Below are 71,854 nucleotides of genomic sequence, written 5' to 3' on the forward strand. Positions count from 1 at the left end.
CCTCACCCCCTCCGTGACCCCTCCCTCAATCCAAGGTTACTGAGCAACGACTTTCCCAAATCTAGATCAGATTTAAATAATAACACAAAAAGACTTTTAACGGCAGTAAACACAGAATTAAAGCCATTTTCCCTGGAAATAATACGCAAAGCAAATTTCCAGACCCAGATGATGTGTAAGCCAACATCCAGTCTCCTCCAACCATGAAAATGGTTACGAGATATTTTAGAGACTAGATATTATTTGGGGGGTTTCTAAAACTCAAGGTTATCTAAAGAAGAAAAGTAAATTATCTCAATAAAACATTAGCTGATAAAACTTTTTGAGTGAGTTTTATAAAAAAGTGAAAATAATAGAAGAGTCAAATTTGCTGATATATAACTCCCTTCAGTCTACATAATTGTTAACAATCATATCACATAATGTGATAACAATCCTACTAAAGAATCTGAGTAGTAGTTTAATTTAGTATCATTTATATTTATAAGTAAGTTGAGTAAAAGTATGTGTGGTAACATTGCAAAAGAAATAATGTCAACTCTTGCTTGCCTAAAAGCAGGTGCAAGCCCCTGTCTGTGTCAGCAAGCACCTGCCTGACTGGAGAGTTCATCGAGATTCTGAATCCCTGACTGAACAGCTCTGAGACTGCAGCCTTGCAGCTGAGCCTGACCTCTGACCTGCTGCTGGGGGCTACTTAAGAATATTTCCCTGCAGGGAAGAAGTAAACTGCTGCATTATTCGTATTGTTGTAGGTGGAGTGTGGAGTAAATGAGGAAAAGCACCTGTTTTACTGGGTACCACAGTTGCACTCTGGGGATGTTAGTGATGCTCTTTACTGTAACCCAGCTCTCTAGTGCCACCCACTGACTGTTCTGGACAACACAACAGAGCAACAGGGAGACAGAAGAACCCCATCAGCATCAGATGAGCTATTACCCCAGTTTACTGTAAGTTTGCATCATTTACATTTAAGCAATAGAGGATACCTTCCCAGTTAAGCGTTATATGTGAATAGTGGGAAAACTATATTTTCTACTCTGTTTTGGATTTCCAACTTTAGTCCTTGAAATCAGGGTGTAATAATGTCCCCTCCTGGCAATTTTAGAGTTTGAGCCAAACCTGTCTTATATGGCACTATAAAATAAAGAATATCATTGCCTTTACAAATATTTTACTGCATTGTAGAAAAGTATTTTTTATTTCACTAAGTTTAGTTTAATTTCACTATGAAATGGCAACCTCTCGTTTCATAATTTAACAATGTGTCTGTGTTGTGTCCTGAATGAGACTCATCTGTCCTATTTGTTTTAATTTTGGGTATATCTTGTTTGTTTTTGCTGTTTTTTTTTCTTTTCCATTGTGATTTGTTGAATATGAAAAATAGCAATACTGGACCTTTAAATCTTGTATGCGATTTTATACATAAAATATTTTAAAAATGAATAAAAAATAGCAGAAAAATAAGCTGTAATATCAAAATAAACCAAATTATTTCCTAAGAATTAGTGAGGTGATGGTGATAGCAGCACAAAACCCCAGGCAACTCCTGGGGAACCCGCACAGTTAAACAGCACCACCAAGTGGTCATGAGGTAGCAGTCACAGGCCTGAAGAGAACTTTTTTCAACTTTTTTTTAATTTACATTCGACACTGATATAAAGATTTGGAGATGCATTTTGATTTTGTTTTTTGTTTTTTTGTTTTTTCAATGTGTCTAGCAATGTATTAACACAATATTGCATGTAGATTGATGATTGAAAGCACTGTAAAGTTTTGTAGTTATATGAATGAAGTAAATCTGAAATCCAAACCACACACTGGTGGACTGTGAGCTGTAGTACGTTATGTCCAACGTCTCTTCAGACACCTTGGCTTCGTTTTGGATCATATTGCTCTGGATCATGTTTCCTTTTCAAGTCAGATCTGCAAGCACGCCGCACACTTCTGACGCCACATATCAAGTCAACTATATTTACATTTCCGGTACGACATTTCACAATAAAATTTATCAAAACCATGTTGATGCTTTTTGGGGTCTTGGCTGCGACTTATTTTGAAAGAAAAAACTCTCTTTTCCGTTCTTACTGGGTTTACTAGAACTGCGGTTTCCAACAGGTGCCAAAACTGAATGTGCAGCAAAACTGTCAGTGAGCTGAGAGGGAAAAGGCCAAAAATAAAACGAAATAAAACTAAAGCAAGTTGTGGGAGATGATTTATCTGAATTCATTGTTTTCTTATTTCCTCTTCATTGGAAAAAAAAGTCCCCCATCCATTCGACATCTGACCCAGACAAGGATGCATTTTTGGTTTTAGTTTCAGTGATATCTCCCCTGGTCTAATGAAGAAGCTTTAATTTTCCATTGTCAGTAAATCAAACCCATGTTCATGTATGAAAAATGATGAGATGAAGGTGTGTGAATCTCTGTACTTGTCAGGGCCACACTACACCTGTGCTGTCAAATGTTAAAATGGTCTAGTCTCTGTAGTATAAAGTGTCCCACAGTTATTCCCATTTAAGATACACTAGAACAGAACTCCCTTCTTCATTTTAAAGCTTCTAGAAAGTCAAGTGACCTCCGAGTTTATGTTTAGACTGGGGATGAAAAGGCTGTTAACAGCAGGATTTAAGGTGAAAGACGTTACTATGATCAGGATTAGATTGGATTACATATAAATCTGTGTTTTGATAATAAGCAAATTACACATATTGTGTCCTTTAAATGTCCCCGGCTTGGCAAACCCTTGACTTCAGAAAACATGGCGCACGTCTTGAACTTCAACCTCGGATATTTATTTAGCCTCGTTTAACTGTTCGACAAAATGCAAATCCATCACTCGAAATTCTCGCGATAAATGGAGCAGATATATTAGGACAGATGGGGGGGTCTCCGGCCACTTGGAGGGGCGTTGGGTTTCCTTGAGGACGTTGGTGAGGTTTGAAACAGTCAGGGGGTCTCAAATCTGCAGAACCAACCATGTCGGACGCGGTGGTTAGTTTCTTGAAGGACTTTTTGGCGGGTGGTGTCGCCGCTGCCATCTCCAAAACAGCTGTCGCTCCCATTGAGAGAGTCAAGTTGTTGCTGCAGGTAAAATAATTGAGGCAGATGTTGCGCAAAAGATGGCCGCATGTTCGCTTGCTTTGTGCGTAAAGTGTGCGTAAATGTTGGATTACTGATAAACCAAACACTAAAATGTAAAACTACATTAGTTAAGATAAGAAAGTTCTTTTTAAGAGAAGAAAAGTTCAACGTGTGCTATATGTAATGTCATATATGTAGTGCGTAATGTCAAAGGGCACGTGAGAGGTCCTGTGTCAAAGTGTAGATGGTTTTACGCACTGAACTTTGCAGCGTTGCTGCTATGATGGCGATGATGACAACCCCAATTAATATGTGCGATCAATTAAAAGGCCATAATCCTAAATTATGAGCTGTTGTTAGGTTTATTTAGTTAATTATTACTTCAATATGGCAGATGAGCTCAGTAATATTCAGTGAAATTGAATGGCTAAATTTAACCTGGAGTATGTAATCTAATACACAGCTGATTCTCAAGTGACAGGAGTGTGCGCTGCTGGGCCTACAACTACACACAGTACTGTCTGACTGGAAATTATTCAACAAAATAAATACTAAATACAATAAGTTATTAAAATACAAAACAATATCTCTGCTGTTAATAGAAAAAGAAGCATTCCTTTACACAAAGTATTACTGGATAATGAAAATCATATTCTGGATAACTGTATGCATCTTTTGTTATTCAAATATGTTTTATTGAGCCAAGAAAGTTAGGCTTACAGTATAGTATTGTGCCAATGATCGTTTTCATAATATGAAAGAACTATACAATTATTTTGATGTACATTGACAGATCTCAAGCAGATTATATAAAATTATATGGACTGTGTTTAGTATGAAAAAAATAAAAAGGAAAGGAGAAATTTTCAAAATAAAGTAATAATAATTAAATTAAAATTGACATAGATAAAATAAATGTGTATTTAAAATTCGAAATAAATAAACGAACAAAGGAGAAAATATTAACCTCAATCTAAATATGTGTAATTTTAATCTTTTTTTTCTTTTTTCTTTTTTTTTTTTTTTTTACTGTGTTTGCCTGTAGGTCCAGCATGCCAGCAAACAGATCACCGCAGATAAACAGTACAAGGGCATCATTGACTGTGTGGTGAGGATCCCAAAGGAGCAGGGAATTATTTCCTTCTGGAGAGGCAACCTGGCCAACGTGATCCGTTACTTCCCCACCCAAGCTCTCAACTTTGCCTTCAAAGACAAGTACAAGAAGATCTTCCTCGGTGGCGTGGATCAAAAAACACAGTTCTGGCGCTACTTCGCAGGTAATCTTGCATCTGGCGGTGCCGCTGGTGCCACTTCGCTCTGCTTTGTCTACCCTCTGGACTTCGCCAGAACAAGACTCGCTGCCGACATCGGCAAGGGCGCAGCTGAGAGAGAGTTCACCGGTCTTGGAAACTGCATCACCAAGATCTTCAAAAGCGATGGCATCAAGGGTCTGTACCTGGGCTTCAACGTGTCAGTGCAGGGTATCATCATCTACAGAGCGGCCTACTTTGGGTGCTTCGACACAGCTAAAGGTGCGCACGCCGGCTCAATCTGCTTATATCGTGTTTTAATGTAGTTTATGCGCATTTTAACGCCTGGTTTAATCCCTCCCTCATACAGGTATGCTGCCAGATCCAAAGAACACGCACATCGTCGTCAGCTGGATGATCGCCCAGACTGTCACCGCCGCAGCTGGTATCATCTCATATCCCTTCGACACCGTCAGACGTCGTATGATGATGCAGTCTGGACGCAAAGGAGGTGAGCGTCTCTTAATCGTGAATCTATGTCCCTGTAGTGATGGAAATGATTTATTTGGCACAATTACACATTTTACGCGTTCATTCATGCAGGGGCGTGTCTAGACTTTTTTTGATCGGGGTGGCCCAGGTGGAGCACTGACTATGGGCCCAGTCACATAATTGGAGTCCTTTCTTCTTATCAAATTCACCTTGGGTGAACTCTGAGAACCAATAGGAGACATGTCGCAAATTCAGGTTGCAAATTCATGGCCAATCCCCTTAAGCCACATACATGTGCCTTAAGCCTGGTACACAAATTAAAGGATATGGTTACAAATTTGTGTCCACTCTTCCTGCCAAGTTCAACTATAGTGAAGCGGACAGGAGTCACAGCTTAGCCATTCCGATAAAGCTTCTATACATTATTCTTAAAGTTCTTGAAAGGAAATTGTACCTCTTTTCTCAGACTGTGAGATTCCTCAATTCATCCTCAGCATTCCTTCATGCTGCAAAATATTTTTATTTTTATGATTTATTATTTATTCACCCATTTGCTGCATATACACAGTAAAAATGTTGAGAAACTAACAATTTCATTTCAACTACTTTCACTAGTTTTTTGAGTTTTGAATCAAATTCAAACTCTATATTGAAATAAACCAAACAAAGTTTTACCAACTTACAAGCTTTTTTGAGACAATTTACTTAATCTTTGAGTCTGAGAAATCACTACTAATACTTTGTAGTTTAAGACCTATTCATAGTGAGTTGTGAACCTGATCTGTCATTATTTGGATGCTTGAAAATCAAATGGTTGCAATTAAAAATCTCAATAGTTTCTGAAATACATTTTTTTGAAGTTTCTAAAACTCAAAGACTCATGTTTTAAGAAGAAAAATAAATTTCAGCAAAATCATTAGTTGGTAAATGTTTTTCATAACTTTAGAGTTAGATGAAAAATCTAAAAAAAACTATTTAAGTAAGTTGCCTTTAAGTTTTGTTAAGTTTTTTGTTTTTACAGCTTAGTTTTGTGTGCATGGTTATTGTCTTTGTGAGTATCATGAAGGGAACTCCAACTAACATCCTGCAATCCTGTGTTGCAAAATGATCCATAAAGTAAAATTAATCTAAAAAAAAATTGAAAGTAGGCTACATACAAAAACAAACAAACAAAAAACACAATGCACATTTAAAAATACTTGTCAAACAGTTGGCTCAAACTAAGATCCTGCCTCTCACTGGACAGATAGCCAATCATACTTGAGGATAATGAAGTAGCATTTGGGGTGGCCAATCAGATTTCAGCGGTGGCGAGCGTTCCCCTCACTAGAAACACCCCTGTGCATGTACTGATGGGCATTATGCATCACCATCCAAGTTTCCGTCACCATTTTTGTGTCTCCATCCCCGCAGCTGACATCATGTACAAGGGCACAATCGACTGCTGGAGGAAGATCCTCAAGGATGAGGGAGCAAAAGCCTTCTTCAAGGGTGCCTGGTCCAATGTGATCAGAGGCATGGGTGGTGCCTTCGTGTTGGTGCTGTATGATGAGATCAAGAAGTTCACATAAAATAAACTTTCTCATCTCCTCCGAGTCCCCAGGGAAACCCTTCACTTTATTTAAGTCTTAATTCTTGTGATAGAGTGATAACAGCTTGTGGTGAATGAGTTACAGTGTGGGCATGTACTCTCTTGCGACATGCAGCCTGGGACAGGTAGGTATCTGTATATATCCCATCTACGACGTGTCAAAAGGCACCAAGTCTCTCGGTCTGACGAAGTCGAGCCGGTGTTTCAGTGGAGATGATGATGATGATGCAAAGGATGACATCACCACCCATGTTAGAGTCAGTATGTAAAGCTGTAGCTGAGGCCCCATGTGTTGTTACGTTGTGACCACTCTGACCCATGTGTCCCACCTCACACATTATTTTATTAAGAATAAAGATTTATTAGTCCATTATTATCCATTATCAGTCTTTTTGATGTATGTCCCGTTGTCATGGCAACCTGTCTTCTGCAGCTAATTGGGCCATTTTCACAGCAGATATTATATCCATTATATTCAAGTGTCCCAGTAAGTCATTACAGTGTGACAGTGAGCCAGAATGCCCAACAAAAGGACCCAGAAACTGAGGCAGCGACATGGAATTCAGCCATCATTCATTTTGCTATTCACACATTTTTCCTACTGTGACATGCATGTCTTCATGTCTTCAACACAATGCAGTCAAAATACAGTACAGGTGCAATGATTAGTTCATTATGAATTGATTACCAAATTAATCTGCGACAACTTTAATAATCAATTCATTGGTTTGAATATTTTTTTTTAAAGAAAACACATCATAATCAAAATTCTCTGACTGCAGCTTCATAAATGTGGATATTTTCTGGTTTCTTTACTCCTCTAAGACAGTGAACTGAATACCTCTGTCATCTTGGGCTTTGGGAAACACTGAACATTTACATTTAATAGACTAAACAACTAATCAGTTGATTAAGAAAATAACCAACATATTAATTAAAAGAACAACCAGTGACTGCACATTGATTTTCACCTGAGGTAGATGCCTCCATAAAGAAGCTGAGAGGCTCCTACCACAGTATTTATGATTTTGGAACCTTTTTAAATGTTGAAAACATTAAAGTAGACATAGTATAATGAACCCTACCAATCCAATCTAACCAAAAAGATATTGTTTGTACCAATTGTAGCATGTGTTTCAATGGGCATGGGTATTTGAGAAGAGAAGAGATCAGATAAAGATTTTCTGTCTACAATTCCACCATTTTAAGTTAAAAAAAATAGCACAGTGCTAACCGCTGGAACAAGCAGCTTTATTTTCAAATGAACAGAATATAGAACACCACAATAATATTTTAAATATATGTTTTTTTTTAATTGTTTAAAAACATAATTCTCAATGGCATCATAAATTGTACAAATGTGAAAAAAACAACAAAACCAAAAAAATGCAGATGTAATGAAAACATCAATCACTGAGATAGTAAACAATGAATTGTTTATGTCTTTATGGCTGTTGAAGTGTGGTAGAGTACAGTATTTCCTACAAAAATACAGCTTGCTAAGTGGTGTGAAGAGTTACTGCAGTTTTCAGAAGCCACATTTGAACTACTTATTCATTGCATTACAATAGCTCCGAGTAAACGGCGGGAAAAAGTGCATATTTCTATAATTGATAAGCATGACAACAATACACTGAATAACTGTTTCAGATCTTTCATGTTTTGTGCCCTCCAAACTGAACATTTTGTGATGAACGGATACCAATAGATTGCAAGAAAGGGAACCAGCGATGTGTTTCTTCGGAGATAAGATATCTGTCTTCTCAGCACCAGGCTGGCCGGGCTGCACTCAGTTTTTTTGACCTTGGTACGGGTGTGTTGCCAGAGTCACTGGTGGTGGAGACTGCTCTGGAGTTATGGTGGGCAGCACTGACCGACCTGGGACCTTCTGGCGTGGACAACAGAGAAATATTTTCTGATTACAGATTTAGCACTTAATAATCAAACTAGAAACCAAATATACCTTTTGAACTGTTATTCCAGTTTTCTATTGAGAAGAAAATACAACTGACCAATAATATCTGAACATTTCAGCACACATAAGCACAATTTAGTTTACTGGAGCTGATAAAGCAACTGCTTCTACTGTTAACAAATTATTTAAAAATGAGTTGAAATCAAAAAGGCCTTTTAATCCTTTCAAATCACTTCCCCCATCATTTGTGCATCTATTTAACAACGTATGCCAAAAACAAAAAAACAAAAACAAAATCAGAGTTTTTGTATTCTTGTTTCAAAATCGAATGTTTTCTTCCTCTAAAACAAAATATGCCATGTGCTTATGTAGGCTTGAACCAAGCAATTTCAACCAACACTATCAAGACATCCACTCATCAGGCAGTCATCAGCTTTTGGCTGCACAGAGCTCATTAGTTAGCTGCAGGTTCATTAGTTTGCTAGTGAACAACAGAATGGTATGCTGAGTTATGACAAATCTAGTTCCTCCAAACGTTATGCCCTGCCTGCCTATTCTGTTTCACTCAGAAATACATCATGATACCTAGATACTCTCGAAATGCCATTTCATGTGGACTTAAAGGTTTGCCTCTTGATCCTAGCAAGGACTAAAAGTTTACTCAACTTGACAGCAATTATGAAAAAACACTTAAACATTTAACTAGAAAAATAATATTAATACTGTTCAGTCAGTACATTAATTTCAATAAACATGACAAAAGTTTATGACATAATATGACAAGAGGGACACCCATAAATTAATGGGTGGGTCTTACCAGTGTCAGTCATCCACAGCTGCCTTTGACAGTCTGAGAGTCTTCTTTTGTTAATTAAATCTCTGCAGCCATCTGATGGCAGCAGGTCAGACATGCGATAAATCTGCAGCACTCAGTCTGAGAGGAGCAGTGTAAAGCGGTGCCACATGCTGATTCTTCTTTGTTTTCCTTCCTTGAATCATCACATGCAAACAGCACCAGCTACGAAATGACACATTTCTGCTGATGTGAACCTGCACTTGTGGAACCAGTGAGGACTGGGTGCACTGGTGCTTTTACACTGTGCAGCGACCTCACAGGTTGTCTCAAAAAGATAATCCACATCTCCCGGCCCAATGTGAAATATGTAAATGGGTGGAGAGATTGTTTCAATAATATGACCAAGAAGGCACACACTTGCCATTCATTACCCTTCTAAAATGTTTGGCTTGATCTTGTATAAACTAGTATTTAACATCATACTGGTAGGGTATCAAAACTACCTAAAAACATATAAGTGTAATTTGTCTACCTGAGGGTGTCTTGCTGGTTGACCTCCCCTTCTTTGTGGTGGACATAGATACGTGGTATGAAGGACCTCCCAGGTATCCAACTTGCCGCTGGTAGTCTGCCAGTTGGTCTGAGCGCTTTAGGCCAGCAGTAGGCTTGACGGATTCCAGCTTCTTCAAGAAAGCCTGAAAGGAACACAATGACACTTTTTACCTGGTAAGTAATTATTAAAAACATACTGTGCCCAGAGGTTCCAAAAATTTTTCAACTCGAGACCCAAAAGATAAATTTGGTGTCTCAGCAGGACCCACACTTACAAAATTATTTCATGAATTGCCATTCCATTTACATTTATAAACATCTGATAAAGAACACAGCAAATTATGACCGTATATGAAAGGTATTTATTTTCATTATACATACGTACATAACATCAATAATCAAGTTGATGCCGGTGTTGGCTCACATTTCCTGTCATGCCTGGATTGAGTACTTAAGTTTGCTGTTTTATGTTCCAAAATGCAAATATTACTTTTTTGTGTTTGTGTCTGTTCAGAGTACGATGGCTTATTTTGGTAGTCAAATTGTTGTTTTTGTGCTGGTTTATAGTTTAAACCATTAGCAAGACAGCTGTTACATTTCTTGACCCCAGCTGTATTTTGTAACCATATTTGAGAATTTTTGTCCCCTGTGTTGAATATCATTAGGGTTGACATTGCTGAGAGATGCTTCCTGCCTCTCAATCTGTGCTGCCTGCCTCAATATAACTAATTAAACTAACCAAAGTAAGTAAAAGTATTTGACTCAGAAATTAAGCACACAGTCCCCATTCCACAAATGCCAATTAGAATATGAAAATAGAAACATATCTGGTACTTCACAGCAAACACAACCAAACACCATGAGGCAAAACAGTGTAGGCAAGTGGCTGAATGTCATACATGCAGTCACACTCCCACACGCATGCTGTGCAGAAAACGCTCAGTAAGCTAAAACTCCACATGAAGCAACACAGCGAGCAAAGAGCTCAAGAGACTGTTCTACTGAAGTTCACAAGTCCTCCACAGGTCATAAAAAGACACTGCAGGCTTCTATTTGCAGTCAGATTGGTGGCCATCTCCTGCAATTCCAACGCATAAACAATGTGAAATATCTTCAGACTCAATCCATCCCTCAATATTAATCTTACTTCTTTGATAGAACATTGATATTTTATGTGTGATTGACCAATCTTGAAATACACAGAACTAGTTCCTCTAGTGCAGGACAAATGGGGTGTCTTACATGGGTGATGTGTGGGGTGGATACACTGATCACACGGCAGATTCAGTTACTTCACTCTAAGAATAGAGGAGCCACAGAAAAGCACCCTCAATGTAGAGAGATGGACTGGAGAAAGAACTATCTGTCCTCAAAATGTCTAGAAATCTCTCCCTCATAAAAACAACAATCAGGATTAATGTAAGCTCTCTAATCAGCAGTAATACCAAACATTATGTGACAAAGTCAGTGAAGAAAATAATGTTAACACTTAAAACACCTGTCAGAGGAGACAATTATGCTCTGCCAGCTGCCAATTATAATTCCCTGACTCATTTTCAGTGAGTGCTTTAAGTCTCACCTTGGGTTTCTATCACACAAGTGGTCAAGCAGAGTTAATATATGGGGTGAGAGGCTAAAGCTGCAGATGCCGAACTCTCTTATAATGTCACTTTGTGGCGCAGCTGCAGGCCTGCCACCTGCTGCTGTCTGTCCATGTCCATCTGTGTCGGCTTTCAGGGGTGGCTCTCTTATTCTGACACCAACTAACTGGAACCTATCAAACTACTATCTTTGATAGGTCTTTGATTGTCTTTTACAATTATAAGCAAAATAACAGAAAATCACAAACAGTACAATAATATGTTAATAAATTCAATCATTGTGACAGTTATGACTGATTACTTCAAACTACTTAACCTGCAATTCCTCCAAAATTATATTCTGGTTGATTAAAACCATTTACAGGCAGATTTGATTAAAATGCATTAGTATGTGACACACTGACATGCAGATATTTTAGAGAAAATCACTGATGCAGAATAGTGTAATGGATCAAGACAACCAGGGGTTAAAATGGGATTTGTTATGTGGGAGCGCTCTACAGTGTTCTGATTGCCGTGTGTGTGTGCACAAAATCTGATCGATATCATTTTACAAACTTTGAATAAAATATAACAAGGTGAGGCAACCCTCTGCTTTGAGCAATAGAACGCTAATCAGAGTCTTTCTGGATGCTGTGATACTGATACTGTGCAAACTCATTCTGCAAAATAATAAAATCTTTGCTGTTGCAAACTATTTTATTCTAAAAAAAACAATTTTGTAAATTCAAAACATTATTTAAAGGGACAGTTTATCCCAAAAACAGAAATACATATTTTTTTCCCTGGCTTGTAGTGCTATTATCCATCTAGATTTTTGGACATATCATCTGTGGAGATTTCGCCCTTCTCTCCAGTATAATGGGACTAAATAGCACTCGGCTTGTTGTCTACATTAAACTGCTCACAAAAAGGTCTGTGGATTATCTTGAGTAACTGGGTTATGACTTTGGGAAAGAGACAATGGTTTTGAATTTTTCAAATGTATGTGGAGATACTATATTACTATACTACTATAGTAGAGATAAAACTGTGGTGTCATAGAAACAACAATAAACAGTTGTACAGTATAATCCATTGACAGACCAAGAAATGAGAATATTCAAAGAGCGACTTGGACTCAGATGGTATACTGCTTGGGCATTACAGCTAATGAACCATAAACCTAAAGCAGAGATTTACAGTGACAGGGATCCCCGTATTTATTCTAAGATTTAAATGAGCACCGATCCATACAGGAGGCCAAACTCACCAGGTTCTCCCTCTCGATGCGTTGCTGTTCCCGCTGCCTGTTGAGTGCGCTGTGAGAGACGCGAACGAGTGGTGAGTTACCGGCTACACGGGTTTTCTTCCCCGTTGTACTTCCTGGTCTGGGTCTCGGAGAAAGGCGTGAAAGCTCCCGAAGAAGTCGCTGGTTCTCACAATCGATGGCTCGGACCTCATCATTGGTGAAGGAGTAGTTCTTCCTGTTTCTCCCTCCAGGACAGCGGAAGACCGGTTTTGCTCCAGACTGACTCTCTGAACTGAGAGAACCTGATGAGTGAAACGGATACTTGTTAGAGTATCTTTAATCTGTTTTTTAAAAGGGTTTCACTGTGATTTATGTAAGGCAAGGCCAGGCATTCATACACAAGTCAATTCAAGGTGCTTTATAAGAACTTGAAAATACATTAAAATAAAAACATTAAAGGAACATTAAAACAAAAGCTAAAAGCAAGACAATAAATAGTTTAAAACATTACAGAAAATGCATCTAAAAAGCAAACATAAAGCAAAAGCAATGTAATGTTTAAATGGTTCTTTGACTTGAGAGTGAACCAAGTGTGGTGGGTTTCTTTGTTTACAGATTTCCATTAAAACACGAGAAAAACTAAACATACAAAATTTAAAAAAATACCATACCTGATATTGCAACTGTTTACATTTTGCATGAACATTCCTGGATAAGTGAAATGAAAACTTGATTTTGTATTAGGGATGCGACGATATACTCTTATTGACGATGGCCTTGTATTGCAATAACACTGTTACTGTGAAAAATTTATATCGTGACAGCTCTGTTTTGTAGGTTTAATTATTTTTTTTATTTGTCAGAACATGTTGCAGTGTAATATTCAACATGGTCTATAGCAAGAATTTTTTATATGAATGTTTGTTGGAAAGAAAGATGGCCTGTTGCTATGTAGTATGTGTACGTAGTAGATGTGTATAAACCTACATTACAAATATAGTGTCTCATTATAGTCTAGAGTCTTATGTGAACCACGAGGTCAAAAATCTCTGTGTTCAGCTACATAACCTTAAGTCCATTAATGTCTTATTGCTCATTATATGATGATTATTAGGGCTGCAAGTGATGATTATTTTCATTGTTAGGCAATCTGTCGATTATTTTCTCATTTATTCTATGAGTTGTTTGGTCTATAAAACACGAGAAAATGCTTAAAAATGTAGATCACTGTTTCCCAAAGCCGAAAGTGATATCGTCATACGTTCTAACCAAAATGGAAAGATATTCAGTTTTCTTTCATGGACGATTAACCAAAAGGGCTACACTTCTTTAGTAAAATTCCTCAAAATTTCTTATGAGTTCTTCTAGATGGATGAATATAAAAAAACCTGAGCTGTGTATTTGAAAGGGAACTCTTTTTGTAGCAGTTTTTATTTACTGAGGTTGGGACAGAGGACAAAGTTTTTTGTTTACAATGTTATGTTATACTAAGGAAGATATTGTATAATTTAAAAGGTTTTACTCACACTCATCGACATCTTGATCTGAGTCTTCCTCTTGATGTGTGTTGCTAAGGCCACTGGAGGGCGCACTCTCCTCCTGCTGCTGCTCTTTAAGGCTTCCCTCCTCAGCCTCTGTGTGGTTCAGGTCCAATGACTGCAGAGGGCTGCAGTCAGGAGAGGAGAGGGGGCTCACATCTGTTACTGTATCATCTGACTCCTCTGTATGGTTGGCAGGCGCATCCCGAGATACTGCTGAGCCCACTTGGGTCTTCCTCACTCCAGGGGATAAAGAAGATTTGTTGGGCTTGGGAAGGGTGGGGGAATCCAAACTACTTCTCCCGCTGCTACTGCTACAGGAGTTCTCTGAGTCTGCGTCTATGCTGGCCTCGGTTGAAGAGGGGGATGGACTACGAGTGCGCCGATTTCTTATCCGTTTTTTAGGAGATTGTTTATTTCTCCCCTTAAAGTATTTGGCATTGGATGGTAATGCTTCGTCTTCAGACTCATTTGGACTCTGGCTGTACACATCCTTATCATCTACCTCTCTGGACAAAGTCATAAATGTTCTATTGGGCCCTTTAGAGTGCAAATTAGAGTCTTCATCACTGTCACTATAATTATTGATGACTTTATCTGACGTGTGGGAAAGAGAGGACACACTGGACGCGCTGCTCCTCTCCTCCTCCTCCTTTGATTGATGGCTGTTTTCTTTCCTTTCTGCTCTGCTGCTACTGTTTTTCTCCAGTGGCTTCAAGTGTTTGTTTGTCCCATCTGTCCTTGGAGACCAATCACCTTTTCTATTTTCGGTCTGTTTTACATGTAGCCTCTCATCTGCTGGTGTACTTTCCTTTTTAGCCTTCAAATCTTTCTCCATTTTTTTCCCTCCATCTCTGCTGAAGCTGCTATCATCACAGTCACTGTCGAAAAATGAATGGTCCACTTCACCTTCCAGATCACTGGGATTGAACATGGCAGTCTCTCCCAACAACCACTGAACCTATAAGACAGTTTAAGACATTACATAATAAAAGATTAAAGATTTACAACTAATTATACTTGACATTACAGCGCAATAATTTTCCAATGAATTCCTTCATCCATGTCTCTTTTAGGGCTGCAACTAACTATTATTTCCACTGTAGATCAATTTATCAATCAATTTATCAATAGCTCAAAACATGGGGAGCACATGCTCTACATGTTTGGACCTTGTTTCTATAACAATTATTTTAATTATCAATCAATCTGTTGATAATTTTCTGTATTAATCAATTAGTTGTTTGGTCAATAAAATCATGATAAATATTGATCAGTGTTTCCCAAGGGCCAAGATGACATCCTCAAATGTCTTTTGTCCACAACTCAAAGATATTCAGGTTACTGTCAGCAAGGAGTAAAGAAACCAGAAAATATTCACATTTAAGAAGCCGAAATCAGAGAATTTAAACTTTTTTCCCTACAAAATTACTCAAACCAATTAATCAATTATCAAAATTGTTGGTGATTGATTTAATAAGCCATTCATCAGTAAACTGTTGCAGCTCTTATCTCCTTCAAGCTTTAAATGCTAGTAGCAGGAAGAGTTAATGGCTACCATTACTTAGTGATGATGAGGATGGTGATAATGATACGGTAAGGGTGACAACCATGTTTTGTTTTGTTTAGAATTTTTTAAATTGAGGTGCAGTATGTTGATTATGATGACAATACTGTGACAGTGACAATTATGCTTTTTTAAATTGAGATGTAGTTTACTGTACTGTAATGTTGACCTTCATGGTGATGCTAATGTACAGAATTTTAGAGATGAGTCAAGTTCTGTTGATGCTCACTCCACTGATAATACTTACTGGTAATAGTTAATGTTTATAATATTATTATAAGTTATTAGCCTGCTCCTGAGACGCTTGAGTGACTCACTGTTCCTTGGTGTAGGCCTAGGCTGAGTCACCCTGTGCACTATTTATGTCATCTGCTTTGTGTTTCTGTTATGTTGTGTGGTTTTTTTTTTTTTTACATTTTGCTAATGTGTTTTATGTCTTCTGCAGCAGAAATGCCTACTGGAACAAATAAACAGAACTAAATTGAAAATTGTTTAAGTTCTGTAATCCATTCAGGGTGCAAATCTGTGAAAGTCTTCATTTTGAGATATTACCATCATGAGCTGTCGATTCATAATAACCTGCAATACCACACAAAATAATATAACATTGGCAGAATTGTAATCATATTTGGTGTATGTGTTTTCTGTGAAGGATTAGAGGTATAGGTATTGTGAAGGATTACACATTTCAAGCAGGTTTCAGAAATGTAATAATTAATTGGCAAACTATAAAGGCATTAATCGAAATCGTCAATGGCTGCAGTAAATATATCTTTAAATATAAAACTCTGTGAGATGCAATGTTCAGCAAAAAATGTAGTACATAATGTGTAGTTAAGGAGCTAGAACTTGCTAATACATTAGCATGGTCCTTTAAGGTAATTATGTTAAATTCAAAAAGTATTCAATGGCAAAATTACAAATAGATCCAACTGTAACGAGCTTAGCATTACAGTCAAATTCAGCATGAGAAATTTATGTTTTAGTAAAGAAAGGACAAAACACATCAATAAACATCAGCACTTGAGTCCATCATGTAAATATGTCAGATTTAGCCACACAGGTTCATTGTCATCTGCAATCCCTTGCACGCTGATGGCATATAAAACATGAAAACGCCCGTACACACAAGTAGCTTAAACATGACACACAACATAATAGAAAACATACTCTAAAAGCACATAAGCACAGAAAAATCGCAGACAATTAGCTAGCAAAACAGTGAGTTAACCACTACTCTAGATTATGACAGCACGTTTGACTGTCTAGTAACCACTAGTTTTGGACAAACCAGACATGGCACGGTCAGTATACGCCTAATATACCTACCTTAAACCATCTATACACAACCAAGACAAAGCATGTTAAAAATTTTGAACGAATAATGCTCAGCTTGTTAGCTAACAGAGGAAGCTAGCTTAACTGGCAACTAGGTTAGCTAACTTTAGCTTCATGGCAACGACATCTTACCTGTCGAAGGGTGGCACGATAATGAATGTTTCAGAACAGGAGCAGCTGCACGTACTTCTTTAGCGAAGATATTTTTTTCTGTTAAGAAGAAATGAAACCTTCATTGAGCAAAAATCCTCGTTAGTTGGTTACAGCTGGCTGCTGCTGTGAGCGTGACATGGTGCCTAGTAACTATGGAACGTCACTTCCCTAGCAACGGTTGCTGTGCTGGCTCCACAGTAGTCTCGTGTGTCAACCGCTAGATATCAGATTAGTTTATAATAATTGAAGAAAAAAAATAAGTGGGGAGAAAATAATTTGGAATAAAATAAATGACATCAAAATCAAAACACTAAAAATATAAAAGAATGTCCAGTTGATAATAATACACACATCAGAGTCTATATTGAAAATCCACCAGTTAAAAACAACAAATCCAAAATCCAGGAAGATTATTATTTTTTCCTTCTCTTCTCTCCTTCCTCTGTTCTTTTCACAGTTTTACCTCAAGACCTCACCAAAAAACATTCATCCAAGAAAGAAATGTAGTTCAAAGCTGTGCAAATGCTAAGTGGACCTATTTCCAAGTCTATTTCCAAGGTCAAGCGTTTCAAATAAGATTTGATTTTTCAATAAGATTTATGAAACTTTTTTTTTTTTTATTATTTAAATCTTACAAAATGTTTAAAGCAGTAAATACATTTGTGATATTGAGCTTGAATCACTTTTGCAATGTAGACTATTTGGCACAGAGGTTACAAGTTACTCTGTTTGGGGCTCATTTTATTAAGTATAATATAAATCCGGGTGTTCTTTCTAGAAAGTGTGTAATGTTGGAGTTAATTTCACATATAGTTGCCCAACAAGAAAAGTTGACATAGCTTTCATTAAAATATTATGAGTGAGTTTGGTGAGTAAGCTTATGTAAGTGCGTTTTTCTGTTTTTGTTAGCATTTTTCTATTAAGTGAGTTATACGTATTCTTTTTTTTTTTTTTTTTGACAGATTCTAAGGTCACAGGCATCAACATATTAATGCAATCTGGCTGCTGAGTGGCTTGCCAGCACCATATACACAGTGCATTAGCTTCTGTCTTGAATTTATATCTGGGAAAAAAAAAAAAAAAAGTTCAAAGGCAGCGATCTGTCTTTTTCAGCTAAAGGTAAACATATTAAGAATCAGAACTGGTGGAGGAATAGACGAGTAGTCATGTAGTTTTTCCCTGGGGACCTATTATTCCAAAGTAACTGCTCCCCCTAGTGCATACCCGTCAACAAGGGAGGGGATTATGTGAAGGCGCGTCCCCTGACATTGCAATTAGTTACGGGTTTTCTCTTAATAACATTGTTAGACCTTGAAGTGACTCACACGAATGACATGCCAACGTCCCGGGACAATAGGACGAGAGTGAATCTATAATATAAACCTGTGTCTGGTCACTGTCATAGAATTTACATGCCAATGCAGGATGGGTCGAGATGGGGATTGAATGGGGGTATTTCTGTCGCAGTCCCATACCTACACAATCAGCTCACGGAGGAGAAATCACAACAATAAGTTGCTGCAGCTCTCGAGAACGGAGAAAATTCACATTTCATTAGAGAAGAGAGAAGCACCCATTTGACTCTGACAGCTGCCTGGTTGTGAAAACTCAATTACAGGCGGTGATTGTTTTCCAATAATGGGCTGTGTCAGACGGATCAGTACAGACCAGGCTGCATTCAGCGGCAGCTTCTTCTCTACACAAGTAGTTCTCAGAATGGGACCAAGGGACGCCTGGGAGGCCTTTAAATGTTTCCAAGGGGTCCACAGCAAAAAGAGGACTAGTGTATTTTCACTTGAATATATTCACTAAGAACAATTTTCTCTCCTCTGCTTATAATTACAGATGAGAACAAAACAATAGTCCTTCAATATATGAGTCCAAACACAGATTGTCCAGTGGAAGTTTGAAGCCTGGTTTATTTGGTTGTAAGGTTGTCAAAAGTATCGATAGGGCTACTACAATACTTTTTCAATATCACATGTTTTCAAATCCTGTCTCAGTCCCAAAGAGTCTCAATAAATGTAAGATAACATTTGTTATTGTTGCTTGAAACATCACTATTTTTTTAAATAAATAAGTGGACACTGGACCTGCACCTGCCCTCTTCTGGCTTGGATGTGTGTGCAATTTATACATTATCAAAATATTTGCACATGAATTTTCTGTTGATTGACTATTTCAGCTCTAATCTATGACTTTAAAAGATCTGAATTAAAAAAAAAAAGAAAAAGAGGGCAGTCATGGCCATGTTTTACGTTACTCATGGTGGGTTAGTTTGTCTGCTGGTAACATAAAGTGATGATAAAACTCTGCTGACCTTGATGCATTGTGTTTCTGAATGAAATTAGCCAGTTTAGTAAATGTATATCATCAGCCTTTGTCATATTAAATAATGAGTAGAGAAAGTACAGTACATGATGTGATCAATTTCTCTTTTTAATACATAAATAACAACCATCTCCTTGCCTCTGTGCCTTTGTTGCTAAGACAACAGTTAATGTGGTACTTGACCAGATCAAATATAACATGTCAGAAATGATTCAAATTGCAATGTTGGACACATTTCAACAAAACAACTTTACAGCCAAATGATGTCCGTCTGAAAGGCTGCGAGAGCTCAGATGATCTTTGGCCTCTGAGGCAGACACAGATTATAGTAGGCAGTTTGATCCCAAAAATCTGGTCCTTTCCAGCCACACCAGCCCTGAAAAAAGACAAACACACGTATCACGTTATTGTATTTACTTTACAGGGAGAAAAGCAGCCACTGTGAGTGTTTCTAACGGTTACCTTGTCTGTGATAGTCTGTAAGTCCTCTGCTCCGGTGTAATGTGGATCCAGGATGAGATACCGGATCTGACCGGTGGTCTCACTCCACGCCACACCCAGAATAGTGTGAGCTAAAACTCCCCCTCCTGCAAAACACGGAAACGTCACATGAAAACATGACTGGCGACTACAAAATGGTTACAACCAGATGTTCAAACATTAGAGGATTAAGGGGGATGTGGTCAAAATGGATTCTGTACATCATATCACAGAGATCCGACCTGGTTTAGTAGAAACTGCCGTCTCCAATGGACTACTGCAGAGACTGTGTTATGAGGATTAGAGTTTCATGGTTAAATGAGTGTGTGTGACATTATTTGTTCAAATGTTCATAGTTACTAAAAAGAAAATGAAAGGGAGACCAATAATTATGTCATTATTATAGTGTATTTACATAAATGTTATTATCTACTCAAATGTCTTTCAAACTTCCCTAATAAAAAGAAAAAAAAAATAATAATGTGCATGGCATTCATCTTAGGAAAAACCCTGACCAAGACTTAACCAAGCCTGTATTTGTAATAGTGAACTAAGTTTTGGACATCTTCACTAACAGTCAGTGAAATGGGCTTTTAAATTGTTACACACAGTTTTAATAAACCTGACACCTGATCATTTTCATTTAAGAGCCAATTACTACTTTTTCCTTGACCTTATAAATTACAAGTATATTGAAATACTGAGCGTGATCGACGAATTCAACTTATACAATAAGCATTACTGTCCAACTGATAATTGAAAAATACACAGTAGGCATGATTTACTGTTGTGTTTACAGATGTTGCAGATGTTAACAAACACCAGCATCATAACACATAAACAAATTAAGGTCATGTATAGTCCCTGAATTTAAAAAAAAATGTCAATCAATTTGGAAATGATGGCAGAGTCACGCAGTGTTCATATATGTAACTCATTATATACGATACTTTTGGATTAATATCACTGCTGCATTAATGTGTATGTTGCATTTTACTGCTGTGTAAGTTTCAGGCTAATTTTAACTATTTTAAATACTGTGCGTTGAATCTCGTGCTGCCTCCAGCATGAACAAGGTCCAACAACTCTCCTTTTTTGAGAAAAATGCCCTCTTTTAATGTCTCCTCCGAGACCATGAGACTTTTATAGAAGTTTTATTGAGAGAGTTTAATGTTCAGTACTGTGGCTCGGTATGAGAACTGACCTTGTCAGCGAAAACATGGCTGGTAGCTTCATCAAAGTGACTAGTCAAGCCCAACGTATAGATAGACAGGTGTTTAGGAAGTCATATTCCCCTCTGGAGTGCCAAGATCAGTTATAAACAGCAGATAGTATGAATCTGTCTGTCGTCTGTAGATCGCTTATTTACACAGATGCTGATTGTACTTTGACCTGGACGTTGCAGTATCTCCTAGTTTATGGCTCCGGGTAAAACATGCAATTACAGCATGCTGGCTCCAGAGGACCCTCCCACTTCTTATCAACATTATTAACTCTACTTACTTAATGAAATGAATGACTTTCACTCTTTGTCTACAAAAGGAGAAGGGAGATAAATACATGCATTATTTTTTCCACTGACTGTGTTGTAATGTCCCAGACCTCATCTGTTCTTACAGAAACTAAAAAAAATGAAAGTATTAAAATAGGAAGTAGAATTTTCTCAGCTCATAAAAGAACACTTGTTCTTTCAATTTATCAGCTCGATATTAATAAATTCTAATCTGAACTGTAACAAATAACTAAGCCTATTAGACACATGTAATGGAGTAAAAAGTACAATATTAGCCTCTGAGATGTAGTGAAGCAGAAGTGTAAAATTGCATATAACGGAAATACTGAACTTAAGTATAAGTACCTTGAGATTTTATAAATAAGCGCAGTACTTAAGTAAATGTACTTAGTTACATTCCACCACTGAGGTCAAATCTTTTTTTGATATTCATTGTTTGGCGAAACCATCATTTTGTTTAAGCTTCATTTCCTGGACTGTGTTATTGGTGTAATTATTGTTTTAGGTGAAGGTTTTGTGGTATTATAGAAAATATGCAGATTACGTATACCCTGTAATATCTTTCTTGTAAAATCGCATATCTGATGGCCTATTTTTAATCTTGTCTTTTGATATATTTATTTTGGATTATTGGGGGTTTATTTTTTCATTGTATGTTGGGTTTTTTATTGTCACTATATCCTGTTTTGTTTGCTCATGTCCTCTTAATGTATGGAGTATATCAATGAAAATGTCAATCAATACTGTACCATTTGTCAAAAATCACAATAAACTAAGTTCTACATATAAACTATTGAAGTTGCGTTGAATGCCCAAATTCTTTTAACAGTTTAGGAATAGGTGTGAAATATTTCCAGCTCACCGATCATGACAGGAGTCCCCTCAGTGAGGAAGTGGTTGGCCAGTTCTCTGCCTTTGGAGGCCAACTCAGAACCTTGACTGAAGAGCACAGTCATCAGTTAAAAATAATATTTACATCATCACACAAGGCGTTTTCCATACACATCACAAAACACACCTGACAAACATGATTTTGGACGTCACCTCCAGCAGCTGGTTCAGAACAGCCTGAACCTCGATGGATCCGATCCACTGCCGTGATCCCACAAAGGACGCCTGTTTGTCTCCAACATCCACCAGAGCCTGACGAGGACAGAGCCCATTAGAAGCAGCCATTTGGACATATCTGTGGTATTGTGATAGTTCTACTGTATCATATCTACAGGACCACCACTGTACCTGCTGGATCTGCTTGTGGGTGGGCACTGGCCGCTCTGTGTAGCCTTGCTGCTGGAACCAGGAGCAGATGGTCTGCAGGGAGCGATAAGCACAGCCCCAGCCATTGTCGTCCATGTGGTTCTGCATGTAGTGGTGATAACTGTAGGTCCCCTGGACCAGGTACACCTGTAGAAAATACAAATCGAGGTTATTAATCCTTGCAGAGTCTCAGTAACCATCTATGAAATAAGAGATCAAGCGTGTCAGACTTTAATTTGGTGATTCGTCGTACCTTTCCATTGTCCAGGCTGGGATGTGTGAGGACCAGGTGAGGGTTTCTGAGGTACCTGTCTCTGTAGGGCTCATTGGGAAAGTGGTAAGCGTTAGCTCTTCTAAAATAGGGCCGGTCATCTGGGAGCTCAAACTGTTGATGCAATTCCTACAGAGACAGAGATTTTGTGTAGAATAAAATGAAAAAAAAATTAGTTTCATGCTGGTACAACGAGTTGGAGCCACTGCCTGTTGGATAAACAAGTATTAATCTCTATCTGTCTCAATAAAGGCACAAGGTTTGTGTCTGTGTTGTGTCAAGTAACCACTTGTGAGCAGATCTGACTTCCAAATAAATACATATATGATTTATGTTCGCAAAGACCAAATCTGTTGTTGTTTTAAACTGGTGACTCAACAGACCAAATGTTTGCAAACATGTTTTTTTTACATAAAAAAAGAAAAAACTTCATGTATAACATGTGCCAAATTTACAAGAGGGCTCAAATAATTAAGAATTTATATGTATAGTTTATACAGAATTTCACAAAGTTTTTAAAGCTTCTTCTAATTTCAGAATTCACAAAAGTGACTGATTTTTTTAGCGAGTCTGGAGACTTTCTTCATGAGCAAGAAAGAAGTAGCCTATATTGATCAAATTTGATATTTACTTTTTTTTTCTTTCATACATTAGCATAAATGGTGAAATCAGTCGAGTCAGCACAAGCAGCAGCTAAATGTTGGCAGGTAATCATGGTTTAGACAGGAGCAGCCACTGGAACAGTGACGCCACGACAAAATAATTTTACAAGGAAAGAAACTACTTAATGTGATGCATTTCATACTGAATTTACGAGCAGAAGAATTTACTGCAGCCATTTTGCAAAGTTAATAAAATTTTTCTGCTCAATCGACAGCTCTTGAAATTGCACAATTTGTCTGGGGACATTGCAACAGACAGTGAGTCACAAACATTTCCGGCTTATCTGGCTGGTATGAGAGTCCAAACATGTAATTTGCACTACAGTGAACCAAATGGAAATCAGACGGCATGTTTTGTGTGTACTTATAGAATGTCACTCGTCCTTCAGTGTGGACGGGGACACACTGCATACATTACTGCTGACAGAAAGTGGTCACATCCAGCCTGGACCACTTCCAAAAGTGCTCTGACCCATCTATTCTCTGTGTACTCAATGTATCTTTGGTGCATTCACCACCTGTACTGAGAGGTGTCCACTTGTGATCAGATCACCCAGGACACATGTTAATACCAGGTGTAAACAGGGCCTGAAATTATAACAAAGAATTTTTTCCACTGTCATTAAGCTACATGTTGCCTGCCTGTTTGTTTGGGATTTGCGGTTGCTACCTTGCGCTGCGTCTCTAGTTGGCTGTCAGGCACTCCTGCTGGATAAACCACAGTCACGAGTCCTTTAGGCTCAGGGAGGAGGAAGTGGAGCGGCTCAGGGACCAGCAGCGTGGTCCCCGTCATGTGCTGCAGAGTCACTTTCTCCATCTCACACAGCTGATGAGTCAGCGCCTCCAACAGGCGCTCAAAGGCACTGCAGCAACAGAACAAAAATCTTTTACAGCGAGCAGAACGATTCATGGCAGCAGGACGGTGGTGAGTTATGTCAGTAATATAATAAAATTAAATGTTGTTAAGGTGAAGACGTACTCTTTGATTGTGACGTTGCAGGTGGTGCGGACGACACAGTCCATTGGAAGAGTTGTGGACAAGAAGTGGGATTTTTGGGCTGTTCTGCTCACGATCGGGGCTGAAACGGGGCCAGTGTGCGTCACCTCCATCATCAGGCGCAGGTTAATGACACTCTGACACCATAAAGACAACAAGGCACAGGTGAATATCCTTAAATTTAGAGCTGAAACAATTAGTTACTCAATGGACAGAAAATTAATCAACAGTTATCTACATAATTAACTCAATGTTTTTGTAATTTTAAATCAAAAAGGCAAAAAACCCACTTATTCTAGGTTCTCAAATATGAGTACTTGCTTTTATCCCTCTGTATCTTCAGATTTTGGAATGTTGGACGGACCAAAGAAGACATTTTAAAACACCATCTTGAACTCTGTGAAACTACAAAAGGCATTTTCTTTTCACTTTTTTCTCACTTTGTGTACGAAACTATTAATCGGCAGAGTAATCCAGGCAATGAACACTTTCATGAACAGTAACTTCTGCACAGTTGGTCCACAGGGGCTGCAGAAGCCCAAGTGACCTGATGGATAAGCATCCTAAGCCAGGAATTGTGGGTTCAAATCTCATCTGGGATGATTAGCAGTATGGAAGAACATCCTGGGCCCCACGACACAAAAGTTGGTATACAAAACCTTCCTCTGCTATGAAAACAAGACACGTGAATGCATCATACTGGATTCTGGGAAACTGTAAAGAGCTTTTTTCACTTTTTTCAGACATTTTATAAACCAAGTATCATTTATATATATATTTATCATTTTTCCCCACACAAAACTGATTATAATTGGACAGGTCTGGTTTGGTGGGCCTTTGCTGTGATCATACAGGTGCTCTTTAGATACTTCAGGTGTTCTGTGCTTAATTCATCTTGTGAAGGGCTCGTTACATATATGGTCTCACTAAAAAAATCCTAAATGCAAGTCTCCTTCAAAAACAATCCAATGCAAACTGTAGGGTTTGTGAAAATGAAAATGCCTTTATTGTGCATGAAATGTGTGTATAAAACAACCAACAGGTCTTCATCAGGTTCCCTAATGAGACGGTGAAATCGTGTGAAAACATCACACTGCTATGATGCTGTGGCAGATAGAGCACCTAGTGTTTCACAAACTGATAATTCTGCCGTGTTTTTAGGGTTTATTGTGGGGTTTTGTCTGTTTTATGACTGTTCTGTGTATTTTGGCACCTTGACCATCTGAATTTGCCTATTTGGGATAATAAAGTTTACCCTGACCTTGATTATTTCTGTATTAATACAGAATGTTGCAAAAAGCACAACCTGCAACCATCTTCATAAACAAAACATGTACATACCACTCCTGAACTTTTTTTGCTTTTCTTTTTTGCAGATCTCTTTCCAACACTCTCTTGTTCATCTGTCCTGAAATTAATAAAAACCTTAAGTCACAATTCAGCCAAACAAAAAAACAAAACAAAACAAAAAAACAGCTGAAGATGCCCTATATGGTAGAAAATAAAAGTATTTTGAAAGGGTGAACTTACTGTATCCACTGATGTAAATCTTCACACAGCGTGTTTGGAGTTATTTCTTCAGGTGTTGCATGAACTCCTCTGTTCGGCCAAATAATAACAGGACTGTCACAGACTGTCAGAACACACGATTCAGATTTCACCTGAGAGCGAAGCCCCTCAAATGTCCTCGAGACGACTCTGTGCACAACCAGCGCTGAAAGAAGACAGATGATATGAGTTCTTTGCCATCACTATACTGTTACTGACATGTGGCACTGCACTTTATCAACAGTCTTTATTTTCTCTACCTGTTTCTTTCATACTTGTTTCTTTCTTCAGTGTGTACAACAGAGCACTAAAGGAACACGTTTGAGGAGCATTGAAGAGACCATAGTCATGTCATTGTTTTTGTTTCATGGAATTTTAACGTCTTGAGGAGTTTGCATTCTAGAATTACAGACACACAAAGTGGGTTATTTATGGCCAATTCAGATGTTTCTAAAAGTTAAAATTCATGAAGTTTTAGACTGATGGTTAAATCTTAAGGTCATAATATAAACATCTACATGCTGTTGGGCTCCAAATAAATATTTTAAATCCTCAGACGCGAGGATTTTTTTTTAGATCAAAACATTGCCTTCAATGAGAATTACCTAAAAGAGAATTAAAAATAACTATTTTGAGCCTAACAGTGTGCAGATTTTTCTCTTTTGTACCCACCAGTGATATTTTTTTGTCTTGCACCTGAATTTCAAGTCTCAATGTCCACATAGTTGGTGCAGTTTTAAGGCGATAGTATGATTTCCTACTTCACCATAAATATTATATTACACACAAAAAAAATTTCCCAAATGTTATTCCAGCAGTGAAAGGTATGTTTATAGTTAAAAATAAATTATTATTTCACAAGCTTTTTTCGTATTTAAAAATTGATTAGGATGGGTGGGGTTGCACTGGGATATTTTAGACTCATTTTAGACTTATTTCCTCTGATGTGATGTACCTCCCTTTTAGTAAGAAATAAATGCCACAGCATCAGGGAAGGACACAACAGCAAATAAAGTTAATTCTGTGAAGCCGCCAAAATAATGCTAGAACAATTAAACTGTTGCTGTAACCCCATTAAACTCGATAATTTGTTTATAAGTAGGTCAAAATACAGAATATTGGAGTAAAAGGTCCATGAACGTACCATCTGTGCTGTCCAGCTGACACTTGAGCTCCAGCGGCCCTCTGGCGCGAAGGATGGTCCCTGTGTCGGGCGACTGAGAGTCAGCAACAACCTGGGATGACACAGGACAAGTTTATAACGTTAACACGGTGAGGTTTATAACGTTAATGTGGACTGTTGCGGTGGTTTCACTGACAGGAAGCGAGGAGCCGCTGCCAGCTGTCAGTGTGGTCCTGAAGCAGCCAGCAGCGCGTTGAGTCAGTGAGATAAATAAACAGCTGAACAGAGGAAGACATGAACGATCATTTATCAGTCAACTCACCATCGTGAAGCTCGGTCCTGTTCTGTAAAATCACCAATCTACCTGTAGTTCTCTACGCACTGGAGGCTGACATGTCTGTTATAGAGAATGTTCAACGTGTCTCTGGCTGCGGCATTCTATTGGACCACGCTGACCACGCCCACTCATGGTGCATTCATGGTAACTCGTAATTGAAAAATTGAGTACCTGCAGTAGTTCCAACTTCCAAATCTTTTTGGTATTTGTTTAATTAGATAAGATTATTTCAGAAGTTTTTTCAGGTGTCCAGTGTGTAGGATTTGCGTGGGTTTATTGACAGAATATGGCAGGGATAGAATATAATATTAGATATTATATAAAGTATGTTTACTTTAGTGTATTACCACCTGCAAATAAGAGTTGTGTTTTCATTATGTTAGAATGAGCACTGTCCTCTTTGCTCCCAGCAGAAGTTAGTCTTCGGGGCTGTCTGACAGAAAGCCTTTCTAAAACGTGGTTAATAGTCTATTTTAACCCGAACCATGATTTTCCTAAACCTAATCGAGTATTTTTGTTGCCTAAAACTAACCCACCTGCACCAGAAAACTGACAATATTTTTTTTACTTTTTTAGAGGCAAGTAAGCCTAACAAAAGGCAACAACTCTCATGTGTAAACTGAACACCAGTCTCGGTGGGAGGTCCTGTGTTACCAATTCAGTCACTGCAACCTGCTCCTGATGTGGTCTTAGTCACTCTTTATACTATGTAATAGTAGTTTCTTTAATCTTTTCTGCCACAAAAGCTTTCTGAAAGAAAAAAAAATCTACTGGCTAACTTTATTGCATGGGAGAAGTTCAGAGCTTTCTGCCAGAAAGCAATTTCTGCTAAAAAAAATAATAATAATAATAAAAAAAAAAATTGCTATTTCAACTCAAACCATGTGTTTCCCCCTAAATCTAACTAAACAGCTTCTGGGCAGAAAGGCTTGAAGGTTAATTTCCACCTCCCAACAGCGTTTGGGTCCTGCTTCACGGGGTCACCTGGTTACAGCGGCATTTTTCTACAGAAGGCCGTAACAGACAGTCCAGCCACCATAGTTTCTCCTGCACGCTTGGAAGGAGACAGTGAGATGAGGTGCAATTTGCAGGCTCACCGCTTCATGCCACCAAATCCTACACACTGATCTTTTTAAATGCCCAAGGATTCACATCATCAAAGCAACAATTATAGAAAAATAAAACAAAACAAAACATAATTTTGTGTAACAGAAATGTTGTTCTTTCTTCCTCTCTTTCTCTAGAACCACTCGACAACAGTTATAACCCTACTTTTGTCATATCTTTCTTTGCAGGATTACATTGTCGTTTTCTAGTCTGTGCCTTCACAACTAAACCATGTCCCATTGTAGTTTTAAACTAAATTAAAACTAAACACTCACTGGTCAGTGTATGGACACAACACAAACACCCAGGGGACAGTTATATATGTACTTATATAATTATAAAGAATACCGTTTCCACAGACTGAATAATGAGCATCACACATTATATAAGCAAATAACAGAATGACAATTCTTCTTTAGTCCCTTCTTGCTCTTCCTTTGTGACAGTTAAATACCATGATGAGATTTTGAAGAGATTAAGGTAAAGAATAAACAATGTCATAATGATAAGCACTTAAAAGTGGGTATAGGTTAGGCCTAAATTTAGAGCAAAATAATAATAATGAAATACTATAGGCACTATAGCTTCAGTATACAATCATGCTAATGCACCATAAATTCTCCTGCAGCAGAGCTGTTTATACAGCATTGTGTCTCTGATGGTGGTTCTGCTTTACTAGGATTGAGTGATGCATACTATATCTAATTATTCCAGCATCAGTGCCCATGTCACCCGTCTTATGCAACACTTGAAAACATGCGCGAAAACATTGTTGTATTTTTATCGTTATGTAAAGCATTTTATCTGGATTTTATATCAAGATAAAGAAAAAGAATGAAGATTAAGACACAGTGAGACACAGATATGGATATGAACACAAAGTATCATAATTAATACATAGCAGAACAGTGAGACTGGTTTCTTGGTGCGTTGCCTGTTTGCCTGAGGCTATTACATGGCAGCCATGCGTGCAAGGCCAGGCAGGGTGAGTGGACACATAGTTAGAGACACTGCATGTTGTTGATATGCATGTAGAAGTGGGAGCTTTTTAACTATCTTCTTTTGTAGCAAGCATCGCCACAAAATCTAGGTGAACTTAACAACAGAGGCACAGGCTGCATTTCTACACAAATCAGATACAAGTACATAATTAACTCCTTTTCTCCAAACAAAAGATGACACATTGAGCATATGAACTAAGGCTAAATACAAATATGGATAAATATCTGTAAATCAAAGGACCTGCTGCAACAGATTAACATTACAGCCTTGTTACATTTTAATATGTTCAAACTTATTAATGATTCCTTTTCATTACTGGAAAGTCAAATAAAGCACATGCCCCGAGGCAGAGTTTAAAAATGAGATCAGATTTAGGTCTGTCATGTTTTGTTCTTATGTTGCTTCTGCATAAAATCTTCAAGGGTTTATAGGATTGCTGGGAAGAGGAACTGAAACACCCCTTCTCATACAAACATTCATAGTCAGTTTTTCAAAGATGTTATAGTTTTGTATTTTTCATTAGTTTTTATTTGTGTTTTGTTTTTAATTTTTGTATTCAGTTCAGTTTCCTTTTCAGAAGTGGATTTGCTTGTTTCAGTTTCGTTTTTATTGTTTAAATGTTTAGTCGAAATTTATTTTTTTGTTAGTATCAGAATCAGTTTTTTGGTTTTTGTTTTCTATTTTAAGAGGTATTTATCGGGGGCAAGACTAAAGAAGTTCAGAGTAGGTACAATACAAACACAACACCTGGTGAAGGCATCTGACTCCCAGCCTCTTCTCATCATGCTTCTTTTATTGATAAATATAGCAAGATTTACCAAGACCAAAACTAAAGACATTTCCTATTATTATATGAAAAACTTTGGCCATAACGCTCCAATATCAAAATAACAGTAAGTAAGTTACAGAATACCAAGTATATAATGAAAGGCAGAACAACAATGATAATAAAGATAAAAAAATGTCTAATAATAAGGATGTGCATTTTCAAATGCAATTTACAATAATGACTAAAATATTAACACATATATACACATATACCTGATATATAGCAAATAAATATACTGTATATAAACTGTAAACTGCAGTGAAAGGTTGTGTACTTTGGAAATTTACTTTAGTTAGTTTTGGAGGTACACAATATTGTTTCAGTTAGTTTGTGCTGTTAAATGCACTGGAGTGCATAAATGTAACATTATAAAAGAAGATTTACTGTAGGTTTCTATTAAAGGTCTTTATGTGCCTGAATGCTGCCATCAGCCTGAAAAAAAGTGTTGTTAAACTGAGTTAAACTGAGTGCAGCCTTCAGAGTATAGACATTGTAAAGGTCTGATGTCATGGCTGTTAAGTACTTGTGGATTTAGTGTGCTGAGCCTGATTTGTGATGAGATTAGCTATCTCTCTGCTATCATAAACAGAGTATTAGGATCTTTGGAAGAGTGTGTGGAGCGACAGAGTATATGGCAGGCACTCTGGAAACTCATATGACATGTGCACATTCATCATATGGACATAAACAAAGTTTATATTTGGACTCATTTGGTTGTGTAATATCTGTGACAGAATGATAGATGGTGAAATGTAACAATAGTTATGAGAAATATACTTCATGTCACAGCAAAGTGAAAGTGGACTTTTTAGAGATAACTCACTTCAGTGTACTATTTTGGTCTCTGTTCACCAAAAGCTATTTATAATTTGATGTTAGTGGCGAGTATATACTTAATACATATTTTTTAAAGGAATAGTTTCACATTTTCAAATCTGTCTTAAAACGATGTCCAAGTGCCTGTGTGTTCATTGGAAATTTTTATATATATGTGTATATATATATTTGGTATGGTGGTGTGATTGGTGGGACGGTTCAGCTTTGCAACAAAAAATGTAAACACAGAAATATGAGAAATTGTAGTAATAGTAGTTAAAATTAATATGAGAAATGGTACATTAATGTTCGCATGTGTGTGTGTCTGTGTGCGTATATGCAAACATACGTGCATATTTCACGCCACCCCTGCATAAACCAGTGCCCCACTTCAGTCAAAAAAGCCTCTGATTGACGGCTGTTTAAAGAAGTGAGTTGCTTCTTTTTTCAAGAATTTTTTAATATTTTTGTTCATGTAGCTTTTATTTCATTCAACATCAAAATTGTTAAGCAAGTTACATTTTATTTTAAAATGCAGTTGTGTATTTGAACACATTTTTAAATCTTGTCTTAAAACAACTTGAATTTTGTTTTAAGAAATTAATGCAATTTAAATTACACACAATATTATGTTAATGTAATCACCAATATTGTTATGTTAGCACAACTAATCAAAATAATGTTTGCAATGTAAAAAATCTTCTAGAGATCAATAATTAAAACCAAATGTAAAGTAAACCAAATGTAACCAAGTGGTGGTGAGCTCCCTGAATTACTTTCTAGAGTGGATGAAATGTGACCAACAACAAATCACAACAACAACACATAAGCAACACCTGACATGCAGGCTGGGGCCGTGCTTGGTCTGTTTGGTGGAAAAAAATGACCGCTTTGCTGCAAACTTTCTCAAAATGCATCTAAACAGTACTCAAAAATGTGTTTCTGAAAACAGCTGAGGCAGTGACAGAATATGGATTCATATTTGATCAGCACAACAGTCCTCTTCATATCAATCTTCATATCAAACCCATCCAATATTAAATAAACAGTTGTGATTGGCCCGAAGGGACCCAGGATGGGTTGAAATCTGTCTGAATGGGAGTGTGGCCAGACGTGTCTGCCAGAGCAAATGAAACATAAGCTCACAGATTCGTCTTGTTCCCACGCTAAACTCAGACTGCTGAAACCTCAAATTAGCAACAGATAAACTCTGAAGTACATTCTTTGCACAAAACGAGGACTGTCGAGTTTGTCCCTCATCACTTCCACTGCAAAAGCATTATGAAGGGGTCTTTTAATGGCCAGTATGACTCCAGCTGAGTCATCTTTATTTGTCTATATCAGGCAATGTAAACATATGCAATAACGGGAACCCTGTCTATTTGATTATCTTTATGCTTTTATATTAGTAGAAGAGTAACATGTCCCTGAGCTTATGCTTTTTAAAGCTTCTAAGCCCCTGAAAGCTGCCATATTGGAGACGTGGCTATAATTCAACATGTACTTTAATATATGTTATAATAATAATAATAATAATAATAATAATAATAATAATAATAATAATAATAATAATAATAATAATAATAATAATAATAATTTAGACAAAGACAAATTATTTATAGTGTACAATGCATGCATGTTAGTATATCTGTATGTGGGCATATAGGAGGAAGAGAGAGAGCAAAAATTCAACAAAGTGGGCATTAATACAGGCTGCTGTTGTTTATTATTTTTATTTATTATTTATTATTTATTTTAAATTCTAGATTTATTGGATATCATCTTCTTCACAAACAACAGGGAGGGAGCTGGCGGGGTGATTAACTGTAGAAAGTGAAGCAGGGCAGCCCATGGTAATATATTGATGTAAAATGCAGCACACATCATTTGCCTCTGGATATCAAATGACCTCAGCTTCACACCACTGGTCTCCTACTGAGGCATGAGCTCTGGGTGGTGGTCCTCTGTCCTCCCACGTCACTAATGTGCGTACCCTGCAGGACAACATCTGAGAGACAAATATGAAAGAATGAGAGAAGAAAAACTGTTCAACTGTACGCCTGAGTGGGTCAAGACATCTGCTCAGTTACTATAGGTTTACATTACTTTCCACTACTCTGCTACATTTCAGAGGAATATATTGTTCCTTTTACATTAACTGGGCAGTTCTAGCTACTGTTACACTGAAGATTCACATGTTATGTACAATATAATCACTTTCTAAAATGTGCATTATTGCAGATTAAACTTCCCAACAGTATATTAAGTAGCTAATAGTAGCTTCAACTCAAGAAAATGCTCCTGACACAGCAATGCATCAGTAATAATCTTATCTTATCTTATCTTATCTTATCTTATCTTATCTTATCTTATCTTATCTTATCTTAATACAATAATGTGACATATAATAATACAACACTGAGAGATGAAATTATGTTGTATAATGAGTTCTTTTATATTCAGTACTTTTACATTTTTCTGATAATGCTTGTGTACTTGTGTGAGATTTTGAATGCATGACTTTTAATATTTGTTTTTAGATTTTTACTTTTACTTCAATGTCCAGTGCAGGGGATCTATTGAAGAATATGGCTGAATATCACTGAATTTAAGCCAAAACCTCTGTGAACTACAATTGTCCGTATAATTGTGAATTCCAGCATTCCAAATAATTTATAGAAATATGATTCTGGATTAAAGAATGGTAATATTAGTTTCCTTGAGCACCGAATTCACCTGACTGCAGATAAGACGGATCACTTTATCTGTCCCCTGAGGTCTGATGAAGTAAGAGTTGATCTAGTTTTCCTGAAAACACCCTTTTTCCTTCAACTACAGCATTTTTTCTGTGGTGGCTTTTCATTCTCACTTACACATTAAACTGCCAAGTTGTCCACTGATCGCTAACTTTAGTCACTAGTTGCCATGCAACCAGTAGCTTTCTACAAGTTGTTAAGTATTGTGTCAAATATAGGCTACTCAAAGTGAAAAACATTGAACTGGACTACAGATGATTCAGATGTAATGCACGCATTTCATGTCACATTCTGAGGCAGCACAAAATGTTTCTGAGGGTCGGCCTTGGCCTGCAGGTCGTACTTTGAGAACCGATGTCTTAGAACGAGCCGTTTATATCTACAGAGGGCTCAGATCCTCTTCAAATAGTAGTCTGCAATGTCACATCACCATATTTCTACCAGAACAGACAAACCAAACACTGGCTCTACATGACATTTCGTGTTTTTTTGCAGCTACTGTAGGTTCTCCTACAAAGGACCTGGGCAAAATGTGGCCTGTGAATCAGAACCGACCCACTGACAGGTTTCATTTGGACCACAAGATTATCATGGGCACTTGGAATTATTGGAATTAAAATCTAAAAGAAAGACAATATAATTTTTTATTGTTGTTAAACCATTATCAGGCCTTTATTCTGAAAGGGGTCAGTGCTGTGCTCATTGGTAATCACAGCACGCTGTATCTTCTATATCAAACTGTAACTTAATTCACTCATTGTTGTACTTCCATGTTGTTTGCATTGTTCTTCTTCTACTGTTGCAAACTGTATCTGGCAATGCATGGTACACCGTAAACCTTCAGGTTTTGGACCCTGCCAACCAAATAATTTGCTCACAGTTCCATCACTTGGTAATTCAAACCAACAGTAGAAGTGCATTACTGTGTTAGCTTAGCTCATAGACATCTACAGTATGTCCTGCTGTGCCTTATACAGAAAATAGATTATTCAATTTTTAGAGATTCGGCCACTATCAGAACCTTGTACACATGCTTGAAAGCGGAGGGTGAGGCAACTTGGTTGCAATCTGAAATCTCACCACGAGATGCCATTAAATTCTTCACAGTTAATTTAAATAAAAGACCTATAGCCTCCTCCGCTCCTCTTCTTCTGGCTGCTTGATTCCACAGAACAGAGAAGCTATCAGACTTTTTTTAAACACACTTTCTTTTCTTTTCATGTTTTATCCAGGAACTCCTCTTGTTTCCTTGCAGCCCTGGAGATGTGCCTCCTCTTTCCTTACACCTTGACAACTTCCACCAAAAGCAACTTCTAACAGTGAAACTTCAAGGATGAGTCCAGTGATCAACTTCCAGTGATCAACTTCAAAGACGGTCTGTGTCCTCATTTTTCAGCTTTATCCATTGCCTGTAGAGGAAGAGTGGGTGCTTTTCTCCGTAGCCTCATACTCAGTGCTCCTCATTTTGCAGGAAAGATGCTTCAGAATCCATCGTTCAGTCCTTCAGCTCCTTCAGTTTTACTCTTCACCTCTGAGAAACTAGAACAGTAAGACTAGAACAATAAGACACAAAGCAACACAAACCCAGGCTTTTTCTGTCCTGAATCGTTTAATTCACTGTCCCACTCTCTTAGCACAGATCAGAAGGTCTGCGTTGTAGATAATCATGACAAAGAGATTTGTTTACGCTAGTGCAGTTGGTGCGATCTCCTCTGGGTCCTGATGATAGGCGGCAACAACAGCTGTGTTGGCAGATGGGTCACTAAGACCTGAGGATAGCCTGTAAGATCTGCTTTAAGATGTAACTGCGGTTCATTTACACTTATCTCATGAATGGAAAAACACTGAAAGAGGAAATCTCTTGTATTTCTGTAGTACAGATTGAAAAAAGATTGACTGTGTTTTGACATTGTTGTCATCCTGTGATTTCAGTGCATTAGAAGAAAAAAGGAAAAACTCATTTGTTTGCTCATCATCAATTCGTACTATTTGGCAAATGTTGCTCGTAAAAAGAAGATGTCCTCTATAATTTACCTTCAAAAGCAAGAGCTTAGTAAGTTGCTCTTTAAAGTAGGCTTGTTTGACAGGACTCTTACATTTGGATACAGCAGGTTTAAAGTCTTAAAGTTATCCCTCTCAACTACAGACAATGAGATCAAATTAAGTTGAGATTACTGTCAGGTCTTAATGCGATAGCTCAATGAACTTCCCCTAAATCCCTCCTCCAAGGGATCCACAAGAAAAAAAAACATATTTTCCTCTTAGCTGTAGAGCTATTTGTCCGTCTAGATTGCTTTTGTGTGAGTGGCCGAGCTTAAGAGATATCAGCCATAGAGACGTGTTCCTTCTCTTGAGTATACTGGAACTAGATGGCATATTGCTATGCTATCTGCCTTGGTCAAGGAGGACAGTATGAATGTTCACATTCTGTGCTGTCATGAGCACCAGCCTCTTGTCCATGAGTAGATGCACACTGTCTTCTTTCTTGCAGAAACAAAATAGTTCCTACATGAAACTGCTCACATCTTATCTTGAGCAACCTGGTCATGATTTCTGGAAAGAGACATCGCTGTTGAGTTTTTCAAATGTATTTTGTGTTGCTTTGAGCACCAAAAGCCAAGTGACATCTAGTTCCATTATATATGAGAGAAGGCAGACATCCATTTGGCTGCTAACACCAAAACTCTGTAACTTACACCAAAACTATCTAGATGGATAAATAGCACTACAGGTCGGAAAGAGGAAAAAATATGTATGTTTTTATTTTGTAGTGAACTGTCCCTTTAAAGAGATTTGATCAGAACAGTTTTATTTCTACAGCAACCTAAACCATGAATCAGCACCCAGCCTGTATGGTTTCAATATGTTTATTTATTGTAATTAATTTAAGAATAAATTAATTTATAAAACTTTTTAAAGTCAGTGTCCAGATGCAGATGCCATTTTCTCTTTTGTAAACTGCAGTAGGTTTGGGCTAACAGCAGTTTATTTAAAGACCTGTTTTATAACTCATGTATGTGAATGTAAAACTGTATGTTTTGAGTATGACAATGGAGATGTAATAGACAGGTTATCAGCACGTCACACAGCCGTGGATTTGGGGAGAGGCCTGCAGAGAATGACATGGATCCAGAATTTTGATGTTGGGATTCATAAATTATGGCTGCATTAAAACACTGTTGTTCTTGCTGTTGCCAAGAAAAAATAAACACGTCATCAAGTGCAGGTCATAGTTTCCATGCCTCTCTTCATGTAGGGACATTAACTATTATTAGATGCTACAAAGTTATATTTACATATTTGTGATTTACATGAGACTTCTATTTACACTGTTTCATACAACGTGCAAATTTTGTTTTGAAAATCCTCATCATGGGACCTAATATTTTTATTGGGGGAGCCAGTTCTGGCTGTTTGCCACTGACTGACAAAGACCTTTCTTATTCAGTCTTTAATGACCACACAGATGAAATAACCAGCACATTTTAAAATGTCCACTTTTTCAGCTTAGAGACAAAAACACAGTTTAATGAATTGCACAAATGGTGGTGACCACCCTGGAGCCTAATGAAAGAATCCCCCCTTTTATCTTTAACCTATAAACTTTTTGTTTTCATGTGGCAACAACATCCTGAGCCTCGTTCTTGAAAGACAGCCAAAGTAAGTATTGTCCTCGTCTGGAGTTATCCTGCAATTGGCTTTTGTGTAAACTATTCCCAAATGACAAAGCTGTTCATTATTTAAGCTCTGAAATGGACTTATTATGTTAGACAGTGTAAATGCTCTTTTCAGACCAAACAAGGCTAACAAGACAGATAAAATCTATTTTTGATATTAGTTTTATTAATGATCACCCAACATGTACAGTATAATCATCAGAAAACCATTTCCTGAACAATCTTAAATAAAACAAATCCAATTCATTTCATGTTGCACTTAAACTCACAGTGTTTTCTGTGACATATGTTAGAAAATATTGTACTGAATGTAATTTTATTTCATTGGATAAAGGATAAGGCACATTTGTTAATGTTTCTGTAACTGTGCCATGTGTTTCTTGGCCTGTTAAATAAAAGTGTTGTTTTACGCAGGATGTTCTAAAACCAATAAAGTGACAAGTTCAGATATACAAACGTACGGCACTCTGCAGACAGTGCAATAACTCTGCAGAGCAACAGGAAACAGCAGAACATTGATGGAATGGCAAAAACATCCAGAAATACTGTTATAGACACGTGTGTGCTGGTTTTTGAGTCTAAAGTGAGTTACATACAAAACACACAAGCCATGCAGCACACAGCTGTAAGAATAATACCACGTTGTTAATAGAATACTATTAATTATGTCCATACAGTACATGCAAATGAGGCTGACACCTGCAGGCAGAGGACCTGAGCTGGATTGATTACAATCAATTAATTGATTAGTCGATTCAGAAAATTTACAGGTAACAATTTTCAAAATAGCACTTCACTGATTTAATATTGCTCTTTTATAACATTGTCAGACTCACAATGGATGTTTTTTTTTATCCCTGCAGTCAAACAATGTTGCCTACATTACCCACAATGCAACTCAACCACAAACAGTTTGGCTGGCTGGTTGGACTTCAGACCCAGCTAACTTTAATGTCAGCAATTTATCAGATTTGTGTGCAGCTCTCTCTGGAGCAACAAAAGGCTTTATACAACAAATATTTAACATTACTGTCGTACTCCCCTGGACGTCTAAACAGACTTTGATGTGTGAAATCAGTGGAGTTCCTCTTTAAGTAATTTTTAAAGGAAAAATGTCAAAAATAAATAATTAAAATACACCTATCTTGTTCTTGCTTCTCAAATGAAGAATCTGTGGTTTTCTTTGTCTTATACAATTGTCAAGTTTGGGATTAGAACTATATTTTAGACGAAACAAGTAATCTGAAGACAGTAGAGGATCAGGGAACTTTTTCCTGACATTTTCATCAATTCATCAGCAAACTGTTCTATAAATGAATCGACAATGAAAATAATCATTAGCTGCAGCCCCACGAAATTACAGTATTGCCAGTGATGATGAATAGTAAATAGATTTTTTTTGGATTAGGAGTGTGTGACTTTTCAGAGGACAAACCAAGTTTGAGAGGCTGTGGAACAGAGATGCAGGACTGTCTGAAGGAACTGGTCCTAGGGATTACTCTCTCAAAGGAGATTTTGTTGACCTGTTGTTTGTGCTTTAAGTGGTGTGGGAACCTTGTTATTTATAATCTTAAACATGAGACAGATGTCAGGGAAATACAGCAAGGAAGTTCCTGTGGGGTTATGTGTGAATGTGTGTTTGTGTGTGTGTCAGAGAAATAATTTAATAAAATCATTTCAAACTATTAGTATTCTGTGGGAGTACAGTGGGGAAATCAACATCACATTAAGACAACAAACACACAACTGAGCCCCACAGACACATTCACTCGAAGCCCTACATGAATATAATAGAAATGTGTTTATTCTTTTATGGAGGGATGAGACGCAGGCTAAAGGCTGATCTAAAAAAAAAAAAAAAAGTGCATTGCATGCGAGGAGTCGGCTTCTGGAAATAATTTCTCCTTGCTGATAGGTTGTTCAGATACACCAGCCCCACTTGCGCATGGATTGGCCTACTGCTCTTTTTTCTCCAGTTTCTCATTGGCTTTTGGCACTGATAGTTCGCTGCCATCATTTGCCGGTGCAGTGTTCAATGAATATTGTATGCGCGCTCTGGCTTTTGATGCTGCTGATCATTTGAATCGGCGCGTCGCGAGGAGGAGGACAGTTGGTACCCTGGATCATGAGCAGCACACCAGCAGCAGCAGATGATGGAATTTCTCCCAGAGACCGCAGAGACAGCTGCTTCTCCACCAGGACTGTCTCCCACCGAAATTAGATAATAAGAGAGAAGAGCCAGGAGATTACAAGATGTTCTGCGCGAAGCTGAAAGAGCTGAAGATATCAGGAGAGTGTCCATTCTCCAGCAGCAGCAGCGGCAGCAGCAGCGCCAAAAATAATGAGCTCGGAGACTTTGAGGAGCGCTCAGCTGACGCCGCGGATTTATTGCCTATTTCTAAGGACGTGCACGGAAAAATAGGTGAGGATCTACCTCAGCAGAAGAGCAGCAGAGCCAAAGTTAACCTGCACACACTTGGGGAGAGCATCCGAAAACTGGCATGTCCTGAGGTGAGTTTAAAAAAAAAAAAAAAACATTTATTAATATTCACCTCGTGCAACTACATGGGGGGGGGGGGGGGGGGCTGCAATTGTTTTCGTCTGCCTCTAACGCACAGACAGCACGCCTGTTTCTAAAGATATGGTAATCCTGCTTTTATGTATTTAATTTCTGGGCACTGCTCCTGTAATTAAAGCTGCTGTTGCCAGACGATGACCTTTAACTCGCTCAACACTTTGTCACACAGTTTCAGAGGCTGCATACTGCCCTCCAACGAATGATGAGACTATCAGATCACACCAGGGACTCCGACAGGTAACACGTGTATGAGTGGAAATACAGCTGCCACTGAGACATCAATAACAACCACACTACACGTCTTAGACTGATATAATTACACTACTGCTGCTGTAAATGCCAGATCTTTACAAAACAGCATGCGTTCCCAACAACAATAATGATGTTACAGCCACATCTGGAGTCTCTGTTTAGCCATAAGATCCCTTAATTTCTCTTTCTCCTGGATGCAGACTCAGGCTGCTATGGATACCCAGAGATGGAAAGAAATCCGCTGAAAAACACATCATTATAGAAAATGACAGTACAATCAGAACTCAAACAATTTGTTGTTTAGCTGATCAAATCTGCAAATAGAGCTGCAATGATAGATGATTAATATATTAGTCAGCTGAAAGAAAATTAATTGTCAACTATTTTGAAAACTGATCAATCATTTCAGTCATTTTTCGAGCAGAAATGTCAACATTTGCTGGTTCCAGATTCTGAAATTTAAGGATTTGGGTTTTTTTTTTTGGTTTTTTTTGACATTTTATAGACTAAATGATTAATCAGTGAATTGAGAAAATGGCAGATTGGCTCACATATGATATTAAACTGAATATACTGTGGTACTGGACTGTTGGCCAGAAAAACAAAACAAGAAGACTTGGGCTTTGGGAAATTATAACAGGCATCTTTCACTTGTAGGCAAACAATTAATTGATTAATTGAGAAAATATTTGGCGGTAGAGCTGCAAAGAACTATTACTTTAATTAACAATGAATCTGTCAATCTTTTTCTTGATTAATCAATCTTTGTTTGGTTCATAAAATGTCAGAAAATTGTCAACAAAATGTTCATTACTGTTTCCCAAGGCCAAGGTGAGGTCCTGAAATCATGGATTTAGTCACACACACACACACACACACACACACACACACACACACACACACACACACACACACACACTCCACTCTTATTCATAGTGGAGTGCAGAGGATATAAATGAACAGCCTGCAGAAAAGGAGCTGTTCTGAAGTTTAGGGGTACAGCTGTGGATACTTCTGATACTTCTGTATCTCTTGCCAGATTGCAGCAGGGTAATGAATGTTGTCTTTTAGTATACTCCCACTTCCTCCTTTTTTCAGCATCACTAGGCTAGCTTCACTTTATTTTTCAACAGTCTGTACATCATGCCGAACCATTTCTTTACATGAGTTGGTGACTGTTTTCTTGAATCACTGCTGCAGCTGCACAGTAAGATCATGTAATAGTCCAAGTTTATGGAGAGGCCTTGAGACACTCATGAATTAAGCATCTTAGCAAATTGATTTTTAGAAAGACATAATTAATCAGTGAAAAATAAAAAAATATAAACATGAGCATACATTTATGGAATGTTTTATTGGGTCCTTGGACGCTTGGGGGATAATAAGGCATTACTGTATAAGGCAATTGACGACCTTTGCCTAACAGTAAGTCTCCCTTACCTCAAATGTCATGTGTTGTCCACAACCCAAAGACACTCAGAGGACTAAAGAAACCACAAAATAGTCACATCTGAGAAGCTGAGTGCAGAGAATTTGAACATTTTTTCTAAAAAAAAAGAAAAAAGAAAAAAAGGACTCAAAGTGATTAACTGATTGTTAATAAAAAGTTGGCAATTAAGTTAATAGTTGACAACTAATCAACTAATTGTTGCAGCTGTATTTGGCAGATTAACTGATCATGATGCATAATCATATAGTTGCTCATGTATTTCACTGACTGAACAAATAACTTGGTCCACTGAGACTGGCTTCTGTGTCTGACTGATATTTGTTATCTTTCCAGTCCAATTGTTTGCTGTACAGACTGTCAGAGTTGCAGTGATGAACCAGAGCATTTAGTGGACATGATGAACATTTACTCAGCCAAAACAGGTAACGTGGAATATGATGCTCAGATCAAGCCTTCCTAAGTCCCGCCCCTTTTTGCTCCCTGCTCCAATAACAGTTGAGCAAGCTTTGGTCGGCTTTCTCCTTTCCTATTCACTGTATTTAGATATGTGCTAGGATTGTCTTTGTTGTAAAGAAAACCAAATATTGAAGATGGTTCAAAGATGTTGCTGTGGCACCTGTAAAAGTGACATATGGTCACATCTTAAGGTAGCCAATGATAGCAAAATGCTAGTTAACTAGTTAGCCAATGATTGACGTGGATTAGCTAGCTAGTTAGCAGTCAAATGTAACTAGCTAGCTCACAATTGATGCTGTGCCCCAAATCACGCACTCATTCACCACTCCCTACTCAGTATCTAGAGATTGAACTTGAAATTGAACTTGAACTTGAACTTGAACTTGATTTCTTTGTTGAAGACTATATACTGAGGTCACTATATAGCAGAGAAAAATCACTTTCAAACACTACTTGGGTAATTTTCTATTTTCTTTCTTCTCAAAACTGAATTATAACTAAAAATGAATTTCTTGATATATTTATTTTATCTTGTGAAATAGTTTCATCTACTAAATCTGGCCAGTGAAAAATTTCTCTGTTTTACCCGTGACGTATACTATAACTATATGGTGAAAAGAAAGTGATTTTGAATACAACTGTATATTAGCTAGCTAGTTAGTTTGCATTTTGCTAACATTACCTAACTTAATATGTGACTATATATATCCCCTTTTACAGCAATATCTTTTAAGTATCTTCAAAATATGGTTTTCTTTTCAACATAGAGAGTCTAGCATACAGCATATCTAAGTACAGGAAACAGGAAAGGAGAAAGTTTACCAAGGTTCTGCAAAAAGGGATGGGTCTTAGGAAGGCTTAATGATAAAACAGGTCATTTCTATTAGAAAAAAAAAGTGTACTGGGGGCTTCATGTCTTCACCTGTTTCCCTTTATGTATCCGACAGGAATCCAAATGGAAGCCGTGAGAGTAGCTCTTGGCGAGGAGCTCTTCAACATGTGTTATGAGGAGGACGGACACATTTTGAGGGTGGTGGGGGGAGCTCTCCACGACTTCCTCAACAGCTTCAACGTCTTGTTGAAACAGAGCAGCACGCCGCCCAACCCGGACAGAGAGGATTGTGTAAACGAACCTTCGGTGCTGTGCTTAGACAAGGATCTGGGTCTGCTTACTGTCTATTTCTTCAACCCCCCCTCGACCACTGAGCTCTTTTTCCCTGGAGTCATCAAAGCTGCTGCCCGCCTGCTGTATCACACCACTGTGGATGTGTTGATTGACCCCCCAGGTGCTAAAGACAGCATCTTGCAGTCCAGCCCACAGCCCAGCCTTCTGTACACAGTTGTAGTTAAGGATGCTAAAAATCTGAGCCCCAGTCCGCTGCGGGCGACCTCAGCTGGGACCCTTCCTACCTCTCTGTTCTCCACCATCTTCCCCTTCCATCTGATCCTCGACCAGGACTTGGTTCTGGTGCAAATCGGACACGGGCTTAGGAAGAGACTGACCAGGAAGGATGGACTGAGGCGGTCTGCTACCTTCCAGGAACACTTCTCTATTGTCTCTCCCCAGATCAAATGTACCTTTCAAGGTATTCTGACCATGTTAAACACACAGTTTATCATTCGGATCAAGCATGGAGTCTCCAGCACAGACAACACAGGGAAGGTATGTCAACACATTACATGAAAAGTAACATCACTGACTAATGAGGCAGAAAAGGTCTTCCGGATATGTCTTAGTATAAAATTGACTAAGATGGAGAGAAAAAAAATCAGGCTGTTTATAAGCAGTGGAGCTTATTAGTGATGGACTTGGGTGCACTTGGCCTGAGGTAGAGATCAACATTATACCCCCAGCGGACATCAGAAGCAAATGTCAAACCATTTCATCCATCAAAGGCACAGCCATGCTCATGCTATTTATGTGCGGGTGCACAGCAATTGGTCGCCATGACAAGGGGAAAAAAAGGATCAGTGAGTAAACATGGCAGTAGTATAATGGCTAATGAGCTTCAGTCAGAGATTCCTCCACTTACTACCACCCTAGTCTTCCAGTGGTAGTTTTAACCTTAGTAGCCTCAGAGTCCAGTTAAAACGGGTAAAAATAACTCAGTGGGTGAGCATAAAGCAAGTGTCTCAGTCTCCGTCCATCTGGAATTTATGATGTATTACTCAGCTGACAAGTCCACTGTGAACAAGCATGACTGAAATGTCAACAGAAGTGGCACGTTCAACATGAATTATGTCACAAATTTCAAAATCCTGTGAACGTATTTCATATCCACAGCTACTGTTGACAGGCATGCCGTCTCTGTGAGGCTGTAATAGAAAAAAAAGCTGTTAGGACCACCTTTACTATCAAAAGAGCCATTTTGACCGAAAAAGACAAAGGAAATCTGTCTGGAGTCACAATTATTAAATTCTCTTTTTTCTCAATGACTCTTCTTTTTTTGAGAGAGAGTCAGGACCAGCTACCACCAAAATTTCAGAAAAGTCACTGAGCTGTAGACATAGGCTATTTTAGTTTTTATACAGTGTATAAGCTACACATTTTTATCATTGAAGAATGTCACAGTCATTTTAGGCCTACAATAATTATAAATTAAAATTAAAATGTTAATTTTCTGTCAAAGAAACAGGGAGCAACTGGAGAGGAGCAGGGGAGCCGCAGGTTGCTGACCCCTCTGTTAGTGGGATAACAATATTTTTCAATTTTAGCATCCATGGTGAAGTAAATGTAATAACTGGCACAAGGGTGGTGTCAGAATAATCAGTATAGAATGAGAAGGGTGAAAGCATGTGCTTCTAAAAAGATACTTATCTGCTTACCAGCTTTGAATCTCATTGGACTGATCACAATAGGTGATTTAATACAGGGCTGGTTTGATACAATGACTGAAAGAGGAGTGTCACCGGTCCAGATTTGAAAAGTCACGTCAGACATTTCAAGCACAATGCACCAGACTCAAGATAAAGATAAAACTGTCAGACTAGGCAGTACTGATCTAGACTCACAAGTCAGAGAGAGACTGAGGACAGTCTCCCAGCTGTTGTTGCTAAAACTGGGTGGAAACAATTAGAGAGCTTAAAAAAAAACTCCACTGGCCAAACCAATCCAAAGTCCTTATGGCCCTTCACAGTGGAGCGGATATCGTGTGCCTGCCACTGAGGAGGATGAGAGCGGAGCATCAGCTACCTTGCATTAAGAAATTCCCAGATGTTTGGTAGACAAAAAGATCTCTGATTGTCGGGTATCACAAGACTATTGTTATACCAGTCAAGATGACGGTTTACAGTCAAGCTTGTGGCACAGTGAGGATTTATTAAGAAAACCAAACTGTTAGAGTGATAAAAAATACTTTTTAATCCTCGGCAGTCGTGGTGAAGTAATTCTAAAAACTGGCACAAGAGTGGTGTTGGAAATAATCAAATAATCTTTGGTTGTAATCAGAGCTTCAACAATTAGTCGATTCAGTGATTAGTTGTCAACTATTAAATTAATTGCCAACTATTTTGATGATTGATGAATCATTTTGAGACATTTTTTAAAGGTAAGAAAGTCTCTGTTATCAGCTTCTCAAATGTAGATATTTTGTGGTTTCTTTAGTCCTTCATGACAGTAAATTTTTAAATCTCAATTTTCTGGAATGGCATTCATGTTTAAGGTATTTGGTCATGGTAATCCATCCAACAAGACATTGAGGCAGATGAAACCTTATGGTGGTGCTAATAGTCAGAGGATCACAAAAGCCGGATAGTTTCATCCTCTGGTAACCATGAATGTCTGTGCAAAATTTCATGGTAATCGACAGCAACAGTTGTTGAGATATTTCAGCTGTGGGTAGTAATAAATGTTCTTGAATCAGATCTGATTTGTTTGCATAATTTCTGCTCCACGGGGACATAAATAGATCTTGTGGCTGACAGACAGCTGCATACAGCTGCCCTTTCAGAAATACCATGCAAATGACAAGTGTGCTTTTCTGTATGACAAGTGTTTAAATGTCTGTATATGTCTTGAGGGTGTTTATGTAAATGTGCATTGTATGTTTTTCTTCGTTTGACTGTGGGAAATTTATACTTAAAATAATAAGACTTTTTGTAACCTATACAGTAATCCTGATCAATCCTCTTTCAAAAAACAAAGTCATTGAGCTGCTAAAATTTCACAGTTCCACAAAAATTAACTCATCTCATCATCTGATTTTTTGTCCCTTTCAGCTCATGGACCTTAAAGGTCAGATGATCTACGTTCCAGAGTCCAACGCCATCTTGTTCCTGGGCTCACCGTGTGTAGACAAGCTGGAGGAGCTAACAGGCCGCGGCCTCTACCTGTCAGACATCCCCATTCATAACGCACTGCGTGACGTAGTGCTGGTGGGTGAACAGGCCAAAGCCCAGGACGGTTTGAAGAAGCGTCTGGGGAAGGCCAAGGCAGCCTTGGAGCATGCTCACCAGGCACTGGAGGAAGAGAAGAAGAAGACGGTGGACCTCCTTTTCTCCATCTTCCCCGGCACTGTGGCACAGCAGCTGTGGCAGGGCCAGACGGTCCAGGCCAAGAAGTTTGAGCGAGTCACAATGCTCTTCTCTGACATTGTGGGCTTCACAGCTGTTTGCTCGCGCTGTACCCCAATGCAAGTGATCACCATGCTCAATGAGCTGTACACCAGGTTTGACCACCAGTGTGGAGAGCTTGATGTTTATAAGGTAAGTTAATGGACTATAAGAGCATATTTCTGATCATTGTTTAGATTTGTTAGAGCTGGTGGCAAAGGTAAAACTTAAGCTTGTGCTTATTATTAGCCCTTTTAGCAGAAGCAACTGCTGAGGTGAGAATTCATGATCAATCTGAGAAGTAGCCGACATTAGAGAGTTACATTCACCGGTCTTTTACAAAAATGTACAACAAACCATTTGGATTTCAGTATCAAACATCAAGAAACTGGCAACGCAGGTGGTATCATGTCAAACTCAGCCCGTTCTACATCCCAACACATCAGATACAGCAGCTCGGTCAGTGGCCCAATGCTTCCCTTTTAGATTCATTCCTGGAAGCTTCCCTTTAGCGTTATGCTTAGATGTGGTGTTGAAGTCAGTCAGCATAGTATGAACAGCAACAAAGTCTGCATATGGAGGAGGTGGGGTGGATGGATGAGTCAAACAAACACAGGACTTTCACCCAGGAGACCACTGCTCATGTCCCGTGTTAAAACAACAGACAATGTTGACTTGTTTTTGACTTTTATAACACATGTAGCTTAAAGGCTCATTTATGCCCCCTTAACATGCAAAGATAGATACATCCGTTTCAAATGATGTAACTGTCATGCCCACATACTTACATGTGTCTTAGCTGGCATCGATGTTAAGTAATACATCCAGTGGAGGGTGCCACGAAGAAGAAGATGAAAAGTCAAAAGTTTTCTGACAACATCAAACATGACGACACCGGAAGAGGCTGTAATAACGTACCTCGTGAGAAAGGGGCAAAATTGGAGGCAGCGTTGTAGAGGGAGCTGGCCTGTGCGGCCATTAAATAGATCAGGGATGGAGAATTCTTTTCAGAAACTAACTGGTGACAAACACCATCATCTTTTTGTCCGTAACTGTAAGCTTTCATAAAATGTGTACAAATACGGACAAAATGAACACAGAGTACAGACAGAAGGGTTAGGGTTAGGTAATTACTAGTAACCAAGTAATTTTGGTGCCTAAACCTGACCAAACTGAAACCATTTCACAACGTTAACCATGTGTTTATTATTGTTACCCTGACGACAAAGGTCACCTGACTTTGCACTTTCCTCAAAAACGCAAAAATGTCAAGTGTAACTGGCTGTTGCATATTTATTACTGTTAATTTTTCCATGGAGCACCATGCATTACCGATGCATGAGTACGTAGAGCATAACGGTTTGAAGTGTAGGGTCACTGACCAAGCTGGTGTATTTGAAGAGCTGAGAGTGAGAACATGTTGGTCAAACTGTTATGGTTCTTGTTGAAGTGCAAAGTGTGAATGACATGATGGCCATGAGGCCTACAAATATCAGAATCAGCCTTTATTCTTCTGGATCAGACTCTTAAACTCCTCAGCACTCCACCATGAAAAATACTTTTATTTTCATGAATTATTATTAATTCACCCATTTACGGTATATAGTTTTTGTATATTGTATTTTGTGAGTAGTATAAAGGGAACTACAACTAGCATCTCATTATACAACATTTTGTTGTAAAACGTAAAACTAAAATCACCTAAAATTGCCCTTTGATGATTTTTCCAAGGTAACTATCTGCTGACAACACTGCAAAAACTAAAAATAGATCAAAACGTTAAGAATTAAAAAATATAAAAGTACAGTGGAGGAAGACATGCACTTTTCTGTCTTTTTGACTGATAAATAATTCAGTACATCAGGTCCTAGCATAGGGTGAATGAAGTTCAAAAGACCGACTGAGACTATAGCTCTACCCCGGTGTCTGCCAGAGGCTGCTAATCTACAGGGAGGTTGGATAATGTAATCAAAGTGTCATGGAAGCATAACAGAGAGAGCAGCATGTTTGACAAATATCTCGTAAAACGCTAGGAAGTCAGAGGTTCCTTCAGGACCCTGTTTCCACTCCACATGTACTGTATGAGCCTAAAAATAGTTTCACTTTGTCTCTGCCACATAGCTGATGAGTGCTCTCCGGTCCAGATTTGCACGTACAAAGAAGAAGAAGAAGAAAAAGAAACATCTGTGGACTTTTTTATATGACGAAGGATCAAGTACTGTTACAATTTAAGTTTTATTGCTGTTCAGTTTTTTGCCCTTTTCTCTTCTACGGCAAGATGGAGAGCAAGTGCAAAAGGATTTTGATGAATATCCACTTCACATTGTCTTGACATCTTTAATAAAGTTTAACCTTTCAGGTTTCATACTGTATAGACTGATAAAGAAGCTCTTGACTTCAGGTTGGAGGGTTCACAAACTGCTTTTCAAACCCTTTTTTCTGTGTCAGTTGCCAGGTTAGAAATCATTTTAATGATCATCCGATGTCCTCAGGTGGAGACCATCGGCGATGCATATTGTGTAGCTGGTGGTTTACACAAGGAGAGCGAGACCCATGCCGTCCAAATAGCACTCATGGCCTTAAAGATGATGGAGCTTTCAGATGAGGTTATGACGCCAACTGGAGAGCCAATACAGGTGAGGGTTAAGCACTGCTTAGTGTAATACTCACTATTCAGCATGACGATGTAACTTCCAGTACACAGAAAGTTTTCATACGACAGCTCTCAGGAGGTTTTCATTTCATTAGAAAAATCTTCCATTTGAAAGGAGACAACATGAAGTCCATGATAAGTTTTTGACGTCCAAACGCTTTGCCCATAAAGCAGTCATGTTTATAATCACTCTGTCAATTAAAAACATAAAGCAGTTATATTTCGACTGATAGTATGAATTCATACTTTATACCACAATACTGATTGATTAATTAAAAGTTACTACATTTTTCAAGTTTTGTAATTATTTTCCGTATCTGTAGAGAACTTAGTTAAACATTAACTAGTGAATAAATCAAGAGGTCTTTATCTATCTACAGCATGCTTCAGCATGTAATATTGCAAATACTTTATGTAAAGCTACCAGACCAAGAATTAAAAGTGATAAATTAAAGTAACAGCTCAAAACTAAGAGCTTCATCAATATCATCTTACCCAAACTAATCTTGCTAAACACAAATAAACAGCAAATTATAGGGAAATGTTTACAAAATCATGGCAAAGATGTTTTCCATCTGATGCAAACATGCAGATATAAAAAAATATGATTAACATATATCAAAAAAGTTTCTATGAAATCAGTAACTACAGTAGCTGACAGATTCAAAGACTTGTTTGCAAGTTGTGAAGTTTAACAAATGTTCCAAGTGCATTTCCTTCCTCATAAAAGTATTTTACACCATGCATTGCCTCTGTATATCCATGTTTACTTGTCAATAGTTGTCTTCTCTGCCCTGTTGTTGCATTGCTTGTAACTGGCACTAACTTTTGATGAGCGAAAATGAAGGCAGAAATAACGAGTCTGCATGGTACAAACAAAATGGGGACTCACTCATAAAAATATTGCTCCATAGCTTTAATAATGATCAAAAAAGACCTGTGACTGTTTTGGTTGATTGCAAGCATCTTTTATTTACATTTATCACTGGACAGTGACCTTGCAGTTCCTCGGATGGCTGGGCTCAGATTTAGAGACAAGGTGAGAAGCTCAGACATTGGGAGGGAGCTCAGAGTAGAGCTGCTGCTCCTTCGTGTCGAAAGGAGCCATGGGAGGTGGTTCAGGCATCCGATTAAGATGCCTCCTGGAAGCCTCCCGCTGGAGGTTTTCCGGGCACGTCCCACAGGGAGGAGACCCCGGAGTTGACCCAGAATTCGCTTGAGGGATTACATATCTCTTCTGGCTTGGGTACGCCCTGGATCCCCAAGAAGGAGCTGGAAAGTGTAGCTGGGGAGAGGGAGGTCTGAAATACCTTGCTTAGCCTGCTGCCTCCATGACCCAACCCTGGATAAGTTAGGGGTTAGGATGGATGGATGGATGGATGGATGGATGGATGGATGGTGACCTCTTGTAGCCATAGTAATTATGATGGAAGAAGTCAGGACTTATACAACTTATGAAAAACAATTAAATTACGTAACTAACATACTTATTTTTTTGACCAAACCATGACCTTACTAAACCTAACCAAGTACTTTTGGTGCCTAATCCTAACCAAAATTGGACTGTTCCACAATATTAACCACATGACAGCGAAGGTCTTATATAACAGAGGTCTAGCACTCTGGTCGCTGGTACTTTATAGTCATATATGTTGTTCTGGGAGTCACTCATAAATGACCTATTCTGTTGTTTACATATGAGGATGTGTTGAAAACTGCAGAGGGTCCCTTTAAACAGTAGTAAATCATGTATTTGCTGGGAACTATTCTCAGCAGTGGAATTTACATGCTAGCAAAGTGTTTACAGCAGCAGGGTGGCACATGTGGGATTGTTTGAAGAATCAATATTGTGGTTTTTTTTTTGAAGTTATCTTGGGATTTGTTGTCAATAAGAAAAATGTGCAACATAACCACAGCTATCCTTTACAAGTTTTATTATGTGAGACAGAAAAAAATGTGCGGACACCTGAGCAAATACAGCAGCTGTATTTATGCCAGTACCAACACTACAATCATAGATGGTTGATAAGTGGACATGCACTCTAACGGTAGGCCTACTGTTGATGAATAAAAGACAATCAGAGGCCTGAATCACGATGAATGTTGTATTTTTCCCTAGATGCGTATCGGCCTTCACACTGGCTCAGTACTGGCCGGTGTAGTTGGGGTTAAGATGCCACGCTACTGCCTTTTTGGAAACAATGTCACATTGGCCAACAAGTTTGAATCCTGCAGCCAACCAAGGAAAATCAACATCAGCCCAACAACCCACAGGTGAAATCACTCAGCTGGACCAGATTGCAAACACTAACTCTTATCTCCCTTTTAAAACATTTTATTTGACTGAAAACAGGGAAATGTCAACCATGTGAAATATACAGTTGTTAAACTTTCATGAGCTAATATTGTATGGTTTCGTCTGTTTCCAGAAGTGGTTGTCGCATAGAAAAAAAAGTGCTCTAAACAGGAAACCTAACTTTTAACAGAGCACTGTGTTTCCTCTCGTGTCAAATAATTTGCCACATTGTTTTTAGATTCATGTTTTATTTGTGTGCTCTCTGTCCCAGATTGCTGAAGGATCGCCCAGAGTTTGTCTTCGTTCCCAGGAGCAGACAGGAGCTTCCGGCCAACTTCCCAGAGGACATCCCTGGCGTTTGTTACTTTTTGGAGGCCTCCGTCAAAACTTCAAAACTGACTCTGAAATGAAGTCAAGCTGCTGCAGAGCCTGAAAACCATTACATGATGTGATGAAACGTAAACGTATCCAGTGAACACAGTGTCAACACCTTGTATAATTTGGTTTGGGTTGTTTAGATATTGATCATGTTGTCTATCAGTCAAACTCACGCAGCTGCTCAATTACAGAGCTGTCAAACATGAGTCTCGTCTCTGTACAATTATCCATTTGTACAACTGTAGCGGGGAGAAATGCTCCCTTAATTTTTTTCTTCCAGAATGAGTCATCTCTGTAAAAGTGGCTTTCTTTCCGAGCTCCCATCAGAGAAATATATGTACTGTTAATAAAAGGTTTTGAGACTGTTTTGTTCATTTAAGACATAGAAGAGATAAGAGGAAGGTTTGCTCTAAAGAAATTTAAATATATCATCATAATGTTGTAGAATACAGAAATACATTTTGGATGTTGATCCTCAATGTGATGTTGCTCAAAGGAGTGATTTATTTTAACAAGATTGTTTTCTGTAAATATCTGACTGGTCCATTCACATCTGTCCAGACTAAATACCTGCTAAAGCACCTCGGCTTGTTGGTAGCAGAAGAGATGAAGATTTAAAAGATGAATAGGTTTTGTGTGTTTCATAACAAATAATTTGGAAAAGCTTCTTTAGGAGAACAGATTCAGGTGCCTTATGGGAAGTATACAGGCAGGATCACAAAAAAGCATTTGCAGTTTTCCTCTTTAGATGTGGTTCAATATGAATTTACAGGTCAATAATCTGTTCCAGAGGTTTCTGGTTTAACTCACACTATACTTGTAATAACATGTAACTTAGACTTCCATTTTTTAGACATGAAGCATTCCAAGGTTGCATTTTCCGAATATAAGTAATATACATGTATTTTTTACTTTTTTTCCACTGTACACATGTTTATACTATATTTATTACTTTGGTTTCATTGCACACCTTTCCTATACAGCAGGAATACGACACAACAAGAATACAATGAATGTTGTACTATCACTCATAATGATGTGCTTTAATCATTATTGTAATGTAATCAAAGCGCAATAAATATTGACATTAACAAACTTAAGTGACTGACTCTGAAGTGTATGGAATATAGTATTCCATGATGAATATTGATATGATATGATATGATATGATATGATATATGATGGAAAGAAACTAAGTGGATTTACTCACATTATGTGGTTATATGTGTTATTACAATTTGGAGGTACTTTGGCATTTTAACTTTATACTACTTCATACTTCTACATCTACATTTCAGAGTAAAATATTAAACTTTTTAATATATTGCATACAATTATCTGACAGCAATAATTAGTTACTTTGAAGATTAAATTTTCATTTTTTCAGTAAACATTACATAACACAATGCAATATATATATAGTGAAAATTAAAAAAAAACCCATTATTCCCACTAATCACAAATCATATATTACATTGCAATCACAGTATATTACAACAGTATTATATCAGAATAATTGCAATAGGATTAAACAAACGATTAAAGAACCCATAAAAACACAAAGTTCCTATTTGTCCTGCCTTAACATTAAAATGTTATTTAGATGTTAAAACATAAATAATAGTCCATAATAATCAACAATGTGAAAGGCTTGCTTTTTAAAATTAAAGTCAACTTCTCTGATCATACTTTTCTATATTTTGATTTTAAATAGAGGATTCTAACTTAAAAACAGTTTTATATTGTGGTGTTTCTGCTTTTACTAAAGTAAAATACCAGAGTGTAAATAATGATTAAATATGATGTACATATTTGAGAGAACGTTTGCATTATAAAAACTCCCCTTTTACTGAAGGTTTTTGAACACATCTTATTATCTTATTAGATACGTTATTTTTGACTTAGAGTACGCAGATAATAAAGTCCACAGCGTCAAATATGTTGTACAAATGTAACGTTAGTTGCCTGCGGTGATTTCAGGTTCACCAGCATCAGCTGGACATCTCTACCTTCTCATTGGTCAGCGGTGTCTTACGTAAGATCATCTCTGACCTACTATTGGACAGAGTGGCTGTCAGTTACTAGGTGAGGAAAATAGGAGGAATGGACGCAGAGACACCCAGCATCTGTACCAAACGATGAATGTTGTGTCAGATTAAACGGTTTTTGCCAATAAATACGGATAAAGAAGAGAAGCTGTCATCATGGTATGTATATGAGGATTGTATGTCATGTTTTAATGCCACTAAAATCAGCTGTTTGTTACGCGACATAGCGTATTTGCGTTTGACATTTCCTGATAGTAGACCGCTATGTAGCCGTTATACAATAATTTATGGTTTTAGTTAACTGTGCATATTAGCAGATGAACAGTAAAAAACGCACGTATTTAAGGCTTGTTGTGTGTTTAAAGCATGTAATATATCGCATAAAACACGCATGTACAGCTAGAGCACCAGGTGTGTATCAGGGAAATAGTCTTTTCCAAGAAAAAAACATTAATTTTGCTCGTGTTTTTCCATTGATTTTACAGTATGGCTTTGTGAATCACGCCTTGGAGCTCCTGGTTTTAAGGAATTACGGCCCAGAGGTGTGGGAAGACATCAAGTGAGTTTTGTGGATCAGGTGTTTACTACTGGGCCCTGTTGGTATCACGGCTTACACTGTGGCAAAGCAGACCTCAGCAGACAGGGGATACAAGACAGAGCTACTGTGCAGCCCAGCTCACTATCAGCTCACACACTGTCACTGTGTCCCCAGCAGGGACAGACATTCGCTTATATACTGTAATGATTAACCTTCATCCTCTGCACGCTCACACTGAAACTCACACAAAGTTAAACAAAATATCACAATTTAAATTCTATCCCACAACAACTTTACTTCAAGTCAAAAGCTTAAATGAATTTAGGCTGAAATATAGGTGAGAGACATTTGTTTAATGCTGATAATTACGCTGCATTGTTGTGAAATACCAGTATGGACTATAACCGTGATATTAAAAAAAAGACATATCATATCATGTTCACAACACACATGATAATATAAACATACTGTATGCTGTTTTAATATTTGATCTGGTTGCCTTTTACCAATCCATTAAGTGTAATTGCACATTTTGTGTTTTTGATTGTTTTTGTGCAATCTCCACATCCCTACACTCATATTTTGAGCTAATTTAAAGATGAATTATTATTTATTTTAATCATTTAATTTTCTATAGATATTGCTGTAGTAAAATGTGCCCTATTTATGTTGATTTCTTTTGGCTGGATGAGAAATTTGAGCTGTGCTTTAGAAACAGATCCTTTATTGTTGCAGATTGTATTTTTCAAGCTTGGGAGAGAAGGCAAAATATTCTGTTTAAGATCAAGCTGTAAAATAGACTGTATTTTTCAAATGAAAAGATATTGTTTGCATCCTGCAACTGTATTTTTGGTGTCTTCTAAACCCATAAGGATTGGGCACTTTGTGAAAATCAAATGTAAAATCAAATATTGCAATAATATTATATTTGTAAATTATTTTGGCCACAATAATTGTTTAGTGAAAATCTGATATTGCAACAGATCAAGTAAAAATACACAGGTATGACCAGTAGAATGTACTTACAAGTATCCAATGTAAAAGTACTTAAAAAATGTAAATAGAGTCCCTGTGAGTGTTTTTTATTGTCATTGTTAATGCATTAATGTGTAAGTAACTTTTTCAAAAATGCATTCTATATTTTTTGGGTAGTTTAATACAAAACAATATATTATATTTTATAAAATGGCAATATGTTTTTATGCAAAAAATGCTTCTGCAAAGTAACTACTAATTCTAAATGTCAAATACATGTGTGGTAAAACGAACCATTGTTTCCTCTGAAATCTGTAGTAGAAAATAGAAGCACTCAAGTCAAGTTCAAGTACCTCAAAACAGGGTGGTAGTGAGGGTTTTAGAACTATTGAGGTCATGAGTCCAAGACCTGCCCAAGAAACAAATAACCATCTAAAATGATTTCTCAGATTCATCAACAGATTCATCAACATCAGTCTCAAAACAAACAATGTTGATGGCAGCTTTGCAACACTGCATTTTTAGGTAATTCAATTTAAATGGTGGACTTTAAAATTAGTGCAAATTCTTTTGTTTCTTGCTTTTCAAATGCAGTTTCTGTAATGTATTAACTATTCATTGGCTTGTTTTTGCCTTTTGTTTTTTAAGATATTTTAAATGGAATTTTAATGTTATTGTTTTATTTGCATTCATTTCTATGTTTCTGTAATGCTCTTTGAATTGCCTTGTGTCTGAATGGCGCCATATAAATAAACTTAGCTTTCCTTTAAAAATGGTTTATTTAGCATAAGAAGTAGAAAATTGTCAGTTGATCTGAAAGATGGAGAGAAACTCAGCTTTCACTGGACAGGGACTTTGCAGATGGCCAAGAACACAATTCTGGTGGGAAAATAGCGAACCCTTTATTTATGCTTTATTTGTTTGACTAAGGACATGACCTCAATGTCCTCAATGGTGGCTACGGGTCTTCCTTAAAATGGAACTTGCAGGATAGCACTAGAGTACATTTACTAATTTACTTACATTCCACCATTGACAGGTTGTGTCTTAACTGCATTTTCTAAACCAATGCATTATTTGTATCACATAGAGGGAGAATGTGGTACACTTCATTCCAACAAACACGCTTATAGTATGAGGAATGTAATTCCAGTCCTTCACTGTAATATTAACATCTCATTTTTTCAGCATGTTGAAATGTTTGACGCAACCGTAGTTTATTATTCATGTGTACTCTTAACGGACCTAGACTTGACCCCTCCTAAAAAAGAAGAAAAAATCCAGCAGCAGCTGCCTTGTGTAAATGTTCTCAAAGTGGTCATTCTTCAGCCACCAAAAAAACCCCCAAAAAACTCAAGCTCCTTGCAGCATCTTTTTGTTATCTAGGCAATTGTAAGTCATTGTTATTTAAAGCACAATTTATCATGTTCGCTCTGATTTCAAACTTTGATGGGCTGAATAATTTAAAAATGAACTCTTATTTTCTTTAGAAAAGCTTTCAAGGCTTGGTATGTTTTTTCAGCTGTTAGGCATTCTGATAAAACAGCAGTTGCTCGTCAGGCCTGTAAATCATTTCTGTTTTCTTAGTTAAACAGTAGTAATCAGAACCTCATTAGGTTTTCTGACAATTTTGTGTAAATTGGATTGGCAAATATAAGCGGCAAAGTGCACTCTGAGCATGGAGCTGTGCTTTGCATCAAATAAACTGCAATAGATCTAAACCTGATTCCCTGTACTTGTTCAAAAATGTAGTTTTAAAACCACAAGCACTCAAGCAACTTTTTTTAATCTTACTGTAATATAAATCACGGTGGCTCACACTGACTCCACACAAATAAAACCCAGCAGTTTTGAATTAAACTGTAAACAAAAGTCTCTCTGTGGTTTAAGCAACAATATAAAACCAATTCCAAGAAGGCAAAGCCATTGGTTGCCTGAACAAGTTGCCCACACTGACTGTTTACTTCTGCTGTGACATTTGCTGTAGCTTGTGAGTGATAACTTCACTTTGTTTTCAGGAGGGAGGCTCAGCTCGACATCGAGGGTCAGTTCCTGGTTAGAATCATATATGAAGATGCCAAAACATACGATCTTGTTGCTGCTGCAAGTAAAGTTCTCAGTAAGTGACAACATGTTTTTTCTTTTAATAATTAAATAAAAATGACACAATGTGTGGTCTATGATAGAAAAAATGGAGCTTTATAACGTAAGAAATTGTATCACAAACTGACATACTGATGAGATCCTTTTTGTATTTCAGAGATTGATGCAGGAGACATCCTTCAGCTGTTTGGGAAGATGTTTTTTGAGTTTTGCCAAGAGTCGGGATATGACACCATCTTGCGAGTGTTAGGATCAAATGTTCGTGAATTTCTGCAGGTAGGCTCTCTTCTCTTTTCACACAGGGGAGCTGGATGGTAAAACAAACTAAAATAATCTGTAATCTTGGAATGTTTAAAGGTGTATTCCATTTATTTTACACATGAATTATTTAAGAATTATCTTAAATTAGATTATGGACGTCAGCCTGCTCATTTCAATCAGTGCTGCTTAACCTGTGGCTCTGCAGGTGTGGTGTCAAGTAGGGCTGCACAGAATTATATCTGATATGCCAGTATTTTCCATCTCATTTTTTTGCCATTTTGCTGATGCCAATACAGTACATTTTTTCCACCTAACTTAAAGTCTCTCCTGCAATGAAACTATTATTATGCCTACTCTTCTCATGACGACCCACTAGCAAATGCAGACATAAGATACAGTGATTTTACAAATGTACACTGGGCAAAATAAGAAAACTACTGCTGATAGTTTTGTTTTGACTGGTGCCCGTTTCTCTTTGTTCTTCACAAATACCAGTGAGCATTTTTCTGTTGAGAGGACGTTCAGAAAACTATGGTCACCAGTGAAAAGACAATCAAAATAGATTTGAAGTTTAAGTTTTATCACTGACTATTTGAAGACATTGATTGAACATTCACATTTAAACACATTTAAATTGCAACTTTTTTAGTTTTAAAACTTCCACGGCACAAACATGCTTGAGTTGAATGCACAAGAGGTGTCATAACAGTGGCAGAAATATTCATTTTGGAACAGTATTTCAATTTAAAGCTTTTAATTGCCAGTACCAATGACATGCTGATATCATTGCGCATCCATAGTGTTAAATCTGAGAAAATCATCCCTGATGATGTCAGACTGACATCACCAGGGTCATCTTGGGCTTCAGACTTTTTTTTTTGGAAAGTCTGCTTGGACCCAGTTTTAAACTTGTGTGCATTTACTTTGCAGGGAGATCTAATAAAAGATGCATGTGTTGCATTATGGAAATTGTAGGATCCAGCATTTGTGGAACTTGACCTCATGCGTGAGACTAATCTCAGCCTCTACAGCTCCTATTTGAAGGAGTTGGAGTACTTGTCATGTGTAATGTACAGCCTCACCATCTAACTCATTATTCCTCAGCCAGGTTTTAATGGACTGTGGTTTGATTGAATGTTTCATATTTCATTGTGAATCTTTTTTTTTTTTAGAATTTGGATGCTCTACATGACCACCTGGGTACCATCTATCCTGGGATGAGGGCTCCTTCGTTCCGCTGCACAGATGCGGAGAAGGGAAACAATCTGATTCTTCACTACTACTCAGAGAGAGAAGGCCTGCAAGACATTGTGATTGGCATTATTAAAACCGTCGCTCAACAGATCCACGGAACGGAGATAGAGATGAAGGTCTGCTTTGGTCTGTTTTTGTTCTGTCTTGGTGCAGACTGAGCCCACAGCTCCAATGGCTCACTCTGCTCCGGATGATGAATGAAGATGACTTTACATTTTTCCCTGTTCCTCTCTAATTTATTCTATTCAACATTCAATGAAGCCTTTTATCTGCTGTAATGTTTTGAGTCGGAATGTGCGCGCTTCTGTATGTGTCTGAGAGAATAATTGAAGAGGTTATAATGTGAAGATTAAACAACAGAAAGTTTCAAAATACCCAAACGGGAACAGAGCTGCGCTGTGACAACTGCAGTTCAGCAGTGAATTTTTGGCTAATGTCTGTGAGTCAGAGGATATTTTTAGATCTAAGTTATAGAGTCTCTAGCTTGGGAGTCTTTCAAGGAGTGTTTTTTTCCTTCCACAGTTTCATTTTAACTTTGTTAAACTGCGGATGGATTTAAATTGGCCATTGACTGCAATTTTAGATCCTTCATCTGGAGGAGAGATCCATATTTTTACCTTGGCTCATTTAATCAGCTTTTGTCTAAACTAGTATGAATAACTTGGTATCATAAACTGTCCTATTTTTATTTGTATGTTAATGTGCACACACACAGCTTGCAATCTGCACCAATAACTGTGGCGTATTATTCTCCTGAGACATCCCCTGCTCTATAGCTAGAGTTTCCTCTTCATTTCATAAGCGAGCGACATTTTCTCTCAAACCTAATCATATTGCACAGACAGGATAATATTTTTCAGCAATTGTGTGTAATGAAAGAACAGAAAATGGCAGACGCTACAAATGTGACACCCAATTTCTGGAAATATTAGCCACTGTTGCTGTGGCAACAGGGTGCAGAGACAGCAGCTTGACGTCAGCATGCCTTATGCCCATAAACCCACTGAATAATGTCATTTTCACGTCTTAATTCGATAATAATAGAACTGATGTCAGTAATATTATTAATTGGATAATATTAATGATGCTAATACTGTGTGGGTGGAATATTTAATTAGAAACATTTTATTGCCATGACAATGTTCCACAATATAGACAAGTTAAATTTAAAGGGACAGTTCATCCCAAAATCAAAAATACATCCTTTATCCATCTCAGTTTTGGTGTGAGTTGCCGAGTTTTGGAGAGAGGTGTCTTCTTTCTCTCCGATATAATGGAACTAGATGGCGCTCAGCTTATGATGCTCAAAGCGCCAAGTCAATACATCTGAAAAACTCAACAGCAGTATCTTTTTCCAGACGTCATGACTCAGTTACTCAAAGCTAACCCACAGACCTTGTTATGAGAAGTTTCAGGCAGGAACTATTTTCTTTCCGCCATCCGTATCACTGTGCAGAAGGAAGCGCTCATCTAGTCATAGATGAGAGGCTTGTGCTAGTGACGGTGCGAAATCTAAACATTAATGGCGTTCTCTTTGGCTTAGTTGTAGCCTCTTGTCCATGAGTTGATGCACACGTCCTTCTGCCTGGTGATACCGGTAGTGGATATAGTTCGGTAGAGATAACATAGTCCCTACTGTACATGTAACTGCTCACAACAAGGTCTGTGATTTATCTTGAGTGACCAAGTCATGATTTCTGGATCTCTCTATGGTTGATAACTCCAAAACAATCTAAATGGATAAACAGCAAGAAAAACTGCTGCTTTAATTTCAACTTTATTATGTAAGTTCTACAACAGTAACATCAATATTCGATTGATTATTTAACTCCATCTGATGCAGATGATCCAGCCAAAAAACGAGGAGTGCGACCACATCAAGTTTCTGATTGAGGAGAAGGACTCGGAGGAGGAGGCCTTCTACGAGGACCTGGACGGCTTTGAGGAGAACGGCACACAAGAGACTCGCATCAGCCCGTACACGTTTTGCAAGGCTTTCCCGTTCCACCTCATGTTCGACAAAGACCTGATGCTCACACAGTGTGGGAACGCCATCTATCGAGTCCTCCCTCAGGTGTGTATTTTGTCTGCGAAAGTCTGTTTTACATGCAGAAAAATATTGCATGAAGTCTGCACTTCATTGTGTTTTAGTAGTGTCTCAAACTCAGTATGGTACTGGATGTTTTGGATACCCAGAACACAGCAGTAATGAATTATTTAGCAATGAATCAAAGTATGAATTATTTAGCAAAGCAATAATTTTGAATTTCATATAACTGAAATATGCATATCTTACTTTATTTCCCAGCTCCAGCCTGGTACCTGTATCCTCCCTTCAGTCTTTTCATTGGTCCGTCCTCACATTGACTTCAGTTTTCATGGGATCCTCTCTCACATCAACACCGTCTTTGTTCTGCGAAGCAAGGTAGATACAACATGTGATTTAGTTTTTGTCACAGCATTAGAAGCTAATCACGTCAATACTTTTCTTATTATGCTAATCATACTTTCCCTGAAGGCAAAAAGCACTAAGACACACTTAAGTTTAAATGATCAATACGTGGTTTGATTGTACATGACAGGCTGTGTTTATAGTCTTGTGTATTAATATTTATGAGCTCACTGATATTTTTAGCAGCTGCTTAACATTTTGACTCTGTGGGATTCATCAGCATTGTTAATAAGGATGAAACTGTTTACATGCGGAGATTACTGAGCATGTAAACAATGAATCAATTAATGAAATGGATAAGCAGAATTTTATATAGCAGTTCATACATGGAGCAAAGACCGCAAGAGTCTAAATGTCCCGGAAAGAAAGAACTTGTATTCAACATGCAAGGGAAAGGACAGAATAGAAAGATGGAGCTTTGAGAAGGACAGATTTCAGTGACAAATCAAATGGAAGCTCAGGAGGGACAGAAGAAAACTGTTGAAGATGCATACTTGTGTGTACTCATGAGACAGTAAATGCTTATGTGGTAAAATAATAGCTGCAGTGCTTTGAAAATATTGAAGTAGACTGTACTCACTGTGAACAGACTGGTCTCAAAGCACTGCCACTCCAGGGATGCTACTCAAGCAATGATGCAAAAAATAAAGTTGATATTTTTTCTGAAATTTCCTGAACCTGAAATCTGAACTCATTCTCTCCAGCTTTAACACTTAAGGCAAAAAAAATGTACAGATTTAAAAATACAGAGTGAGCTGAACTGGTGCCCAGTTTTGAAGCAGATTTAGAGGAGACCATATAATGAAATATTCATAAGTGTGATGTAATCCTGACAGGAGGGCCTGCTGAATGTGGAGACTGTAGAGAACGAAGACGAGCTGACGGGGGTGGAGATCAGCTGTCTGAGATTGAAAGGACAGATGATTTACTTGCCAGAGGCGGAGAACATCCTTTTTCTTTGCTCACCCAGGTAAACCCACAGTGCAGTCTGTTCTGACGGAAGCACAGAATGAGTACACACACACACACACACACACACACACACACACCGAAACACAGATTCTTGTTTTACCACTGAATGGGAATACACCAATGTCTGGCAAAGATTAAAGTCCTGGACTATGAAAATCTAAGGTGTTAATGTATTTTGGTGAATGCCAATACTACTCTGTGCATATTATACTAAACATCTACTACAGTGCTACTCAAACAGGGATCAACTCATCACAGGACCCATTCACCATAATAAAGGGAACATGGGTATCATCAGTGTCATCTGTCTGTGTAATAATGTAATAATGTGCCACATTTTTAAAATTACAATCAAACAATTTAAAAGTCTAGTGTGTAAGGTTTTGGGGATCTGTTGGCAGAATATGGCAGGAAGAAAAATCGTTGTGTTTTCGTTACCTTACAAGGAGCCCTTTATATCTACAGAGGGCGTGGGTCTTCTTTTACGGAGTCCACCATGTTGAACCGCCATGTTTTAACTAGGGATGTCTTGGCAACTAATTTCCCTGTTTAATTTTAATTCAGATTAGTCTAAAAGTAAGAAAAGACTTTGTCTGTCAACATGGTCTAAAAAAGTATTGTGTGTTAAGAGCCATTTTAAACCATTAATCACAGTCTTCAGTAATCAAATTATATTTTAAATGCAGCTGAAATGCATGGCACTTTGCGCCGTGCATCATAAACACTGCAAATCACCCTACAAAACATGACAACTCAATAAATGCGTTATCTGTTCAGACAGAACAGGATCACAGAGTCTACAGGTAAACAATGTCACATATGACATTACACGCAGCTAACGTCATCAGTGCTAGCACCAGCAGGCTTTCCTTTCCGGTTAACATCCACATGTCTATGCTGAATGTGGTTATGCATTGTCCCAGTAGTATATTATTCTGACACAGCGTTCACACACCAAACCGTTATCTGTCCCACTTTTCCACCATGCTGAATGACAACATCCAGCCATTAGGGACTGGGAGAAAGTGTTCAATCTAACCAGCGGAGCCACTAAATTCTAGTCACTCGTCCTGAAGCTCCACATTCCCATCTTGTGCGAGGGTTAGTCTAATCCAACGCTTTAGAAAGCTCCTCCAGAGCCACAGAAGACATAAAACTGATTGCGCAGGAGAAGCAGTGCTCCTTGTAACAAGCAAACTGATCTTTATGTCTATAATTGATCAAGTGCCCCTTTAATAGTCCCTTTATCCCCTTTAATGGTCTTTGGTATATTGTCCATAGACCATTCCTACAGATATCCCCAAGTATTGTGTAAATCAGGCTTTGTCTTTGCAAACAATACCCACAGCATAAATGCATGGTTGGTCATTTTTAAAGGGATTTGTTGACAAAAATCTAGAGACTATCCTTTAACTTTTTTGTATTTACAGTATTTTCTCAATGTAAATGTTGCAACTGCAGTTAAAGGTGGGTTACATGATTCTAATCCAATGCACTTTTTCCAAAAAAGTGTCTCAGACTCAGCCCCACAACACTATTCCAGCCCATTAGCAACAGGTCACGCTCGTGCTTGTGCACAGGACAAGAGGAAGGGGAGGTGGGTGAGAGGAACGATAAATCTTCTGAAGGAGCGCTGAAGGGAGGGCTGTATTTGTTTGGCTCTTGCCTGCGAGTTCAAATATCAACAATCTTACTCCAGAATTGCATACCACACCTTTAATGATAGCAAGATAATGATTGATGAAATGTAGGAAAAATGTCAACAGAAACATTTTTTCTGCTTTTCTTGTAATTCAACAAAAGCAATACGACTATGTATTTCATTCAGTTACACATTCAGATGATCAAACAATTTTGGAGTTAGCTCAAACGTATATTGCTTTTATGCTTCCAGAAAAAATGTACAGGTACATGGTCAGAGAAAAAAACACAGAGAAGCAAACCTATGAGCTGGTAATTACACTGGTTCTTTTGTGGTGACCTCCATTAGCCTCAGTGGCCCTTTCATTACCAGTGTGAAATATTGGACGCGGGGGATCAGGGTTTAAGAGATCTTGTCCTCAGATCGAAGGCACTTTGCAAAGGACAAGATCAGTGTTTCCACAAAAGGTTGCTGCCTGACAGGAAATAACAGGGGCTGAAACAGAGAAGCACACTCATTCACCTGACCAGAGAAGTCAACACAGTGTCTGACCTCACGCTGCAAGAGAAACATTTATCTGAATATAGGAGGCTCAGCTCTGAAAGGATGATGGTGATCTCACTGCTGGTGGGTCATACGTTATCTTCAAAGACAAAGAGTGAGAAAAAAAAAGTCTGCAGTTTTCCTTTTACACACCAACACAAATCAGACATTTTTTTTCCATTTCACTGTGCAGATAACACTGCAAGAACATACCTCACTGTTTTTTCCTTTCTCTGTTTTTATAGTGTCATGAACCTCGATGATCTCACCCGAAGGGGGCTATACCTGAGTGACATCCCGCTACACGACGCCACCCGTGACCTGGTGCTGCTGGGCGAGCAGTTCCGTGAGGAGTACAAGCTGACCCAGGAACTGGAAATCTTGACAGATCGGCTGCAGCACACACTCCGAGCCCTAGAGGACGAGAAGAAAAAGACGGACAGGTTGGATTGTTTTTCTAGATTTTGAACTAGTTGCTAATTTAACAATGAGGTGTAAACTGTAGCTACATCTTAAATGATTTGTGAACCCTAAATTTCTCCTCTGACAATATTAGTACAGGAATTACAACCACACATTAAAGGTATAATATGTAAAATATCTGCTTTAAAATGTCTAAAATCACCAGACATATGTTACATATTTTGTTGACTTGTATACTAACATTATCCCAAATATTTCCAACAATGGTCACAAACAGAGAAATGCGTAATTTATTCAAGGTAATGCTGTGTTTCCAATTAGCTGCTAGTTGCTATAAGAAAACATGGGCTACGTTGTATACGTCAGAAAATAAGGAAGGAGTCGCCAAGCCAGGTAATATGGTGAAATGTAACACAGATAAAGCTTAATATAGTACCTTGTTCATGAACATGATTTGTCATTAATGTCAGATAGATTTTTAACTTCAGTTGTTTTCTTCAGTTAAAGAAAACAAAAATCTTAGAGACCCCTCATGGGACAACTTATATATTGTGCATTTAATGCATCATGTTAATAGTTAAAAAAAAATGCTAGCTATTTATTTGATCCAACATCAGCAATCTAAGAATTGCAAACATTAAGATAAAACACCACTCAAACAATGGCATTAAATATTATTCATAATATTTATGCCAGGGTCCAACAATAGTATTTTTTTTTTGCCACTGGTCTAGTTGGACAAGTGAGTCAAGAATCTGCTTGCTTGAAAAATATTTATACTTCCCCTGACTTATCAAACTTTGTTGGGTATTTACAACAAACCTGACATCTGTATGTATTTAATCAACATTCTCAACCCAGTCATGTGTTCCAAGACAAAATGGAGGTTCAGGCATTTCAGCTTGTGTGCTGTTTTAGGATTGATGCACATGTTGGTTCATCAATGTCTAGAGAATAATTGAAGTGAAATTGATGATTTAAAGAAAATAACTTTTTCAAGCACTGGCCCAGTTAGGCAGCTTGTTGATGGTATTGACAGCTCCTTATGTTGGCTGTGCCAAAAGTGAGACTTATGAGTCCGAAATTCCCAAATGCTTTTAACTTGTGACCCTTTAAGACATGGTAAAGTTGATTTGGGAACTCATAGTACTCATAGGTCTCATAGGTCATATGTCAATGACCTGTGAGCAGTTCCAAACATTCCACACATTCCAAAGTTCCAAAACTGTTAATTAATATTTAGAGGCCTGATGAGGTTAAACATTTATTAGGGCTGAACGATTAAATGAAATCTTATCGAAATCACATTATGGCCTGCTGCATGGTGCTGCTATGGTGCTATAATATTTGTTAAAGGCAAATACCATTTTAAATTAAATATTGTTATACTTCAAATATGTCTTACATATTATAATCTACATACTTGAGTAAACATCTTTGTTTGGTACAGATCCCTACAAAAATCATACAACATAACAGTACACATACCATAATCATGTGTTGTTAAATGAAAATGAGATTGATGATGCAAAAATTATCATTCCCTCTAATATCACAAATCATTTTACATTTGCAATATCACTCAAAATAATCGCAATTAGATATTTTTTTTTAAATAATGTTCATCATGTATTTACGTTGTAAAAAGCAAAGATCAGAGAAAGGTCATAACATTTTGTACTAGAAATATATATCTTATGGCAGTGGCTTTTTCATTCACTCACAAACCTTTTCCTCGAGTAAGGTATTGAGAAATATTGTGTATTACAGTCAAAATTACGTATAATTACATACCACAGCCCTGTCATTATCTGTAGGTTTTGAGTCACTACAATAAAATGTATCACAACACTGCTGTTATTCTTGTTTCATCTTTCTTTGTTGGATAAGTAAGAGGCAAAGATGGTTCATTAGTCTGTCTCTCTGTGAGATAAAAAGAGTTGTCTCGTCAAGTATTCCCTTTTAAGGATGGATTTGAGACAAGAAGCACTGAAGATACAGCAGGACACTAATAGGCCTCAGTCTCGTACACTTGCGCTGAGGCTTCATGACAGCAGGACCACCTAGGTTCAGAATCTATTGTTGTACCCAAGTTGATACTGTACTCGACTAAGCAGTTGTTTTTCACTCTGGTTTTCAGAACAGGGCCTGTCATAGTAATTTGGCACAGCAGTGGGTGACAGCTGGAGAGGAGCATGGAGGTGGAGCGTGGTCTTTATTAAGACTGCTGTAGTGGCTGTATCTTCTCATAGGGACAGACTTCCTCTCTGCCAGTGGATCACTGTATTATTATTCTCGCCATTCTCCAGTCTCAGAGTGCCTCAGGCTGCGAACATTGATTAGAATTCATGGCTCCTCTCTAAATATTTAAGAGAACTGCAGCTGCACTGTCGTCGCCTTTAAAGAGCCTTACAACACTATGTTTTCTGATCATGAAAACAGATTTATGCTATTTTTGCTGCTGTTCAGGCACCTTACAGAGAGAAAAACACTATGCAGATTTTTAAAATGTTGCACAAAAATGCTCTGTTTGCATGTTTAGATGTGTGACTTATTTGTTGTCTATGTATTATGTGTCCTCAAATTATGATGTATCATGGAAAGTATTTTGCTTTTAACAGGCAGCCATGATCTAACCAGTTACCATAGAAACACCACCCTCCCATCTGAGAGCAGCTTACATAGCGAAATGACCAAAAGGTGGCGGGTGAGCAAATAAAATGCTGATCCAAAGGCTGGACTTCAGTCTGGCGGCCCCAGCCCCATTACTCTCCTGCTCGAGTACACCGTAAATATGCTTTTTCTCAAAATGTTCATTTCTCTTCTTCTCTTTCAGATTGCTCTATTCCGTTCTGCCGCCATCTGTTGCCAATGAGCTGCGACACAAACGGCCTGTTCCAGCTAAACGCTACGACAACGTGACCATCCTCTTCAGTGGCATCGTAGGGTTCAACGCCTTCTGCAGCAAGCACGCCTCGGCCGAGGGAGCTATCAAGATAGTCAACCTGCTCAATGATGTTTACACACGTTTTGACATCTTGACAGACTCTCGGAATAACCCTTATGTATACAAGGTCGGAAGCAAGAATTTTACCGTGACAGTATATCATGCATTTGTGTACATTTCTCTCAGTAAAGGAATAAAAAGTGAAGTGCCGTGAAAAAAAAAAAAAAAAGATCAAATCAATTATCTAAAATTAAGATTTTGGGTGCTTTTAACTACTTTGTTCTTTGCTGGGTCTTCAGCTTGAATGCATCAGTGACTCTTGGTGACTAATGTTACGCAATTGTGCACATACGAGTCAGGAAGAGAGTATTTATATCAACTGACTTGAGTTTTTCACCAAACGTTTTTCACCAAAACACAGTGTAGTTTTACACAGGATCTGCACCACTTTATAGGCCTCATGCAGCAGATTTACACTCCAGGCTTTCAGACAAGAATGCACTTTAAGAAGTCAAACAGACCTCAGCACTTCCAGGGGATCGGCTTCAGGCACTGGGTCACCAAAAGAAGTAATATTTATTCTACAGGCTGAATGGCTAGGTGGTCCTAGGGTTTTAGCAGGGCTCAAAGAGGCCCTGGATGTCTTAAAGCTGATGTAAGTGTTTAAGTGTTTATTTCAGGGTGTTTCAGTTTATTTCTAGCTGCACTGTGCATTTAAAAAAAACCCTTTGAAGCACAGCGGGAACAGATGAATTTACGTGATACAAAACTAAAGCAAAGCAAAGTAGGATGTGATATGATTCAAGTGAAAAAGATAAAATGTTTTTCTCTGTACAGGTTGAAACAGTGGGTGATAAGTACATGACAGTGAGCGGCCTACCAGAGCCGTGCACACACCACGCCAAGTCAATCTGCCACCTCGCTCTGGATATGCTGGAGATTGCTGGACAAGTCAAAGTGGATGATGAACCAGTACAGGTGCGTTAAGATTCAGAAATGTTTACTGTATCGTACGGCTATAAACTTAAAATTCTGTATGATAAAGGTCAAAACCGTAAAATACTAGCCTACATACCGTTATTTGTAAAAATGTCATCACAATACCAGAATTTTAAACTTTGCTATAACACTAGTTAAAAAAAATTATACTTGATCCCTCTTTTGAGGGAAAAAGTCCTAGGCGTGCACAACAGGATATTTTTTTCTTTTACAATTAATATGTACACAAAAAGTCACTGAACACTGTCTGGTTTTGCCGCAAGCCAAATTTGAGGCAGGACAATAAAGACTGAACTGAGATCTTGCAAGAGCACAGAGGTCTTTGTTTTTTTAAAAAAGGTTTCCATACTATGGAATGTATAATTAACAGAGATCATATCATTTTAAACATGTGGTATCACCAAAGTATGTAAACATCAATACTTTTAGCAACCTCAGTTTGTATGTATTTTACACCAGCTAAGCTATACTGAAAATACACCAGATGGGTGTTATATATAGCATGTAATATACATTTTCATTTCTATCTCAGCAATACCTACTAAATGTGAGGGTGAGCACTCTAATTCACACTTTTTTTTATGAGTGCAGCTGCTTAGAAAACAGTTATCGTGGTGAGAGGTGGAAACACAGTAGTCTTGCCTCCCGCTAAATTAATTCAGTGAATCAGAGTATGTTTATGCTGCCACTTCAAAGACGGTGCTAACGGTGCCACAGTACTTTTAGTTTGATTGGGTGCACTCTCTGTGCACTCCTTCCTCCAGGTGAGGCTCACTGTGGAGGGAGAACATTGCTGTCTTCAAGTGTAGACTGCGCAGCGACAAGGGCTGCAGTGCACAGAGAGAAATTTGATAAAAGTAGGTAAATTTGATAAAAAAATAAATATTTTCCTATAAATAAATAAATAAATATAGGAAAAGGGTACCGACAGAAAAGTGTAATAATATTTTCAATGCAATGTCAATGTTCAATCAATCAATCATTGTAACATTGAAACATTAAGCTTTTTTTTTTTTTTTTTTTTAATATTTCTCCAAATAATATCATCAACTGGCAATTTAGGCCACAAAGATCTGACAATTAATTTTTTTATATTGGAAAATGGTTTTTGTGTGTACATGAATACCTATTAGCAGTATTTCTTGATTTTTTCGACCCCTGTTTTCACTATATTAGGCTGATTAATTTCATTATCAATTAATCTGCTGATTATTTTCATGATCAGTGGATTAATTGTTTAGTCTATAAAATGTCAAAAAAATGTGAAAAATAATACTTACAATATCCCAGAGCCCAAAGTGATGTCTTTAAATTGCTTCTTTTGTCCAACAAACTGTCCAAAACCAAAAGATTCTTCATTCACGATCACAAATGACAAAGAAAATCAGCAAATCATCACATTAAAGAAGATAGAATCAGCAAATGTTTGACATTTTTCCTTTAAACGATTACTGATTATCAAAACTGTAAGTCTTTGTCATGATTTTCAGACTTTTTATCTTCACGTTCTATTTTTAGTAATGCATCTGTTATTTTGGCAGATAATTAAGGCATAATGTTGCTCTGCTAGTTTTCAAATATTAGTTAAACACACACACACACACACACACACACACACACACACACACACACACACACACACACACACACACACACACACACACACACACACACACTCACGTGTGCTTGTCATCCTTCTGCAGCTTACAAATACTACTAACTGTCATTCAACCCACACCAACCATTTGCCTTCAAGGATTTTTTTGCTGATTGATTATAGAATAATCTGTGCATCTGGACATATTTCCCAACTGAGGTAATGAAGCAGTGAAAAGTTGGATAAAAAACAGCAGACTTTTGTTTAAATGACTGTTGGAGAGTGTTATTGTATCAATGACTGTTGAGACTTAACTCTGGAAAATGATGTCTGGTTAACAAAAGGCTGTTTATTTTTGGACATGGCACTGGCTGAGGAGGAGTTCAGTTTAGCAGCAGAAACAGACTCAAATCATCTCACGATCCAGTGTCTAAAAATAGATTCTCATTTGTCCCAGACACTCACAACTTGTTCATGCTCTGAAGACAACAAGCGCTCAAGTGCCTACAAGTTGAAGTGTAAATATTAGTCTGTAGATTGCCTAGAGCTACTTTTGGAATAGCAAGCTTATTGCAAATCTAAAAAGAAAATCTAATTTTGAGCATAGAGTGCTTTCTGGTGAACTTACCTTATATCCACCCAGCAAATGTTGCACCTTATTAGCTGATAACTTTAA

General features: G+C 37.9%; 5 protein-coding genes across 6 annotated transcripts in view; 3 read left to right on the plus strand and 2 right to left on the minus strand.

The window, feature by feature from the left end:
* The first annotated feature begins 2,874 nt into the window (after window positions 1-2,874).
* On the plus strand, window positions 2,875-6,786 carry slc25a4 (solute carrier family 25 member 4). The gene is made up of 4 exons (XM_084715272.1): window positions 2,875-3,086; window positions 4,126-4,612; window positions 4,701-4,841; window positions 6,236-6,786. Exons 1-4 carry the CDS (start codon window positions 2,976-2,978, stop codon window positions 6,391-6,393), a joined length of 897 nt encoding a protein of 298 aa, XP_084571398.1. The 5' UTR covers window positions 2,875-2,975; the 3' UTR covers window positions 6,394-6,786.
* Window positions 6,787-7,666: 880 nt separating this feature from the next.
* On the minus strand, window positions 7,667-17,275 carry cfap97 (cilia and flagella associated protein 97). Of its 2 annotated transcripts, XM_084715274.1 has the most exons (5): window positions 14,035-15,007; window positions 12,530-12,810; window positions 9,657-9,819; window positions 8,541-8,549; window positions 7,667-8,301 (listed from the first exon to the last, which is right to left on the minus strand). In XM_084715274.1, exons 1-5 carry the CDS (start codon window positions 14,978-14,980, stop codon window positions 8,177-8,179), a joined length of 1,524 nt encoding a protein of 507 aa, XP_084571400.1. In that variant the 5' UTR covers window positions 14,981-15,007; the 3' UTR covers window positions 7,667-8,176. The 2 variants fall into 2 exon arrangements, with proteins under 2 accessions (XP_084571400.1, XP_084571399.1); XM_084715273.1 differs by lacking the exon at window positions 7,667-8,301 and adding an exon at window positions 17,084-17,275 and having other exon boundaries at window positions 8,511-9,819.
* Window positions 17,276-19,530: 2,255 nt separating this feature from the next.
* ufsp2 (ufm1-specific peptidase 2) lies at window positions 19,531-28,728 on the minus strand. Its single transcript, XM_084714455.1, has 13 exons — window positions 28,721-28,728; window positions 27,483-27,564; window positions 27,308-27,398; window positions 26,146-26,329; window positions 25,957-26,023; window positions 24,598-24,752; window positions 24,289-24,481; window positions 22,939-23,085; window positions 22,668-22,832; window positions 22,447-22,571; window positions 22,291-22,367; window positions 19,898-20,022; window positions 19,531-19,811 (listed from the first exon to the last, which is right to left on the minus strand). The coding sequence occupies exons 1-13, from the start codon at window positions 28,726-28,728 to the stop codon at window positions 19,725-19,727; spliced, it is 1,506 nt and encodes a 501-aa protein (XP_084570581.1). The 3' UTR covers window positions 19,531-19,724.
* Window positions 28,729-39,951: 11,223 nt separating this feature from the next.
* Window positions 39,952-53,514, plus strand: gucy1a1 (guanylate cyclase 1 soluble subunit alpha 1). Its single transcript, XM_084715276.1, has 8 exons — window positions 39,952-40,321; window positions 40,558-40,625; window positions 42,424-42,512; window positions 43,494-44,209; window positions 46,765-47,250; window positions 49,590-49,733; window positions 51,870-52,024; window positions 52,318-53,514. The coding sequence occupies exons 1-8, from the start codon at window positions 40,064-40,066 to the stop codon at window positions 52,454-52,456; spliced, it is 2,055 nt and encodes a 684-aa protein (XP_084571402.1). The 5' UTR covers window positions 39,952-40,063; the 3' UTR covers window positions 52,457-53,514.
* A 983-nt stretch (window positions 53,515-54,497) lies between these two features.
* gucy1b1 (guanylate cyclase 1 soluble subunit beta 1) overlaps window positions 54,498-71,854 on the plus strand; it is a 20,777-nt gene continuing 3,420 nt past the window's right edge. The window contains exons 1-11 of the mRNA XM_084715277.1: window positions 54,498-54,631; window positions 54,958-55,031; window positions 58,004-58,104; window positions 58,246-58,364; window positions 59,522-59,719; window positions 61,447-61,677; window positions 61,912-62,028; window positions 62,892-63,025; window positions 65,458-65,655; window positions 68,472-68,709; window positions 69,420-69,560. Of these exons, the coding sequence (XP_084571403.1) occupies window positions 54,629-54,631; window positions 54,958-55,031; window positions 58,004-58,104; window positions 58,246-58,364; window positions 59,522-59,719; window positions 61,447-61,677; window positions 61,912-62,028; window positions 62,892-63,025; window positions 65,458-65,655; window positions 68,472-68,709; window positions 69,420-69,560 (1,554 nt within the window). The 5' untranslated portion in view covers window positions 54,498-54,628. The remainder of the gene's footprint in view (window positions 54,632-54,957; window positions 55,032-58,003; window positions 58,105-58,245; window positions 58,365-59,521; window positions 59,720-61,446; window positions 61,678-61,911; window positions 62,029-62,891; window positions 63,026-65,457; window positions 65,656-68,471; window positions 68,710-69,419; window positions 69,561-71,854) is intronic.

The sequence above is a fragment of the Lutjanus erythropterus genome, chromosome 3, assembly GCF_056507025.1.
Source record: "Lutjanus erythropterus isolate fLutEry1 chromosome 3, fLutEry1.hap2, whole genome shotgun sequence".
Lineage (NCBI taxonomy): Eukaryota > Metazoa > Chordata > Actinopteri > Lutjaniformes > Lutjanidae > Lutjanus > Lutjanus erythropterus.

Coding starts and splice junctions, on each gene's coding strand:
- gucy1a1 (XM_084715276.1), top strand. CDS start 40,064: ATGTTCTGCGCGAAGCTGAAAGAGCTGAAGATATCAGGAGAGTGTCCA. Junction 47,251..49,589: donor GAGAGCTTGATGTTTATAAG/GTAAGTTAATGG, acceptor CGATGTCCTCAG/GTGGAGACCATCGGCGATGC. Junction 52,025..52,317: donor ATCAGCCCAACAACCCACAG/GTGAAATCACTC, acceptor TCTCTGTCCCAG/ATTGCTGAAGGATCGCCCAG.
- ufsp2 (XM_084714455.1), bottom strand. Junction 22,572..22,667: donor CCCACAAGCAGATCCAGCAG/GTACAGTGGTGG, acceptor TGTCCTCGTCAG/GCTCTGGTGGATGTTGGAGA. Junction 19,812..19,897: donor TACAGACTATCACAGACAAG/GTAACCGTTAGA, acceptor GTCTTTTTTCAG/GGCTGGTGTGGCTGGAAAGG.
- slc25a4 (XM_084715272.1), top strand. CDS start 2,976: ATGTCGGACGCGGTGGTTAGTTTCTTGAAGGACTTTTTGGCGGGTGGT. Junction 3,087..4,125: donor GAGTCAAGTTGTTGCTGCAG/GTAAAATAATTG, acceptor GTTTGCCTGTAG/GTCCAGCATGCCAGCAAACA. Junction 4,842..6,235: donor GCAGTCTGGACGCAAAGGAG/GTGAGCGTCTCT, acceptor CCATCCCCGCAG/CTGACATCATGTACAAGGGC.
- cfap97 (XM_084715274.1), bottom strand. CDS start 14,980: ATGTTCAATCCCAGTGATCTGGAAGGTGAAGTGGACCATTCATTTTTC. Junction 12,811..14,034: donor AGATCAAGATGTCGATGAGT/GTGAGTAAAACC, acceptor TTCACTCATCAG/GTTCTCTCAGTTCAGAGAGT. Junction 9,820..12,529: donor GCATCGAGAGGGAGAACCTG/GTGAGTTTGGCC, acceptor TGTTCCTTTCAG/GCTTTCTTGAAGAAGCTGGA.